General features: G+C 49.2%; 1 protein-coding gene across 1 annotated transcript; it reads left to right on the plus strand.

Moving 5' to 3' along the window:
* Nucleotides 1–1,724: 1,724 nt before the first annotated feature.
* Nucleotides 1,725–54,849, plus strand: SFRP1 (secreted frizzled related protein 1). The gene is made up of 3 exons (XM_073325158.2): nt 1,725–2,460; nt 14,959–15,036; nt 51,101–54,849. Exons 1-3 carry the CDS (start codon nt 1,917–1,919, stop codon nt 51,421–51,423), a joined length of 945 nt encoding a protein of 314 aa, XP_073181259.1. The 5' UTR covers nt 1,725–1,916; the 3' UTR covers nt 51,424–54,849.
* Nucleotides 54,850–71,111: the final 16,262 nt, after the last annotated feature.

A 71,111-nucleotide genomic window follows, 5' to 3' on the forward strand; every position in this document is an offset into this window, starting at 1 on the left:
TGTCTGCACAGAGAATGGCCAACACCCTGTCTCCTGGCAACTGGTGGCCTGGGCCCCTCCCCTGCAAGGTGCCAACTGAAGGTGTTGGAGAACAAAGAGATCAGGTGGCCTCCTGGTCCGGGAAAGAGACAAAGGCCAGAGGAGGGGCGGGAGAGTTTCAGTTTGGAGCTGGCTGGGGAAATGGAGGGAGGCCCAGATGGGGCTCTGGCCTCCCTGCCCCCCAAGATGGTTCTGACTGAGGGGTCCCGTTCTCTGCACCTACAAGCTCTGTTTTAGACCATGTTCCTGTTGTCTAATAAACCTTCTGTTTTACTGGCTGGCTGAAAGTCACGTCTGACTGTGGAATTGAGGTGCAGGGCCCTCTGGCTTCCCCAGGAGCCTGGCCTGTGCGGACGTGCTGCGGGAAGCGCACGGAGGGGCAGGGGAGGCTGAATGCTCTGAGGTCAGATCCAGGAAGGTCGACGCTGTGTGAGCTTGCCCTGGAGACAGTCTGCTCCCAGAGAAGAGGCTCCTCGAGAGTCCTGCCTGGCTTCCAAGGGAGCAGCTCCAGAGCATCGCCCGGTGACCCCATGACACTGGCCTTTCCGATTCTGACCCCGTATTTCTCTGGAGGTGGCTGGCAAATATAAAACTACTTCTGAATTAACCCCTCCTGCACAAAACCAAGGAAACAGCGCGTGGAGCCATTGTCGGGGGACAAAGGGAATTGCTGCAAAACAGAAAACTGCTTGGAATTGTTTATTCCACAAAGCCCAAGCCCAGGGGCTTGTGAACCCAGCTGGACCAGGTGTAGAGCCACCTCTCCTTTCCCCTCCATGACTGAAGCCTTTGGGAACCTTCTAGCAATCAGCTTCCTCCGAATGATTTCTCTCCTGAGGGGAGACTTATCAGCCCTCAGGAACGGGGGAATAAAGCTGCCCTGCGCTGCAAGGTGTTGGACCATTTACTGATCCGGGCTAGGTGCTCTGAAGTTGAACAGCCCCAGAGAATTGCTGACTTAGGTAACAAATTGGACTCAAATGTATGTTTGAGCGACAGGCTTGTCAGATTTATACAAGTAGCTCCGATGAGCTAATGTGTGTTTTTAATGTTTGCCTCTCTAACACCCTGCGTCCCATCCAGCAGTAATTATTTGGGGGAGGACAGCAGGGAAGCCAGTGCTGGTTTCAAACTGCAAGAACAAGTGGACTGTTCTCTGGGCTGCTGGACAATGCTAACTGCAGAACTGCCATATCTTCACCCTTTCAGGAAGCTCTGACAAGAGAACTCCTCCACTGGGCAGCACAGCAGACTCTGTAAGGAGCAAAAAGTTCCTGGGCTTGTGCTCTGCAGGTTTCACGGCACTCAGAAAGCCTCTCAGACATGTTGCTCGCTTGCCTGGAGCTGTAGGGAACTAAGACTTGGTTGATTTGTGAGTCAGCGTGTGCGACTCTGAAGGTAAAACATTAGCTGTCTCCATTAGCTGGCATCCGAGAAGTTTGCTGCTTCCTGCAGGGAAGATGCAGTTCACTCTGTTGTGCAGCTTTGGGTTTTGTTTTAAGGGGAGTTGACCTGTATCTAGCTTATACCCAAATGAGCCCGTGCTAGGGAGGTGATTGGCTAATTGAGTCTGTGACTGACACTTGTAAATGAGTGCACTAGGAGCAGCTCAGTGCTGATTGGCTGGTGTGTGAGGCTCAGAAACTCTCTCCAACAAGAGCTCTGGCCATTCTCAGTCTGGCTGCCTCCAGAGTAGGTGCTCCAGGCACAGCCACCAGGCGAGAGAGGCTGCTTCCTTTGCTCAGGCACTCAGAGGCAAGGGAAGGAGGGCAGACCTCTGCCTAGCACCGGGCGGGAGGATTTCTCTGCAGACCTCCAACCCAGGAGGGGAAAGGAAGCAGAAAGCTCCTGGAACTTGATTTCATTCAGCTTAAAGAATGGGCAGAGTCCACAGTTCAGGAGGCCCCAGCTGGAGCGGAGCCGGGGCTCTGCTGGCCTTGGCAGCCGGACTCTTTGCTTGCAGTGATGCAAATGAATATGACTATGTGAGTTTCCAGTCCGACATAGGCTCTTACCAAAGTGGGCGATTTTACACCAAACCCCCGCAGTGCGTGGCCATCCCAGCGGACCTGCGCCTCTGTCACAGCGTGGGCTATGACAAAATGGTCCTGCCCAACCTGCTGGACCACGAGACCATGGCCGAGGTGAAACAGCAGGCCAGCAGCTGGGTGCCCTTGCTCAACAAGAACTGCCATATTGGCACCCAGGTCTTCCTCTGCTCCCTGTTTGCCCCCGTGTGCCTGGACCGGCCCATCTACCCCTGCCGCTGGCTCTGCGAGGCCGTGCGTGACTCCTGCGAGCCCGTCATGCAGTTCTTTGGCTTCTACTGGCCAGAAATGCTCAAGTGCGACCAGTTCCCCCAGGACGACGTCTGCATTGCGATGACCACTCCCAACGCCACAGAGGCTTCCAAGCCCCAAGGTAAGACTCACTGGTGCTGACCCTGTCCCTACTAACCCCTGGGTTCCCCCCTTTCCTAGCAGAGCAGAGGCTGGCCTGAGGGAGATGCAGCTCCAGTCCGAAGAAGAGCTCCCTCCAGAAGTGGTAGCACGAATCACCTGAACTCTGCTCCAGGGTAGCCGCCCCTCCTCCAGCCACAGAGGGGGGAAGAGAAGGGAAGCAAGTTCTCCCTTTAGAACTTGCCCCAGCTACCACTTTGCGAGCAACTCTTCTCTCTGAGTGTCCCCTCTCTGCAGCAAGCGTTCTGCCGAAGTTCAGTGTCTTAGACACTAGCAGGATCAGCCTCTAAGCATGTAAATGTTCTCCTCCGGGCTGTGCTCCTTCCTGGTGGTTCTGATTCTCTTAGACCGGAGCCTAGTATTGATATCTGGGACCCGTCTACCACTATTGACAGTGACGTGAAAGGGACGGCTGCTGCCTCTGTTCTAATGGACCTTTCTTCGCATTCCTAAGTCTCATGGAACCATTTTAGAGTAATAGCCCAGGCCACACATCTAAACCTGGGCTAACCTGGGGAAGGAGTGAAAATAAACCTGTCAAGAACACCCTGTTTTCCTAGCAGCGCTGAAATTTGAGGCTGGATGGGCTTGCTTCACTCATGCCACAAAGCAGCCTCAGTGCAGCAGGTTACACGTATTTAGAAAAACAAATCCTGTTCATTTCAGGTAAGGGCTGTAAACCTGGACCTGGGGCTGGAGTTTTGTACGGGGCAACATTTCTGATCAAGAATTTTATTGTAAGTTAAACAGACTTCCAGGTTGTTTGGACAAAGCAGAGGCAAACTGATTGTTTGATTCTATTGGACAGCAGATCTATTTGATATTCCATGGACTTGTGTGGATTGAGTTACACTAATCTTTGGAGTACTTGTGGCACCTTAGAGACTAACCAATTTATTAGAGCATAAGCTTTCGTGAGCTACAGCTCACTTCATCGGATGCAAAGTTTAGTTAGTTGGGGGATTGAGCTGTCGCTCACGAAAGCTCATGCTCAAATAAATTGGTTAGTCTCTAAGGTGCCACAAGTCCTCCTGTTCTTTTTGCTAATACAGACTAACACGGCTGTTACTCTGAAACTAATCTTTGGTTTGTTGCTTAAAACTTTTAAAACAAATAGAGGACCAGGTGTTTAGCTCTCCAGTTCTGGATCCTAAAAGTATTTCAAAGGTCAGTAGGAAAGAAAATATTAAAAAATGAAGACAATGTATTTAAAAAGGGCTTGCAGCTCTCTTCTTCTGGTGCCTCTAGCTTCACTTGGAAGGGACAGGATCACTTGGTTTTCCTGAGCTGCTTTTGAAGGGAGTTCGTGGCAGCCAGGGGAATAATTCCAGTGATTTATTCCCTGTGTGTCCAGGGTTCATCTGAAGATAAATTTGCCATTCATTATAGCTGCTCAAGTGCAGTTACCTTTGGCAAACAAAGCACTTTATGTTCTGCTCAGTGCTGAGGGAGAGCCCTTGCCCAGCCAGCCTGGGTTTCTCCTCTCACTGCGGGTTATATAATATTATGTTACTTTCCACACCAGAAACTGTACTGCCCAGAATCCTCCAATTATCATTTAATTTCCACTCTCTAGGGCAGGAAATGAGCGCAGTCTGGAATCAAGGAGTAACATCCTCAGCGTGTCTGTAAAAATTAGAGCACGGAGCACTTGCAGAGAGAGAGGCACTGGCCCGTTAACTCTGATTGCTGAAAAGAGTGGGGAGCAGGGGGGTGGAATTGTGTCCATTTCTCCCTGTCCATTCGCAGCTAGGATCCCAGCCCCTGCCAACACGGGGGCTGCTCGGCTAGGGAAAAGAGTGAGCATTCTGGTGCTTTCGTTCAGCAGGGATGGGACTGACCCGTTTCGCCATCCCTGTCCCAATGCAGCAGGGGCTTCCACAGAGTTTCCGATCTCCTGAGCCTTCCTTGGCAGGAGGGAGGGTGGCTCCTTGGAGAACAGGGAGCTGGATCGTCCCTGCTGCTGTGAATTAGAGTATCTTAGCCCTCAGTTTAACACTAGGTGGAAAAGGGCAGAGTGATGCCATGTTTGGGTGACAAACCTGACCCGGTGACAATGTGTGACAAGGAGTGTGGGGGGGAGACACCATCTCTCAGGGGGGCCCTGGTGCAGCTGCACCAGCGCAATCTGTCTGGACATCAGCATGTGGGGCATGACACGCACTGCAAGGTCCAGCCATGGCTGGTAAATGTTTGGGGGGAAGGGGGAAGAGGCTCTTAGTCTGCTGTCACGTCCCCATAGGGAACCCACCACTCCACCCACAGTCGAGGCAAGCTGGGCAGCCCAAGTGAGTTCCCAGGTACACTGAGAGTCCCACCTGATGGGTGAGTGCAAGGGGCAGGACATGGGGGAACAGCAGGGATTTGTGGAGCACAGTCTCCAATTTTCTGGCTTTTTCGGGGTTTTGACCCAACTTTATCTCTTGGAAAAGTCCTTTACTTTGAAGGAAGGCTGTGAAATCACTGTCTTGAAAGGCTACGGTAACTCAGCAGAGCTGTGCTCTCGTCTTCTGAGAACGTAGGAGGACTTGTTCTGTGCCTCTTGGAATCCCCAGTGTAGTGCTGTCCCCATGTGCTTTCCGCGGTAACCCCCGTCATTACAGATTGCCACTGCTTTGGGTCAGCCCAGACTCAGCACTTCCCAACTTCTTCTTTTAAAATCAGTGCTGTTTTCAAGGGCTAGGAAAGAAGGTCTTTCCAAACAAACCGATTCTGCTCAGCTTTCCCATATAGGTTAGGCCATGTCTACGCGGGAGACCTTACAGCCTCTCGGCTGTACTGCTGCAGCTGCGCCATTCTAAGGTCTCCCGTGTACCTGCTCTATGCTGGCAGGAGAGAGCTCTCCGGTAGGCATAATTAAACCATCCCCAATGAGCGGCGGTAGCTACGTTGGCAGGAGAGCTTCTCTGGGCTGCTGCTTCTGTCGGTGTAACTTATGTCGGTCAGAAGGGTGTGCTTTTTTTCACCGACAAAAGTGCTAGGTGTAGACATAGCTTTAGAAATGTCCAAAAATAGTTTCAGATAAACACAGGATTTAAAACTCAGCACCCTCCCCTGGGCAGTGCTGATGAGAACTGTCCCTCTCTAACCATTTCTAACATGATCGCCGACACAATATAAATATCATTATGCTAATCACGGTAATCAGTAAAGTGACTTTGTTACAATAAATGATGTCAACTCCGGTTCCAAGCATTTGTGAATCCTTTTCTGTGGGTTGCAGAAAGGATCTAGGCTTGGCCCGCACTTAAAAGTTACCTCAACATAGCTACAGTGCTCAGGGGAGTGAAAAACATTCACACCCCTGAGTGCTCTGGTTAGGTCGACCTAGAAGTGGGTAGGTTGATGGAAGAATTCTTCTGTTGACCTAGCTACTGTCTCTTGAAGAGGTGGATTACCTACAGCGATGGAAAGACCCCTCCATCCGTATAGGAACCATAGCAGTGTTTCTGTAGTGCCCAAAGTGTAGACATGGCCCTGTCCTACCAGCACTTCAGAAACATGCCCATCACAAGAGCTTCTGGATCCATTGACTGTTCACTTAAAAGCACAAATTAGTAACTAGGGTTGGGCAAGTTGTGGAAAGAAAGTACTGAAGTCCTCAGCTACACCCACACCTCTGTTAAATGGCATTCACACTCTTGTTTGCCATGAATGTTCATACAATTGATTTTGTTTGTTTGCAAAAACATTCCCAGAAAGCAAGAGTCTTTGAACGCTCATGTAAAAGTGTGTTCACATGAAGGCATGTGCTGGGAAAGTTCCTGCAGCCATCTTGAAATCCCTTTCACTTTCCTGGCTCCTGCTGGTAAGGTTTTAGTTGTGTCCATTTGGAGAAAAACTACGATGTGACGTAGCTGACCAGTCATCCACCAGGGATAACAAATAGTGACTGCTTTGTGCCTGTCCCATCGGCAGGGTATTTCTGCATCAGGCACATAGTTTCAAATAGAGAACATTTTGCAACATTCAGAGGGCTTGATCCTCAGCTGGTATCGCTTAATATAGCTGCACTGACCTTAGTGGAGTGATTTACAGCAGTGGGGGCTGGCCCACAGTCTCTTTGTGGGTAACTGACAAACAGAGAAGTGGGCTCAGGTTCCCAGATGCATTATTTACTAAGAATTGTTTGCCCCCTTCTATTAGAAACAAAGAGCTAACAGGCAGAGTGAACTTGAAAGTTAATCCCAACCTACAGCAACTCTGGGACCCCTCCCCAGCCAATGTCTCGTACCCAACCTCCTAGCAAAGAGTTGGACCTTGGCCTGAAATCAATAAATGCAGGGGCCTGCTCCTGCAGGATGCTGAGCCTCTGCAAGTTCCCAGCACCTCACACTCCTGCAAAGAACCACGGCAGAGCGAGTTGCAGAGCACCCTCTGAAAGCCCCCAGCCTCCCAGCTATGGGCTGATAATGGACCGCTGGGGGGTGAGTCAGTTGCAGTACACCAGCTCAGCCTGGGCTTTTCTGCTGCTGAACCGCTGGGGCTGCTGGGCTCCTCTGCTCCTGGGGGTAGATTTTGTTCTTCGGATTTTTCTTTTTATTAAAAAAAAAAAAAAAAAAACTAAACTGGAGCCCCCTTAGATTTCAGGTGCTGGGACTTGTTTCCTGTTGACTTAAATAAGGTCAGAGCCCAGCACTGCTCCCCCCTCCCATATTAATAAAAACGTACGAACCCTTTCAGTATTTTTCCCCATTAACACCTTAGCACTGGAATTTGGTTCTGCCTCTCAAAGAGCTGACCTGCTGAATTCCTTTCTCCTTAAGTAGGAGGCGGTAAAGCCTGCAGGCCTACAGGATGCATCAGGGGAGTCACAGATTAATATAGCATTACACATTCCTCTTCCTGCCCCTGGAGTAAGGCTGCTTGAAAGCTGAGCGGTAGGAAACGGGCAGCAGGGGAAAACCAGGCTGGGAACAGACTGAGGTTGTGTTCAGAAATGCTGTCAAATGCAGAAAACAGCGTGTTGGCCCAGTCAAAATTCATACCAGCTAGGAGATGCCCAAGCCAGGCTTTGTCCAGGCCTCCGGTGATCTGAACTCACTGTGTAGCCCGGGACCCCAGGCCAGCATCAATTTCCTTGCAGCCCCAGAGTGTTATTTTAGGCCAGGTCTGCACTACAGGGTTAGGTTGACGTAAGCTGCCTTGCATCAACCTAGCTGTGGAAGTGTCTTCACTTAAATTTGGCTCCAGACGACGTAAGTGCCTCTCTAGCAAATTTGGTAACTCCACCTCCCCAAGCGGCGGAGAGTCACAGTCGATGCAGTTAGGTCGACACAGTGTCAGTGTAGACACCGCGTTGCATCCGGCGACTGTTACTGACTGTCAGGGGCAATCCCACAATGCCCCACGCTGACAGTACCGTCGCTACATGGGGAGTACCCGCACTGCCGACACCAGGAGCAAGTGTGCACACACGAGATTGAATAACTGCGGGGGCCGTATGCCGATGTAAGTTAGGCCGACTTAACTTCGGAGTGCAGACAGGGCCTTGGTGCTGCTGGATGTTGGTCCACGCCAGAGCCCATGTTGCCTTGCTCCCCAGTTTGCTCTGGGCCCTGTGCAGGGGCAGTGGAGCTGGGCTATGGGCTGCAGGAAAAGACTCGGTCCTGTTACTGAACACCTTCTGAGCAGCCGGGGGGCTAGTGACTGTTCAAAGTCAGACAGCTCTCACAAGTGCCCAGCGAGGAGTCTCGGAGTCTGAAGAGTCCCCTTTGTCCTTGAAGGGCATGCTCCCTCCCCCATGGCATCATGGGGTTAAGAGACACAACGCCTGGGAATCCTGTTTGGCCCAGATAACAAGTAACTTGTTTCACCCGAGTCCCTCAGGCATTGTGGGGTTGCCCTGCCCCACAGTGTCCATGCAACCCATTCCTGGGAGCCAGCCAAGTGCCAGCTTCTGAATATGTGTTACCAGTACACAGTGCTTAATTTGTAATGAAAGAGGGGCTGGGTCTCACGCAATTTTTTACATTCATAACTGACGTGGCAAGCCCAGATGTGCCAGGCTCTGAACTGCCGGGCTGTGAACCTCCAGGCCCAGAGGTGCCAGGGCTCCGCCCTGCCAAGCCCTGGCACCAATTAATCACTGCCAGTACAGGAATATCCATCACCTTTCTCTCTCCCTTCCAGCTGGAGATCTCCAAGTGCTGTTCAAACAGTCGCATTAAATCCTCACGCCATCCCTTCAGGCAGGTAAATGTTACTAACCCCGAGGGGAGTTGGTGGCACAGGGCGGGGTGGTGACCTATCCAGGCGCATGCCCGGGGGCCAGTGGGACTAGGACCTCTGGTCTCTGCTATTATATCTGTGATGAAGAGATGAGTACATAGCTGGCTCCCATGTGCATTTCTCTGTGGGTTGCAATACCATTTGATAACCACAGGACAGCACATCCCGTACCTTAGCCTGCACCTCTCGGGCCCCTGTCTCTGCCCTCCTCAGGGGCCTGACAAGCAAGCAGGGTGAACTCCAGCAGGGTCCTGGATACGGGATGTGATGGCCTTCTCCCCTCAATTGGAGCCGTCTGTGCACAGGACGGGGAGACGTGGCCGTTAAGGGTGGGCGAGAAAGAGAGGAGAAAACGGAGCTATCATTAGGAAACACCATGGAGGCGCTTGGTCTTAGTGCTGGTGGGGGTGGGGCTAAGCATGTGGCAGCCAAAGCCAGGCAGAGAGAGAGAGAGAGAGTGTGTGTGTGTGTGTGTGTGCAAGCTTGGTTTGTCTCCTCTCTGCCACACCTTCCAGCATGGGGATTGCACAGTCCCTGTTCTGCGTCCTGCCATGCGGGGAAGCTTACGCAGAGCTGGTAATTGCTTTTCAGGAGGGATGTTGAAAGGGATGTGGCCGAAAGATCTTAACTTCCATGAGGCACTCTGGGCGCTGCTCTGCCTTTAGATGGCAGCCTTTTCCCAGGAAGAACCAAAACATGGCTTGTGTGAAACTATGTGACAACCCCTGGGGGCAGATATTATCAACAATTAGCTCACAGATAGGCTTGGCAGAATTCACTGCTTTTTATACAGTATTGATGGATAACATCAATGTTTATTTTTAAGGATTTGTTTTTTCAATTTTTATCATTTAAATTTTCACAGTTGTGGGAAATTATGGGGGGGGTCAGACAATTATTTAATGACAGTAGATGTTGAGACTCAAAAAGCTAACGCTTTATAACTATTAAAACACAAAAAGAAAAACACAAAAAGAAAAGTCTTCTGGCACCTTAGAGACTAACCAATTTATTTGAGCATGAGCTTTCGTGAGCTACAGCTCACTTCATCGGATGCTGTAGCTCATGAAAGCTTATGCTCAAATAAATTGGTTAGTCTCTAAGGTGCCACAAGTCCTCCTTTTCTTTTTGCGAATACAGGCTAACAGGGCTGCTACGCTGAAACCTATTAAAACACAAATTGTCAACATCATGTGTAAATAGACCATGTAAACGCTAACAAGTTCTCGTGCAGCATTTTCTTCACTTTGCCTAGCTGTGAATTTCGATTATTATTGATGGAAATGTTTGTGGTCAGTTGTTTGTGTACGGTGAAATCAGTGTTTATTGACACTTACTGATAAAAATCTAATCCTTCTGAGCCTGATGGCTCCCCACAGCACCGGCCCTTCAAGCCACAGAGAGCAGCAGCTGCTCTTTGGGCTTTCCTATGTTCAGCTTTGGTGTCATGTTCCTCAACAGTTCCCCTCTTTTGTGGGCACGCTGTAGAAGTAACTCCTAGAGCTTCTGACCAAGTGGAAAGCACTCTGCATTCACTCTCGAACCAGCAGGAAGTTTAGTAATGGTCTGAGGACACTGATGCTATTGTCTATTCCTCACGGTTATCATCAGTAGGCTTCAAAGCACTTTACAAAGGAAGTCAGTATCATTAACCCCATTTTACAGATGGGGAAACTGAGGCATGTAGATTGGAAATTACTTGCGCAGGTCACTGGTAGAGGTAGGACTAGAACCCAGGTCTCCTAAGGCCTAGGCTAGTGTTCAAGCCACTACTGCTTTCTTTGGGTAAAGTCAGACTAGAAGCTATTCTGCAGGTGCTGGAAGTGAGAGGGGGCCTGTACGTTCCACCCCACAGATTGCACCTCCCACAAGATACAAAGCAGAGTGCACCTGCTGGTGTGAGGCTGGTTCTGAACTCACCCTGCACCTCAAACACCTACCTGCATGCATGTCCCAGGGCTGTGGGGGCTGGCCCGAAAATGGATTAAAGTGCAGTGAGACCAGACCCAGGAAAGCCGGTGGACAGAACAGGAGAGTAGAAGGTCCACTGGCAGCCCCAGTGTAGGTGAAACCTCTGTTCACAGGTCAGTTATTCTATGGGAACCGGGAAGGACTCTGGCACCAGATTCCCTCTCAGCCAGCGCTTTGCTGGCTGCAGCCTGTGTCCGGGTCTGCTGCTGGCTGGGACTTTCCATGAAGCCAGCTGGAGATGTTTTCTTATCTACCAAGCTCATTCTCGATTGAAACAAGTAGAAATTGGCTTGATTCGCCCCCACCCAACAATAGGTGTTGGCACCCTCCAGGTGGGCTCCAGCAAGGGAGGGCAGCTTTAAAGTACAGTGAGCTGCCTTGGTAGAGGCTGCACAGGGGACGTGCTGAGTCAGCAGACTGACCAAAGGGTCAGTTACTTTTAGGACTTTTCTGCTGGCTCTGGGCCCTTGGTGTAGGGGGCACCTTGCACAATTGCTGTGCACTTGGCCCCTGGGGTAATTCGTGCCACCAGGTAATTCTGCTGCCATAAACCCTGCAGCGAATCTAGCTCTGCTGCAAACATCTTTTACAACCAGCCTTTTGGGGGTGAGTCTGCGAACAGGAGGAATGCAGGGAAAAGTCACACGGAATGATTGAGTGACAGACGCTGAGCAAGAGGATCGGGGAGTCCAGGGCGCAGGGCACTGGGCTGAGATTCAGGAGCTCTGGGCTCTGGTCTCATCTCTACCCTGCCCTGCTCTGTGACTGTGACTGTGGTCGAGTCACTGCCCTGCTCTGCCTCCCTCCCTCCCCACTCTTCCAGTGGGTCTGTGCACCACCCAGCACAACGGGGAGTTTCCGGGGCTCCAGTGACACGGACGCTTGCCCTCACTAGGGAAGAGCTGGGTTAACACATGGGAAAATCCTCACGTGGACAAGGCAATTTGTGGTTTTCATATGGGCTAACTGGCTTAACTCTTCAGCTCCCCCCAGTGTTTGCCTCAGCCCATTAACAGGTGTGCGAATGACACACTGCCCTCGCCACACAGCTGTTTCCAGGTGTGAACTAATATGTGGGAGGTACGTGTGAATAGAGGTAATTCAGCTGTGCGACTAACCTCCCAGCTCTGAGCTGTTCTTGGAACATGTGGCTGAAGGCCTCCTGGCTCTCAGTCCAAGCACTTGGAGGAGAATGCCCTGGCGAGACCCTGTGGCTTCCTTTGTCCATTTCATACAGTTCATTAACGTTTGGAGGCTGGATGGAAATCTTCCTTGACTGCTTATTGGAAAATAACTTCCTGGGGAGTTAACAGGCCCTGGCTAAAGCTGCGAGGGCTGGATCCTGCTCCTATCAAAGTCACTTGTAAATTGAAAAGATAGAAGTAGTGATTGCATATTATTGTTTCACAAGGGGCCTGCACCATACATCCCTGCCCACTCCTCCTCCCACCCGTGGTGGAGAAAGAGAGACAGAATCCATGGACACCTGGATCATGAGATGAGCTAAATTCTAGATGTTATATGAACACTGTGGTTAATTATTTGTTCCCCAGTAGCATCTACAAACTTGACTGAGATCAGAGCCCCATTGGGCAGGGACCTGCACATGCAAATAGTAACAGACAGTTCTTGACTTAAAGCATTTAGAACCTACATAGAAAAGGGAAGGTTTATCATCCCCATTTAACAGAGGGGGACAGAAGTACTATGTGACTTGGACGAGGCTGTCCAGGGAGACAGTGGCAGAGAACTGACCATCTGCTTTCCTGAGTGGCAGGACAGTGCCTTAAGCACAAGACCATCCTTCTCCTCTGAGTTTACACCTCACTTCATTTGGGATCTGTCTGTTTCTTTGTCCAATAATCCTGAAGTTCGTCAAGGAGTGATGCCCATCCTTCTGCCCTCAAGAGCTCGGGGAAAAGCCATCCCCTCACAGAGTAACAGATTCCAGATCCAGAAGGGACCACTGTGATCATCTAGTCTGACCTCCTGGGTAGCACACGCCAGAGACCTGCTGCAAAATAACTCCCGCAGCAGATCTTTTAGAGCAACAGCCAGTCTTCATTTAAAAATGGTCAGTGAGGGAGAATCCACCCTGACCCTCAGTGACTTGTTCTACTGGTGAATTACTCTCGCTGTACGTTGTACCAGGCAGAGGTGTGTTCTTATATTCCCTGGGAATCGCTCTCCCGTGGAAAAGGGCCCTCGAGTTTGCTGGACCAAGAGCAGAAGTAGGGTCTCCCTTTTCGATAAATGTACCCGTCAGCGGCGTACACCTGTGCTCTGGGTGACCACAGCCCATCTGCCGAGAGCTGGCTGCAGGACCTGGAAACAGGGCTGTAGGTCAGGGCACAGTGTCACCACATCACAGGGCGGACCTCAGGAAATGACCCGGGATGGCATGTCCCACCCTCCTCTAAGAGCCCCGCTGCAATCCAGGACGAAGCCAGGGCTCAGAGTGAGGCATGTGGGTGGGAGGAGCGTAGCTGCCTTGCTGCCACCCAGGGTGGGCTTGTTCTGGGGATAAACTCCAGCCATTAGGGCTGTCAGACCCGCAGGCCCCCTCTGACATGTACCCCCGCTGCGGGAGTCCAGCCTCACTCTTCCTCTGCATTGTTAGTTCCGGATCTTACCTGGCGGAGCTGTGCTGCCCGTTTGGGGCTCCGGTGAGCTCCAGGATGTCACTTATGGGGATGCCCTTTCCCCCCATTCATTGGAAGCGTTGGAGGCAATATGGAGTGACACTGCTTAGGGTCTGGCCCCAGAACAGCTTCTCCCTGCCAGTTTGGCAGCAGCCTTCCCCGGCCGGCTCCTCACCTGGCCCAGCAGCTCAAAGCCAGGCCGCTGTTCTGTGCGTGTCTTGGCTGGGTGCACTGTATCGCTCTTAGGCCACCCCTGGGGAGGGCCTTGTGCCCCTGCTGCAGCAGAGAACCCCAAGTGCAGTCAGACCTTTAGGAGCAGGAGCAGAGACTAGTTTCTCAAGAGCACAGCCGTAGGGCTCGAGGGCGGGGAGGGGCAGAGAAGCACCAGTAAAGCCCAGAGCATGGCTCATAACAAGGAGGGACGGTGTGAGTGCCGTGCAAAAGGAGAAACAATGGGTCCCGTGCTTCCCTCCACTTCTCAAATAAACAAGCTCGCCTGTACTTGGTGGGAATTCCTGACACATGCTCAGAGGGGACATGCTCAGCAGGTGACTCGGTGCTAAAACCTTCCTGACTCACAGAGATATTGTGTGACACACAGACCCCCAACACACACTCACGCTAGCGGTGAAAGGGTTTTGTTTGCTCAGGGAGGGAGGGGAGTGAGCTGAGTCACCCTGACGAATTTCTCCTCAAAGCCTGTGGAAAGGAGCACCACTGCAATAGGACCAGTAACAGGTAAAAGCCACATCTCAGTCAAATAATTTCCTCCCCTCCATCCTTTAAATCTAAAACCAAACCTCTGACTGGGTAACAAGCTTTGTACAAGTTTGGGTAACCCTTTATGTCCCACGTTGGGCCACCAAAAAGGTGGTATTAATGTAGATGGAATAACTCCATACATTTCCGGTTCCATAGCTTCTGTTCTTACCAGGCAGGATTTCACCAGTCAGCCACAAGAGTGGCAGGTCTGGCCCATTCGCTGAGCAGTGACTCAATCCCAGCCGGCAGCCTTTAGCTTTCAGCTCCATTGTACAGGGAGGTGGGAACTGCAGAAGGAAGTTGGTGCAGAGAACTCCTGTCTGCAGGAGGCTGTAGCTGTAAGCCCCACTTCACCACAGAAAGTTCCCTGCCAGGGCTCTGGGAACCTGTTTCAGCAGAGTTCCTTAGGCCTGGTCTAGACTAGAAAATTAGCTACGTTGTTCAGGGGTGTGAAAAATCCACACCCTGGAAGAATGTAGATAAGCCAATTTAAGTCCCTGTGTAGCACTTGGAAGGAGCCAGAAGAATTCTTCTGGGGTGGGAGAACCCCTCCTGTCGGCATACGTAGTGTCTGCACTGTGGTGTTTTAAATGTAGACCAGCCTTTTACCTGCACACCAAGCCAGGCTCCTCATCCATCTGAAAGTGGCTCCTTTAGGCCTTCCCATGGGCTCCCCAGGCCTCAGATCCTCCCCAAGGCTGGGCCATTGGTTCAGCACGTCATGGGATGCATAGAGAATGCCTTGTGGGAGGGTAGCCCTGGTGGGAACTGGTCTAAGAATGTAACCAGTTTGGCACCAAATCTCTCCAGTTTGAGTGTGCTCTGTACTGATCCCGTCTCTCCTCCCTGGCTAGGAACGGCTGTGTGTCCCCCCTGTGACAACGAGATGAAGTCGGACGCCATCATTGAACACCTGTGTGCCAGTGAATTCGGTAAGGAAACATTCCGGCCTCCTCTTCTCCCTTTTCAGAGTTTCATTTACACGAGGGAGGAGAAACTCGATATCATGCCGAGCCCCCTCTCCTTGGGCTGCTCAGCTAATTACTGACAGTTTCCTGTCTTGGTTAGGAATTGCCATGGTGCAGTAAATTCGATGAAGAAGGAGCAGCTCCCTCCTAGCATGCTGGGAGCACTGCATGGCTGCTGCAGGGCCATCATGCTTTGCCTTTTCTTTCTGGTGCTTGCATCAAAAACTAATGTGGATCCACCCTGCTGAGCCAGCAGGAGCCCGGCTGGAAGTTCCCCTGGGGCGGCCATGGCTGTTCCGCTGAGTCTCATTATCAGACTGGAAGTGCACTGCCCACAAAGTGTCTTTGGTGCTGGAGCTGCATGGAGCCGAGTCTGGGACTGCTCCCTCTGAGCTGTGCAGAAGAGAGCTAATCGCACCCAGGAGCAGGGCCTGACCCTGTACGTGTCCTCTGCCCATGTCATCATCTACCCCAGTGCCCAGGGCTACTGGCCTGGAGCAGCGGAATGGCATCCCAAGTTGGCAGTGGGGAGCATGGCCACTCAAGTAGCAGGGCAGTGGGGGATTGGCCCCCTGGGGTGCCTCCCCGCCGGCCCAGGAAGCTGCAATGTCACCCCAGCCGGGCCTCCCTGAGGCACTTGGGTGGCAGGTTTCTCTCTAGTAAATGGACATGCCCCTAGATGTCACTGTTGTGCTGTGGGAGGCCGGGAGAGGGGAGCGGAGAGATCAGGAGGCTAACGGGAGGGCAGGCAGTGAGGGATAAAGAGCTCGGGTGCTTACAGCCGGGACACAGCTGGGCCCTGGAGTTTGAGTGACTCAGACTTAGCGACACAGGGAAGCTGGGGAGGTGGCGGCAGTGGGAAGTGGAAGGGGCGCATTCCCAGATCGTGGATCCTGCCTGGCTTTGCTAACCTGGGCCCACGTGCAGCTGAGTTTTGGGGCTGGGATTGTGGAGGGGGAAACTCCCCCACTCCTGTTCGGGGGGGAGAGAACTCGGTTTCCCCTGTGGTGTTTTGCCCTTCTCCGCCTTACACAGAGGGCCCTGTGGTTATTCATCCAAAACCAAGACTTTTTTTCTGCAGAGTCCTCCACTCTGCGCAGTTACATGCAGTCCCGGGGCCTGCTCGCCTGGAGCAGAGGCAAGAATAGCAGGGGGTCTCGCAATCTCTCTGACCTGGCTATTGTGATTTCACAGGACTTGATAAGGTCTCTGACAGCCAGAAGTCACTTATTGTTCCCTGTGCCACTCTGCAAACCCCAGCCATCACCCACCTCACCCAGATTACTTCTTCCCTTGTCTCTCCAGAGCTGCAATGGCCTGGCTCCGGTTCTACTCCTTCACCCAACAGCCTCCCCACCGCCCGTGCCTGAAGGCCCTACTCTTCGCCTCTCTCTTTCTCTGGGGGCTCTCCCTGGGAGGCTGCGCATCCCAACTAGACCCTGCTAGGGGCATTTCATGGCCTTGCCTCTAGCGCGGGCGGGTCCCCTGTGCAGAAATGGGGCAGCCCCTCCTGAATAACGCCTCCTCACCCTGTTAACTCTGCGCTGTAGGAGACATCGCCTAGTGTCTGTGTTGGTCACAGGGCGCGGAGGGGGTTCGGTGGTTGCTGTAAAGATTGTTCGGTGCTCCAGGGTTAACGTGGCTTCCCTGGAGCCTTAGCACATTTCTGTTTTGACAGTGTCTCTGGCTCTAAAGCCATCCGTGTGGGGAATTTGTGTCCCGGCCAGTCAGCCTGTGGTCTGCCTTGGGGAAGGCTTCAGCGGAGCTGAGCTGGCTCTCTGCCTGGAGCGTAAGTAAGATTAGTAACTGCGAGTGACATCCCAGGAGTCTTGCACCTGCAGCCTTGGCTGGAGGAGAGGGGAAGAGCGTATTCCCCACGCAGAGAGATGCAGCCTCCCAGCTGGGCTGAGCTGCTCTGCAAAGAAGGGGCCCAGCGCCCACGCTCTGCTGGAGCTCAGGCACTGCTCACTGTTCAAGCAGGAGCATTTTTGACCCATGTGGGAAGGAAACTCCCTCCAGATGCCTCCCAGTCACCAGTGATTCTTACAGAGTAAACTTATAGCAGGTTTCCCTGGCCATGCGTGAGACAGGGGAGGAGTCTGCAGGATTTCTAGCAGATTTCCCTGGCCATTGCAGAGAGGAGGCCAGCTTGGTCCGGCTGAAGTGGAGGGGACAGAGCCAGGCTGTCAGCAAAGTGGTTGGTTCGGGGCCATTGTCTGTGCTGGGCTGCACCCTCGCTGGCCAGTCTAGAGCTTCAGGGGCTCAGGTGTGCCCGTCAGGTGGCCGATGAGTCCAGGACTGGTTGAAATGAATGCTCTGAGCTCCCTGGCTGATGTGGGACAGGCTGGTGCTGCTGACAAATCGTAGAGCCAGCCAGTGTCCTCAGTTACTCCATTTTCATGTAAAATGCAGCATTTCCCCTCCAAACTGCCCTGGCCACCGTCCTCTGCCATTTGCAGGAGCCATCCAGACTTCAGCCCCCTCCTCCTGCAGCCCCATGGGGCAGCCTGTGTGTTTACAATAGCTGCTCTATTGCTCACAGAGCCCCCGTCTCTGCCTTGAGCCAGAGGTCAGGAAGGTTCAGCCAGTCAGTTATCTGATTGGCCGGCCATTCACCAGCGCCGGGGAGCAGGGGTGTCCAGGCACAATCCCGGTCAGCGCTGAGATGGACAGTTCTATGGAGCCAGCGCAGAGCAGAGGAACCACAGCCTTTCCAAAGATCCTCCCAGGCCACTGTCTTTGTGATAATTCCTCCTCATTCGGTAAAAAGAGGAAGCTGTCAATCAGCATTGCCCCTGCCTGAGAGAGACAGAGAGATCTCCCTATGGCTCCCCTCAGTGGGTCACTCTGCCTTTCTCCTCTGGTCCTCAAATGAATAACACCCCAGGAGACACACAAACGACCCCCTGCCCTACCCCGGCACCTGGTAACCCAGAATGCTGGGTACTTTAAACTATTGCTTTAAGACATCGTCCAAAAGTCCTAGGGCAGGTGTCCCCATTGTTGAATGGGGGTGTGTGTGTGAAGGTTTGGACTCAAATGTGGGTTTCTCGAATGTGGCTGTAACTCCAGCTGGCTGAGCTGTGATGTTGATAGGGCTTCAGTGGCTTTCCTGGGTGAGTCTGTGTGATGCAAGAGGTCAGACTAGATGATCATATTGGTCCTTTCTCACCTTAGAGTCTATGAAGAGTCTAGCGTCTGTTGCTAGCTGGTCCCACAATATGCAGCCTAAAGCCCACAAGGCAAGTGTGTGCCACATGGCTAGTGCAATGCAGACAAGTGTGAGCAGGGTCAGGGGAACTACGTTGCCTTGTCCCATGACTCCTTGCATTGCCTAGCACATCTGCCCAGGTGCTCCCATGGGGAGTGGGGCTGCAGGGTGACAGCCTGGCTTAGAACTTCAGAGTCATTCAGATGCACCCAAAAGTTTGGATGCTTCTCTGAGCTCCTTTGGCCTGCCAGACTGCTCTTCAGAACTTGCAAGGCCTCCTCGTGCTCAGATATCTAGGCAGAGGACACTAGCTGAGAAGGCTGTGCTGTGCTGCTCCCCCTTGCCCCTTTTGGGGCAGGAAGGAGGAATACCACACCAGACTTTCTGAGCCTCCTGAAGGCTTGTGGTAGGCTTGGGGTGGGAGATGAAGAGGGAGGCCTGTCCTGAGTGGCTGCTCGGGCGTGGCTGTGCAATGAATTTGGTTCACTCCATTATCTACTTCAAAGTGTCACATTCCAGCTTTGATTCTTGCTTTTGTGGACAAGACACAAACTTGCAGCAATGAGCGAGTGCAAATCCCCAGTGGTGGCCTGTTCTGCTGGCTTCCTTTTATCAACTCTGCGTTCGTCTGCCAAACCCATGTGCAACTTTTGCAGCTATGGAAAGCAAAAATAAGCCCCTACGTTGCTAGTGTTGAGCAATGAGGAAAAGAATGCAGACCTGGTGGTTTAGGATGTGAGGCAGACAATCATAGCTAAACAGAACTTAATGAAAAATAGTGTAGGGAAAAATATTAGTTTTCTCAGATCAAACCAGCATTACCTGGTTTTGACATCTTTGCTGGTAAACGTAACTTTCCTGGAAGGTTCTTAAAGGCCTTATGAACAAGGTGTGCATTCCGCAGGGATTAACATTTGTGCCAAAGGGTGCTATGCAATCCCAAACCTGCTCAGCATGCAGGCCTCATTATCCTTTCTGCTGGCAATGAATGCGTGACTCTCCGCAGGTTTGATTGGCCAAATGTCCCAAGTTCAAGGCAGATTTTTTCCAACAGGGAAAAACAGACAGGAAAACCTATGTAATCGTTTCCCAGGAATGCATATGCTTCAGACCAGATCAAGTAACAGATGGGGAAGCCAAAGTGGAGTTTGAATTCAATATGGCAGCCAGCCTGCAAGCCTGCTGTCTTTAGAAATGCTTGATCAGGGGAGAGAAGGCAGTCTGAGTTCTGCTCCATTGCACGGATCTCCTCTCAGTCTCCTGAATCATAGAATATCAGGGTTGGAAGGGACCTCAGGAGGTCATCTAGTCCAATCCCCTGCTCGAAGCAGGACCAATCCGCAACTAAATCATCCCAGCCAGGGCTTTGTCTGACTTTCATGTTGAGACTATTGATTACTGTAGAGAGAGATGAATAAGGGGGAACATGGTTAAAGTATTCAAAATAAATAATGGGACAGAGAAGGCTGCTGGGGATTGTCTCTTGTCCCTGTCTCAAAGCACTGGAACCAGGAAATGGAAAGGAGGCTAATTCCAAACTGATCAGAGGAAATATTTTTTCACACTCGCAGTTATCTGGTGGAACTCACTGCCACAAGATATTATTGTGGCCAAGAGTTTAACAGCATTCAAAAAGGGATTTATATTCATACAGGTGAAACTAATATCTAGAGCTGTTGCAGTAAATATTGAACAAATTTTGGGAAGGGATACAAACTCTCCTGCTGTAGGGCAGGCACCATTCTCTGGCTATTGGGGGTAGGGAGGAAACTTCCTGGGGGCAGGTTAGCCCATCACTCCCACACTGCAGGGTTCTTGCACCTTGCTTTGGAGCAGCTGGTACCAGCTACTGCCAGGGACAGGATACCAGGCTAGATGGGGCCCTGGTCTGATCTGGTCTGGAGATTTCTGTGGTCCTAGAAATCAGGCTACATGATCGTTAGCAGCTGAATACCAACGTCTATAATTTTCCTTATCCCAGGAGAGGAATATGGAAAGTGTCATTCCTGTTTCCCATAAGATCATGTCTCTGCACTGGACTGTCGACTCCGTCTATCTTCTCCCACTGTTCAGCAATTCCCTTTTGGCCTCTCTAGCATCACATGGTGATAGAGCTTTCCCAGAGGTGTGTCACATCCTTCTCCCATCGAGTCTCAGATGCAGCTTCTCCTCATTGCTGGGCTTGATCTCAGACAGCAGCACTTGCTGCCTGCTGGCTGGTTTGCTCTGTCCATAAACAGAGGCTTTTCTTTGCTGTCAGACGTCTCCCTTGTCTTTTAGCAATCCTATTTCCCACACTGATCATGCCCGCTCTTTATATTGCGGCTCAGGTGCACTTCTGGACTTTGCAACTCAGCCGCTGAGTTGACTGCAGCAATTGGAGCCAGCACTACATTGCACACCCAGTCTTTGCTCTTGCTTAGTCTGTGTTTGGAAAGGGGCAGACTCCACTTGGGACCCAAGCAAATGCCATGGTATTTTGTTAGAGCTAGCTATGGCTTTGCCAGAAGAGAGGAGGGGTCCATGCCTGCTGAGCCCCATGAGTAGTGAGTCAGCAAAGAAACTTCCAAGCAACTGCTAGCAAACCCAGAACGCCAACCTGTACTTCATGTTTGAGTGCAGGGAACAGCTACAAGCAATGCCTTGGCACCAGAGCAGGTGCACTTAAAGGGAAAGTGTAGCATCTAGAAACCCACTTCGCTCAGAGCAAAAATAAATAAACCTGGGAGGAAGAGCTGTTCCCCTGAAGTCGGGCTGGCAGGCTCAGAACAACTGTTTCTCATTGTTCCTGGAAGTCCCTGCAATGCACCTTACATCCACAGAGACTGGAATGTGAGGAATGAGCCATTATGGCATCTCCATAGTGGGCAAACAGTGGGAAGGGAAATAAACTTTTAACCACATGCTTGTCATCAGTGTCTTGTTCTGAATATTCTTCCCAAATGCTGGGATGGTTACACAACACACCAGGGTGGCCAAACCAGAAGTATTCAGGCCCTTAGTGGAGCAGCCCAGGACATTAACTAACCCATATAGCAGTCTGATTATTGAGAAACTCTGTTGCAACAGAGTCCATGGGGCGGAAATACTCCTTTGGAGACAATTTCCTGGGCCAGGCTGCCCATGTAGCTGCCTCCCCTCAGGTCTCGTAGTGTTTGTGGGGAGATGAAGCAGTTGGGTTAAACTTAGAACAGGCTCTAGGACCCTGCGAGGTGGGAGGGTCCAAAAGCTCAGACTGCAACCAGAGCCCAATCGTCTACACCGCAGTTAAACAGTCCTTTGGCCAGAGCCCCATGAGCCTGCCCAGCTGCGGGGGTCTAACTGCAGTGTAGGCAGACTCTTAGGTGCTGCCAGAGGGCTCATGCCCCAACCAGCAGCTCTCAGGAATATTCCTATTGGCTCTACTCAGATATTATTCTGGGGTATAAAATATATAAATCACTTGGGAGTGGAAGGTGGGGGGAGCACTGTAAGATCCTGCAGTTTTACTGTGATTTGACAGATCTTGAATTCCTGGTGTCCTCAGGATCCCAGATCATTTGGAGTTCAATAACCAGATCTGTAAACCCACCGCAGTGTGTGTGGCTGCAGGATAATATAGTCTCTGGGACTCATTTTATTTGGCCTGAACTTTTCATAGACTGGACTATTATGGAAATACATGTGCCATGTCTGGCCATTTTTAAAAAATAATGTTTTTTATTAATTTTTCAAGAAAAATGCAAAATCAAACCAATGCAATGAGCGAGATATTTAAATGAATAAAACAAGCATCATGACAACACCAAACTACTGCAGCATACTTTCAACTTCTTTGTTAGTCCCAGGTACAGGAAAGAGGCATAGGGTTAGTGTGTACTGGTCGCAAATGTAATCTGAAAGAAAGTTGTTTTAGCAATGACATCACACAGGAGCTCTGTTACATCATAACGTCGTGAATGCATCCATCTGGCACCAGATACTAGTGTATTTCCCCATGTTGTCATTGGTGGATTTTTCTCTCCCAAGCCTGGGTTGGACAATTCTTTCAGCCATTCCAAGTCACCTGGAAGTCAGTCTTTGTTTCCCAAACCAGCATGACTCTGAGGTGTATCTGTATTTTTTAAACAAGCGCTGAAGCTGTTGCAGGTCTGAAGTGCAACCCCCTCCTCTCTTTTCCCAATGCCTCTTTCCCCTGGCTGTCCCAGAAACTGTTTCTATTTGAAAACAAAATGCTCTCCCAAGTCTAGGAAAGGTTCCAATAAGCTGATCAGCACATGACTGGTGTCTGTTGTGGATGAAGAAAAGGAGTACTTGTGGCACCTTAGAGACTAACCAATTTATTTGAGCATGAGCTTTCGTGAGCTACAGCTCACTTCATTGGATGCATACTGTGGAAACTGCAGAAGACATTACATACACAGAGACCATGAAACAATACCTCCTCCCACCCCACTCTCCTGCTGGTAATAGCTTATCTAAAGTGATCACTCTCCTTACAATAAGAAAAGGAGGACTTGTGGCACCTTAGAGACTAACCAATTTATTAGAGCATAAGCTTTCGTGAGCTACAGCTCACTTCCTCAGATGCATATCGTGGAAACTGCAGCAGGCTTTATATATACACAGAGAATATGAAACAATACCTATTCCCACCCCACTGTCCTGCTGGTAATAGCTTATCTAATAATAAATTGGTTAGTTTTAGATAAGCTATTACCAGCAGGACAGTGGGGTGGGAATAGGTATTGTTTCATATTCTCTGTGTATATATAAAGCCTGCTGCAGTTTCCACGATATGCATCTGAGGAAGTGAGCTGTAGCTCACGAAAGCTTATGCTCTAATAAATTGGTTAGTCTCTAAGGTGCCACAAGTCCTCCTTTTCTTTTTGCGAATACAGACTAACACGGCTGTTACTCTGAAACCTCTCCTTACAATGTGTACGATAATCAAGTTGGGCCATTTCCAGCACAAATCCAGGTTTTCTCACCCTCCGCCCCCCCACAAACTCACTCTCCTGCTGGTAATAGCCCATCCAAAGTGACCACTCTCTTTACAATGTGTATGATAATCAAGTTGAGCCATTTCCAGCACAAATCCAGGTTTTCTCACCCCCCCTTTTTTCCAGAAACCACACACACAAACTCACTCTCCTGCTGGTAATAGCTTATCCAAAGTGACCACTCTCCTTACAATGTGTATGAAAATCAAGGTGGGCCATTTCCAGCACAAATCCAGGTGTTCTCAACCCCCCCCCCCCCCCCCAAACACACACACACACAAACTCACTCTCCTGCTGGTAATAGCTTATCTGTAATTACATGACATGAAGGTTGCTATCTTACAACAAAAAAACTTCAAATCCAGACTCCAGGGAGAAACTGCTGAATTGGAATTCATTTGCAAATTGGATACTATTAATTTAGGCTTAAATAGAGACTGGGAGTGGCTAAGTCATTATGCAAGGTAGCCTATTTCCCCTTGTTTTTTCCTACCCCCCTCCCCCCAGACGTTCTGGTTAAACTTGGATTTATGCTGGAAATGGCCCACCTTGATTATCATACACATTGTAAGGAGAGTGGTCAGTTTGGATGAGCCATTACCAGCAGGAGAGTGAGTTTGTGTGTGTGTGTGGGGGGGGGGGGGGGAGAGAAAACCTAGATTTGAGCTGGAAATGCCCCACCTTGATTATCATGCACATTGTAGGGAGAGTGGTCACTTTGGATGGGCTATTACCAGCAGGAGAGTGAGTTTGTGTGTGTATGGGGGTGGGGGGGGTGAGAAAACCTGGATTTGTGCTGGAAATGGCCCACCTTGATTTTCATACACATTGTAAGGAGAGTGGTCACTTTGGATAAGCTATTACCAGCAGGAGAGTGAGTTTGTGTGTGTGGTTTCTGGAAAAAAAGGGGGGGTGAGAAAACCTGGATTTGTGCTGGAAATGGCTCAACTTGATTATCATACACATTGTAAAGAGAGTGGTCACTTTGGATGGGCTATTACCAGCAGGAGAGTGAGTTTGTGTGGGTGGGGGCGGAGGGTGAGAAAACCTGGATTTGTGCTGGAAATGGCCCAACTTGATTATCATACACATTGTAAGGAGAGTGATCGCTTTAGATAAGCTATTACCAGCAGGAGAGTGGGGTGGGAGGAGGTATTGTTTCATGGTCTCTGTGTATATAAAGTCTGCTGCAGTTTCCATGGTATGCATCCGATGAAGTGAGCTGTAGCTCACGAAAGCTCATGCTCAAATAAATTGGTTAGTCTCTAAGGTGCCACAAGTACTCTTTTTCTTTTTGCGAATACAGACTAACACGGCTGCTACTCTGAAACCTGTTGTGGATGAGTTTCCTGGTCCTGCCTGGAAGCTGGTGAATCTCAGTGACAATGGGAAGGTGGCCGGGTTTTTATATCCGTTCGTGACCATGTCCGTTTTCACTGCTGTTCTTCCGGGGACAGATTCACGGTTCATGCAGCTGTAGTTCATGTTCCAACTCCTGCTGGTGTGTTTTCTTCTCTCCATTAGGTGGAAGTCCTGAGGAGGGTTAATAATGCTGCTTCCAAATCTGCCCAGTCAGGAGGGTGGGAATAAGAGACACTTAACAACTTAGTTAATTCAAGGTAGCTGCAAATGTGCTGGTGGGCAGCGTGTTCCATTCATACTGGGGAGGGGGAAGGGGGGCAGGATGGAATTCTGTGAACACCTGCCATGACTTCATGCCATAGCGGGAGGGGACGTGAACCTTTCGTGTCTTGTTCCCTTGTTCATGTGGCAGGGAGGTCTGGGCATTGGACCTCTGGCTCAACTCTGGCCACTCTTGCATGAAAGAGGGTCAGCAGCAGGTGAAGCTAATCCACCAGTCGTCTTTATCCATCCTGCCATTCACTTCATGGCTTGTCCTTGTTTTGACCAATGACTGTCTTTTGTCTATGTCATTTACTTGTAATGACAAGGGAGCTTGCAGTGGTTGGTCATGGGATAGCAGACTACCCAGCCAGGCTTTCTGCAAGGACCTGGGTTACCGTGTTATACTTTTATAAAAGTCTTTTTGGTGTGTGACAGGGTCAGGCCAGATGGCTACAGGAGAGTAATAGAAGGCAGATATATTAGCCCCAGGTTAAGTAGGTCCCTTTTCCCTGGGTAAGGTAACAGGGAAGGTTCCAGAACAATCAAGAACCTTCTGGAGACAATTAAGACAGACAGGCTGATTAGAACACCTGCAGCCAATTGAGAAGCTGCTAGAATCAATTAAGGCAAGCTAATCAGGGCTCCTGGGTTTTAAAAAGGAGCTCACTTCAGTTTGTGGTGTACGTGTGAGGAGCTGGGAACAAGAGGCAGTAGGAGCTGAGAGTGAGAACGCGGACTGTTGGAGGACTGAGGTGTACAAGCATTATCAGACACCAGGAGAAAGTTCCTATGGTGAGGATAAAGAAGGGGTTGGGAGGAGGCCATGGGGAAGTAGCCCAGGAAGTTGTAGCTGTCGCACAGCTGTTCCAGGAGGCACTTTAGACAACTGCATTGCACAGGACCCTGGGATGGAACCCGGAGTAGAAGGCAGGCCCGGGTTCCCCCCAAACCTCCCAACTCCTGGTCAGACGCAGGAGGAGTTGACCTGGACTGTGGGTTCAGAAAAACGGCCAAGCTGAGGGCTGCCGTGAAGCTGCAAGGCAAGCAAATCCGCTGATAAGTGCAAGACCCAGCAAGGTAGAGGAGGAACTTTGTCACAGGTGTCACTAAAGACTTGCCAGGCATGTTAAGGTAACACAGAGGCAGGATTCTGATTTGCACGGAGGCAATTGGCTTCAATACTTCCCATGGCACCAGGAGGAGATGTCCTAGCATCTTGCTGCTCCTGCCTTAGGTGCACAGTTTCAAACAGCACATGAGCCTGTTACCAATTTCCTCTCCAGAAGAAAAGCTGGGAACTTTCAAAAGTGCCTAGAGCCCCAATCGCACCGTCACATCTATCTGCAATGTCTTTCTTCATCTATCCAGCCCTTTCTTTTTAGCCCAACCATAGGTAAGGCATCTGCTTAGCTGTTCAGAGAGGTCTCTCCCGTTCACCTACAAGAAAGACTTTGGAGGGCAAGTCATTTTTTCAGTGAATGGCTCTAATGTTCTTGATTCTCGTCCTCTCCATCCCTGGAACTGTGTAAGTTCATTTCCTCTCTCCCCACAGATGTTCCTGGTATTTAGCTAACACCTTCAGCGCCCTTGGCAAGCAGCACCATTTAGAAACAGTAAATCTTACCTGTGGCTTTAACAGAGAGGAAAGTGACAGGAGGAGTGTCAGCACATTTCAGATCCTGCCCTGGGCATCTGCTCCAACCTGTTAAGAGCAACCAATTAAGGATGCATTAGCTTTTGGAAAGTTCCTCAAAGAGCTCTGGATTGTGCTTGAGATCTTTGTTTAGTCTTTGAGAGGTACTGTCACATGGGTGATTTATCAAGCAGAACTGTTTATCTGGCACTAAAATAAACTCTAAACTGTTCAGATTGAGATTTCTCGTGAATTTCCACCAAGGTAAACACTGGTAACTGGCAGGTTACAGATTCTCTGTCAAAGCCAGACGCATACAATAAATGTTTAAACTAAAGCTTGCTATAAAGGGCAGCTGTCACTGGGTCCACCACACCTCTCTGCTCTCTGCAGCCTTTTCCCATTCATTCTTGTAATTCTAGTTTACACTTCTAAAGCTTTGCCTGCATCCCCATGGCATTTACAGACTAGGCTTAAGCATTGTCTCACCCACTGCTGAAATGCAGTCATGTCTGGGGTGGGAGGCAGCAGCAGTTTAACAGCACACAGCAACACTATGCAGCTAATTAGGACATGGAGTGAAGAACGCTGTATCCATTTGAAACCACAGGAGGAATGATAGGGAGTCAGGACATTGGGGTTCACACGCTGAGGCCTGGAAAAAGTGCTAGGGGGATCTTTTATGAGCACAAGTGGTGAGGAGCCCAGTGTTGCATTTCATGTGGAAGACGGCACCTCCAGCAGCCCCCTAACACCAGCACTGACTCATTGGGAAGCACCACTTCCTGGAGAGCCGACGGTTCCCTGGAGGCTTCTCCTCTGAGTTCTGGTGCAGCCAGACCTTGCTACACTTCTGATGTCTGATGGGGTCACAGCCCCCTGTACTTTCCCAGGGGCTGCCCAGAGAGCTTTCTGTTGGCACTTTGGGGTCTATTTTCACACAGCCTTGAGCGATGAACCCCTGATGAACCCAATGAACTGAATAGCTTCACTGCAAAATATGATTTTTTTTCCTTGTTATGAATAGGAAGCATTTCCCTGTGTAACCAGAAGGCTGATGGCGGGTGAGGTTTCCACAGCAGCTGGGTGGTGTGAAAGTGGTGCTCACACATTTCCAGCTATGATGGCAAACGCTCTGCCAGAACAGCTCTCCCCTCCTCACCTTCTTATGATGGTGAAATAACCGGCAAAATACTTCACAACTCTCCGAAGAGGAGAGTCGTTGGGTCTAGGAGTCAAGCCTGGAAGGAGTTCTGAAAGGTAGGGCCTGGCATGGTTCATAGGAGTGGGAAGATAAAGGAGAACATTCGCAACTCAGCCTGTCTGTGACACCTGGCTGCAAAGCCTGGCACCTGTTGGGAATCCCAAGGTCAAAGGCAGGGCCATGCACAGCTAAGCTGAGGCTAGAGGAGCTGCTTTTCCTAATGTCCTTTCTCGTAACATCAGTGCTGCTGGGAAGAAATGGGGCTTTGAATGGTTCTTCCAGCCCTTGTAATGCACGTGGGACTTCATTCCTTAACACCTGTGATTATTATTGTTGTTATTACGGTAGCATCTAAAGACCCATCTCAGGGATCAAGGCCCCATTGTGACAAACCCTGAACTACGGAGTACCTGGCCCTGCCCCAGGCAGCTCGCAGTTTCTCTGTGCAAGGGTAACATCTCAGTTATGCAGCTGCACCCAGCTTTAACAACCACCGTCAAGGTTGAGATTGTTGAAAGTGGCCCATGGGATCAGCCTTGCCTCAGCAGCAGGTGCTTTCCCCCTGACCACCTACTAAGGGCGTGTGGTCCTAACTGCAGCAATCGTGTGAAGGACAAAGGGACGGTTGTAACCTCCACAAGGTGGCAGTTTAGTGGGATCATGGCATGGGACTGGGGTGTTCTGTGTGTGGGAACGGCGGCTAATGTTACAGTCTGTGCCTGCAAAGGAACGCCAGCTCTGGAAACAGGTGTCATGTGAACATTGATGTGTTAACAGATGCTTGTGGCTGGGATTGTGCTGTCCTCACTCTTCCATTGCGAGAAGTGGAGTGGGACCCTGTCATGGAGTGACACTTCTCCCCCGTATCCAAGGGGAGAAGCACAACCCGCCAAGGAGCAGAGCTAGAGAGCCACGCCCTGGCTAGCCACTTCTCAGGGACCGAGCTGATGTTCACTCCAGAGCTGTCTGAGGGGAGTGAGGTTGGAAGAGGGGGAATAGTTCACTCTTGGCAGGGGTGAATCTCTGATCCAGGCTGCTCTTCCCTGACTCCCAGTCGCTTCTGACAAGCTCCTGGGTCCCGGGCTGCAATAGACGCTTCTTTGTGATTCATTCCCCTCTCCCTGAGCAGTGGGGGGAGCAAGCCAGGCAGCCCCAGTGTAACTGGGGTGTGTTGGGATGATACGGCCCTAGGTCCAGCAGGCTCCTCCCTGTGCACTTCCACACACAGGCCTCCTGTGGGTGCAGCTGCGGTTAGATGTTCATGGCTCGAGCGCTGCGCTTGGTCCAAGGCCTGTGTTTTTGGAAGGCAGTTGGCAGAACTGGGGCTGGTACTGCTGTATCTGCCGTGGGGTGAACCCTCTGTGTGGGATCTCTGAGATCCCCGTGTAACATGAGCACAGGTTCACTAGCCCACGCGGGGGTGACGTTTGGATTGGAGGATTGCTTACTGGCTGGTAACAAGGCTGGAGAATGTACTTGTCAGTGTTAAAGACGTTTCTTTGTGCAGCTTTAGAGAAAGCCTCAGTCTGATGTGGGATAACTCACATGACTGGAGTACTGTCATGGATGGATATAAGCTGTTCAGGAAGGACAGGCAGGGCAGAAAAGGTGGGGGAGTTGCACTGTATGTAAGGGAGTATGACTGCTCAGAGCTCCGGTACGATACTGCAGAAAAACCTGATTGCCTCTGGATTAAGTTTAGAAGCATGAGCAACAAGGGTGATGTCGTGGTGGGAGTCTGCTATAGACCACCGGACCAGGGGGATGAGGTGGATGAGGCTTTCTTCCGGCAACTAATGGATGTTACTAGATCGCAGGCCCTGGTTCTCATGGGAGATTTCAATCACCCTGATATCTGCCGGGAGAGCAATACAGCGGTGCACAGACAATCCAGGAAGTTTTTGGAAAGTGTAGGGGACAATTTCCTGGTGCAAGTGCTGGAGGAACCAACTAGGGGCGGAGCTCTTCTTGACCTGCTGCTCACAAATGGGGAAGAGTTAGTAGGGGAAGCAAAAGGGGATGGGAACCTGGGGGACCATGAGATGGTCGAGTTCAGGATCCTGACACAAGGAAGAAAGGAGAGCAGCAGAATACGGACCCTGGACTTCAGAAAAGCAGACTTTGACTCCCTCCGGGAACTGATGGGCAGGATCCCCTGGGACAATAACATGAGGGGGAAAGGAGTCCAGGAGAGCTGGCTGTATTTTCAAGAATCCTTACTGAGGTTACAGGGACAAACCATCCCGATGTGTAGAAAGAATAGTAAATATGGCAGGCGACCAACTTGACTTAACAGTGAAATCCTTGCTGATCTTAAACACAAAAAAGAGGTGTACAAGAAGTGGAAGATTGGACAAATGACCAGGGATGAGTATAAAAATATTGCTCGGGCACGCAGGAGTGAAATCAGGAAGGCCAAATCACACCTGGAGTTGCAGCTAGCAAGAGATGTTAAGAGTAACAAGAAGGGTTTCTTCAGGTATGTTAGCAACAAGAAGAAAGTCAAGGAAAGTGTGGGCCCCTTACTGAATGAGGGAGGCAACCTAGTGACAGAGGATGTGGAAAAAGCTGATGTACTCAATGCTTTTTTTGCCTCTGTCTTCACGAACAAACAAAATTCAAACTGGAACAGGTACAGAGAAGGGCTACTAGGATGATCCGAGGAATGGAAAACTTGTCTTATGAAAGGAGACTCAGGGAGCTTGGCTTGTTTAGCCTAACTAAAAGAAGGTTGAGGGGAGATATGATTGCTCTCTATAAATATATCAGAGGGATAAATACCAGAGAGGGAGAGGAATTATTTAAACTCAGTACCAATGTGGACACAAGAACAAATGGATATAAACTGGCCACTAGGAAATTTAGATTAGAAATTAGACGAAGGTTTCTAACCATCAGAGGAGTGAAGTTTTGGAATAGCCTTCCAAGGGAAGTAGTGGGGGCAAAAGATCTATCTTGCTTTAAGATTAAACTCGATAAGTTTATGGAGGAGATGGTATGATGGGATAACATGGTTTTGGTAATTAAATATTCATGGTAAATAGGCCCAATGGACTGTGATGGGTTTTTAGATGGGGTAAGATCCAAGTTACCCGGGAAAGAATTTTCTGTAGTATCTGGCTGATGAATCTTGCCCATATGCTCAGGGTTTAGCTGATCGCCATATTTGGGGTCGGGAAGGAATTTTCCTCCAGGGCAGATTGGAAGGCCCTGGAGGTTTTTCGCCTTCCTCTGTAGCATGGGGCACGGGTCACTTGCTGGAGGATTCTCTGCTCCTTGAGGTCTTCAAACTACAATTTGAGGACTTCAATAGCACAGATATAGGTGTGAGGTCTTTTTTAGGAGTGGTGGGTGAAATTCTGTGGCCTGCATTGTGCAGGAGGTCAGACTAGATGATCATAATGGTCCCTTCTGACCTAAATATCTATGAATCTATGAATCTATGAACAAGGTCAACTCCCAGACTGCTGCACTGGGCAGCACAGCATGGGGAGGAGGTAACCAACCCTCTGTGGAGAAAGAAGTGGTTCGGGATTTAGAAAAGCTGGATGAACACAAGTCCATGGGGCTGGATGCACTGCATCCGAGAGTGCCAAAGGAGTTGGCGGATGTGATTGCAGAGCCATTGGCCATTATCTTTGAAAACTGATGGCGATCGGGGGAGGTCCCGGACGACTGGAAAAAGGCTAATGTAGTGCCCATCTTTAAAAAAGGGAAGGAGGAGGATCCTGGGAACTACAGGCCAGTCAGCCTCACCTCAGTCCCTGGAAAAAATCATGGAGCATGTCCTCAAGGAATCAGTTCTGAAGAACTTAGAGGAGAGGAAAGTGATCAGGAACAGTCAGCATGGATTCACCAAGAGCAAGTCATGTCTGACTAATCTAATTGCCTTCTATGACGAGATAACTGGCTCTGTGGATGAGGGGAAAGCAGTGGACATGTTGTTCCTTGACTTTAGCAAAGCTTTTGACACGGTCTCCCACAGTATTCTTGCCAGGAAGTTAAAGAAGTATGGGCTGGATGAATGGACTATAAGGGGAATAGAAAGCTGGCTAGATTGTCGTGCTCAACGGGTAGTGATCAATGGCTCCATGTCTAGTTGGCAGCTGGTATCGAGCGGAGTGCCCCAAGGGTCGGTCCTGGGGCCGGTTTTGTTCAGTATCTTCCTTAATGATCTGGAGGATCGTGTGGATTGCACCCTCAGCAAGTTTGCAGATGACATTAAACTGGGAGGAGAGGTAGATACACTGGAGGGTAGGGATAGGATACAGAGGGCCCTAGACAAATTAGAGGATTGGGCCAAAAGAAATCTGATGAGGTTCAACAAGGACAAGTGCAGAGTCCTGCACTTAGGACAGAAGAATTCAATGCACCGCTACAGACTAGGGACCGAATGGCTCGGCCGCAGTTCTGCAGAGAAGGACCTAGGGTTTACAGTGGACGAGAAGCTGGATATGAGTCAACAGTGTGCTCTTGTTGCCAAGAAGGCCAATGGCATTTTGGGATGTATAAGTAGGGGCATTGCCAGCAGATCGAGGGACGTGATCGTTCCCCTCTGTTCGACATTGGTGAGGCCTCATCTGGAGTACTGTGTCCAGTTTTGGGCCCTACACTACAAGAAGGATGTGGAAAAATTGGAAAGTGTCCAGTGGAGGGCAACAAAAATGATTCGGGGACTGGAACACATGACTTATGAGGAGAGGCTAAGGGAACTGGGATTGTTTAGTCTGCAGAAGAGAAGAATGAGGGGGTATTTGATAGCTGCTTTCAACTACCTGAAAGGGGGTTCCAAAGAGGATGGATCTAGACTGTTCTCAGTGGTAGCAGATGACAGAACAAGGAGTAATGGTCTCAAGTTGCAGTGGGGGAGGTTTAGGTTGAATATTAGGAAACACTATTTCACTGGGAGGGTGGTGAAGCACTGGAATGGGTTACCTAGGGAGGTGGCGGAATCTCCTTCCTTAGAGGTTTTTAAGGTCAGGCTTGACAGAGTCCTGTCTGGGATGATTTAGTTGGGGTTTGGTCCTGCTTTGAGCAGGGGGTTGGACAAGATGACCTCCTGAGGTCCCTTCCAACCCTGATATTCTAGGATTCTATGATTCTGTGATATGGGCCTCTCAGACCCGCTGTTTTGGCTTTCACTGTGTGCCAGTAGCAAGGGGCATTTTGGCTCTGTGTTTTTAAATCAGGTCTGAGAGATCTGCAGGGAGCAGAGGGGTATGCAGAGGGGCCTGGAGGGGCTGGGGCAGTGAGGAGAGACCTTCCGAGAAAGGGAGGTGGGACTTTTAAAGTCATAGCAGTAGTTTTGCCCCAGACTGTCAATTGGCAAAGCCAGGCAAGGCGCAGTTCCCATCAAAGCAGAGGCTTTCTGAGTCCCAAGGCCACATGGTGCCTTCAGGTTGCCCCTGTGCCAACCCCACTGACTTCCAGGCAGCAGAGCAGCATTTGTCTCAATCTCCATTATGAATCAATGGTGACCGCTTTGTGTGAGATGGTGACATGGAGTGTTTCCATGCCTTCAGTGCCCTTTGCAATCATCCTCACAGCTCCATTCTGCAGGGGGGAAACTGAGTCAGAGCAGGTCACCAGCAGAGCATCTGTGCCACAGCTGGGCCTAGGACCCACCAGGAACTCTTGGGTCCTGTCCTGAGCAAGCAGCCCTCTCTGAAGCAGAGGAAATGCTGTAGTGCACGTGGACGTTCTCCCTGGCGGAGACACAGCTCTGCAGGAGGGGGCAGAGCGTGTGTTGCAGTACCTGAACTCCCAAGTACTTGGCACGGCACGGCTCAAGCCCTGATGCTCTGCGAGCGCCTGGAAAATTCGCTACTGGGCGGTTCAGACTGTCGGAGGATCAGTGGGGAAATGTCCCCTGCCACGAGCCCAGGAGTAACAGCAGTCCTGGTTTCAGTCCTGGTGTGTGGCTCCAGAGCAACAACGGTTCTTGAGGTACCATGTGGCCTTGGCCAGCCTTGGCCAGCGGACCTGTCCTCGCTGGGACCAGGACTGCGGCTCTCTGCCGCCACGGTCGGCGTCCCCCTCATCCACAGAAGGAGCGGGGCTCTGACCCTTGGCAATGGAGGCCTCGATTCATTGGAGCGACTTAATGAGACCTTGAGGTTTGCATTGCCACAGGAGCCATGGGGGATCATCCCTTCAAGGCAGCTGGATGCCTGGAGATTAGCACTGGTTTTTATTTGTGTTATATCAGCAACATCCAGAAACTGCCTTTCGTCTCCTTCACAAAGCCCTTCCCGGAGAGGGAATCTGCGGAGAACCCCGAAATGTGCTTCCAGGGTGATCAAATGTGCGCCTAATGTAGTGCCAATCTTTAAAAAAGGGAAGAAGGAGGATCCTGGGAACTACAGGCCAGTCAGCCTCACCTCAGTCCCCGGAAAAATCATGGAGCAGGTCCTCAAGGAATCAATCCTGAAGCACTTATATGAGAGGAAAGTGATCAGGAACAGTCAGCATGGATTCACCAAGAGAAGGTCATGCCTGACTAATCTAATTGCCTTCTATGACGAGATAACTGGTTCTGTGGATGAAGGGAAAGCAGTGGATGTATTGTTTCTTGACTTTAGCAAAGCTTTTGACACGGTCTCCCACAGTATTCTTGTCAGCAAGTTAAGGAAGTATGGGCTGGATGAATGCACTATAAGGTGGGTAGAAAGTTGGCTAGATTGTCGGGCTTAACGGGTAGTGATCAATGGCTCCATGTCTAGTTGGCAGCCGGTGTCAAGTGGAGTGTCCCAAGGGTCGGTCCTGGGGCCGGTTTTGTTCAATAGCTTCATAAATGATCTGGAGGATGGTGTGGATTGCACTCTCAGCAAATTTGCGGATGATACTAAACTGGGAGGAGTGGTAGATACGCTGGAGGGCAGGGATAGGATACAGAGGGACCTAGACAAATTGGAGGATTGGGCCAAAAGAAATCTGATGAAGTTCAATAAGGATAAGTGCAGGGTCCTGCACTTAGGACGGAAGAACCCAATGCACAGCTACAGACTAGGGACCGAATGTCTCGGCAGCAGTTTTGCGGAAAAGGACCTAGGGGTGACAGTGGACGAGAAGCTGGATATGAGTCAGCAGTGTGCCCTTGTTGCCAAGAAGGCCAATGGCATTTTGGGATGTATAAGTAGGGGCATAGTGAGCAGATCGAGGGACGTGATCGTCCCCCTCTATTCGACATTGGTGAGGCCTCATCTGGAGTACTGTGTCCAGTTTTGGGCCCCACACTACAAGAAGGATGTGGATAAATTGGAGAGAGTCCAGCGAAGGGCAACAAAAATGATTAGGGGTCTGGAACACATGACTTATGAGGAGAGGCTGAGGGAACTGGGATTGTTTAGTTTGCAGAAGAGAAGAATGAGGGGGGATTTGATAGCTGCTTTCAACTACCTGAGAGGTGGTTCCAGAGAGGATGGTTCTAGACTATTCTCAGTGGTAGAAGAGGACAGAATGAGGAGTAATGGTCTCAAGTTGCAGTGGGGGAGGTTTAGGTTGGATATGAGGAAAAAGCTTTTTCACTAGGAGGGTGGTGAAACACTGGAATGCGCTACCTAGGGAGGTGGTAGAATCTCCTTCCTTAGAAGTTTTTAAGGTCAGGCTTGACAAAGCCCTGTCTGGGATGGTTTAGTTGGGGTTTGGTCCTGCTTTGAGCAGGGGGTTGGACAAGATGACCTCCTGAGGTCCCTTCCAACCCTGATATTCTATGATCCTTCAGAGTTTTTGGAAGGAGACAAGATGGGAGCATTGGGAAGCTTCTTCAACCAAACTTGGTAATCGAAGGGTCTCCCTTAAAATCCATTCTCCCTCCCCTGTTGCAACTGTCATTTCTCAGCTCCTGCCGACAGCTGGGACTTCTTTCCTGGAGCTCTAGTCTCTGATAGTTCTGAGCTCTGCTTTTATTAGGCTGTCAGCTCTCCAGGAGAGGGACTGTGTTTGCAGCGTGCTCAGCACAAGGTCAGCAGAGTGGGGCTGTTCCTGGACGGGGTGGGCAGGCAGCAGTGGGTTCTGAGGAGGGGGACGTTGCATGGTAGGCAGGATCTGAGAGCACTGTGGGTACAGGTGGTAGCAGTAGGGGAGTCAGAGACGGAGCAGCGATTTGCACTGCACTGGGTGCTGAGTGCCTTTCCCAGCAGAATGGGTCCCAGGTTCAAAGTGGGGGAAAAGGACAACTCATAAAATGAGATGCGTGTCTCCTGTCAACACCACTGACCAAACAGTGCACTCTGGTGTTGAAGGCAGAAACCGAGAGCATCTCAGCCCTTATTGCCACCGCCTGGCCAGGGTCTTGGCACCGTTACTCCTGCCCATGCACCCAGCCATCCCTGCTCTTCCTACCCCATCAGGACCCTGCATCTCTCCTCATTTCAGGGGATGGCGAGACCAGCTGGGAGCTCAATCATTTTATACACTGGAATGTCACAAACTCCTGAGAGCTACCAGTTGACGGGATATCAACCTGAGGAGGTGCCTGGTTAACGGGGCTGGTCCCAGCCTGAAAGGGCTCAGCACTGCAGGTCATTGCCCCAGCTGGGAGATAAAATCTAACAATAAAGTCATCTTCCCCCTTCAGTGCTTCCCACCCCCAGTGGGTAAAATGCTGAGCTTTGGGTGCGAGAGCCCATCCAGGGCCCTTCACAGGAGCAGATGTGTTAGCCTCTGGAGTCATGGCTACAGATCCTGCCGCGCCAGCAGCCTCCCTTCAGCTCCTGCTGTGAGTCTGGGAGAGAGGGCTCTTTCACTTCCCTTGCTAACCTCATGGGTTAGTCTTAGTCTCTAAGGTGCCACAAGTACTCCTTTTCTTTTTGCGAATACAGACTAACACGGCTGTTACTCTGAAACCTCTCATGGGTTGTGTTAGCCTGCTGCCATGTCCCACCCTGGGCTTGGCTGCCTGTCAGTGGTGGGCCAAACAACTGCTGTGGGTTGGACCTGGTCAGCGCAGGGTTATTGTGCCTATAAAGGGCTTGGGGATGCCGTGAGCTGGAAGGCAGCAAAGACTCGCATGAGATTATTTACTGTTTGCTTGTGCTACAGACCAGCTGCAGGACTGGTCGTGTCAGAGACTTTCGGGGGAAGTGCTGCTTACGTTTCAGTCTGCCTCCATCATGCGGAGGGCACTGACAAATGAAGGCTGGAATGCAGGGATGCCCTCCTGGGCCTCCCACAACTCCTCCCAGGAATCTCGCTCCCCTGCATGTGACCAGACTTCGCTTCTCACTCCTCACTCGGGTCGGGCCAATCCTGGAGCCTCCTGGGATTCATTCCTGGGTCTGGGGTGGGAGGAGGTATTGTTTCATATTCTCTGTGTATATATAAAGTCTGCTGCAGTTTCCACGGTATGCATCCGATGAAGTGAGCTGTAGCTCACAAAAGCTTATGCTCAAATAAATTGGTTAGTCTCTAAGGTGCCACAAGTACTCCTTTTCTTTTTGCGAATACAGACTAACACGGCTGTTACTCTGATTCCTGGGTCTGTTTCTCTGGGTGATTTTATTTATTGTTCTTGCCCTTTCTCTGGAGTGGGAGGGGATCCTGCTGAACCCGTGGCTCTGATTGCAGTGGCAACTGGAGTAAAATCAATACACTCTATTTATTTTCCTCCTTGACTGACAGCTCCTTGCCTGCAGCCTTCTTCTCTTACAGTCCTAATGTGTCTCCTGGCAGGTTTCCTTGCTTTGAGTGGTTTTTAAAGGAAGGAGCAGTTAGGCTGAAGGAAAAGCCGAGTTTTTCCGTTCTCTCTTTCCCCCACCCCCAGTGGTGCTGGAGTGGGGCCCTGCCAGCACGCACTGGGAAACTGCAGCAGATGGAGGAGGATTTTCCCTAGTGCCTGACTCCACATTCTGGACAACGGCAGGGACTGCAGATGCATGTAATGCCACAGGGCTAATAGTTTAGCTGCAGGGTCACAGTAAGCCATGGTACACTTGACTCTTCTGTAGATTGGTGGCTTGTGGCTGGGAGCTGACACTAAGTCTTTTGTGACATAGCTAGTGTAGACTTGGCTTTAGCAGAACGTACTGGTGGTTAGCAAATCTCTCTTTTCACCTGGGCACTTGCCATGCTGTCAGCATTAGACCTAGGGTAGTTACCTGCCTTCCCTAGCTGCTAAGCCCTGTGTTTTCTAGTACCCAGAGCTTCCCAGGAATCCCAGTTGCTTGTTATTACAGCAACCCAATGAACCTAACCCAGGAACCTATCCTTGCAACAAAGCCCGTTGCCAACTGTGCCCACATATCTATTCAGGGGACACCATCACAGGGCCTAATCACATCAGCCACACTATCAGAGGCTCGTTCACCTGCACATCCACCAATGTGATATATGCCATCATGTGCCAGCAATGCCCCTCTGCCATTTACATTGGTCAAACTGGACAGTCTCTACGTAAAAGAATAAATGGACACAAATCAGATGTCAAGAATTATAACATTCATAAACCAGTCGGAGAACACTTCAATCTCTCTGGTCACGCAATTACAGACATGAAGGTTGCTATCTTAAAACAAAAAAACTTCAAATTCAGACTCCAGGGAGAAACTGCTGAATTGGAATTCATTTGCAAATTGGATACTATTAATTTAGGCTTAAATAGAGACTGGGAGTGGCTAAGTCATTATGCAAGGTAGCCTATTTCCCCTTGTTCTTTCCTACCCCCGCCCCCCGCCCCAGACGTTCTGGTTAAACTTGGATTTATGCTGGAAATGGCCCACCTTGATTATCATACACATTGTAAGGAGAGTGGTCAGTTTGGATGAGCTATTACCAGCAGGAGAGTGAGTTTGTGTGTGTGGGGGGGGGGGGAAGTGAGAAAACCTGGATTTGTGCTGGAAATGGCCCAGCTTGATTATCATGCACATTGTAGGGAGAGTGGTCACTTTGGATGAACTATTACCAGCAGGAGAGTGAGTTTGTGTGTGTATGGGGGTGGGGGGTGAGAAAACCTGGATTTGTGCTGGAAATGGCCCAGCTTGATTTTCATACACACTGTAAGGAGAGTGGTCACTTTGGATAAGCTATTACCAGCAGGAGAGTGAGTTTGTGTGTGTGGTTTTTGGAAAAAAAGGGGGGGGGGTGAGAAAACCTGGATTTGTGCTGGAAATGGCCCACCTTGATTATCATACACATTGTAAAGAGAGTGGTCACTTTGGATGGGCTATTACCAGCAGGAGAGTGAGTTTGTGTGTGGGAGGGCGGAGGGTGAGAAAACCTGGATTTGTGCTGGAAATGGCCCAACTTGATTATCATACACATTGTAAGGAGAGTGATCACTTTAGATAAGCTATTACCAGCAGGAGAGTGGGGTGGGAGGAGGTATTGTTTCATGGTCTCTGTGTATATAATGTCTTCTGCAGTTTCCACAGTATGCATCCAATGAAGTGAGCTGTAGCTCACGAAAGCTTATGCTCAAATAAATTGGTTAGTCTCTAAGGTGCCACAAGTACTCCTTTTCTTTTTGCGAATACAGACTAACACGGCTGTTACTCTGAAATTTGTCTTTGAGTTTCCTTTCAGCCTTCTCTGTGTTATATTCAGAGGCGTGTGTTGGGGAGGGATCGCAAGGTCTCTTGCCTGTGCCCACGCTGCTGGTTTTGTCACAGGTCACATGAGTTAGCCTTGCTGGAGCAGACAGAGTTTGAATGTTCATGACCAGTGGAGCCAGCCCTGGGATGGTAAGGGCCCTCTGTCACATTGCATCAGCAGGCTCAGCCAGAGCACCCAGAGAATTAAAGCTGGGATCAAAAATAAAAAAGGAAAACGTGATTCTCCTGGTTTGGTTTTGTACTTGGAATTTTCGTCAGCTCTAGAAGGGTGGAAAAACTGGGAAAATGTCATCAATGATTTTCCAGTATTTGTTTTAAAATTTTTAAATTTTAATTGAAAAATTTTGACCAGTTTCACCAAGAATTATTTGTGGAACCCAAGTGTCAGGGCCAGGACAGGTTCTGGAGCGTAAGAACCGTATAGGAGAGCCTGGGAACTACAAGAACGTGGGGCTGTTTTGCCAGACTTCAGTGAATCAGCAGGAGCAGCATAGCTAGACACAGCAGCCTGGGCTTTCTGTGCTGGAGGTTACTTTCCACAGCCATCACCTTCACCTTGACTCCTACTGCTTGGCCCACCAGGAGTTCAATTGGCTGCAGCCTCTCTGAAGTGAGTAAATAGAGAATCTGATTCTAACTAGAGATGGAAGAGCCAGTCACAGCTGAGCTCCCCGTATGGCACAACACCTACCTCAGAGGGACCTGACTGAGATTTTTAGGGCTGGAGTGTTTTTTGTGTTAATCCTTACAAAGAAATCTGGCATGCATCCCGCAAAGGGGAGGGAGGGGATCTCTCCCTGGGGTGGGGTGGGGTGGGGTGACTCCCTGCATGTGTAGGCTTACCCAGGGTAGCTCTGTGCAGGCTAGCGCAGGAGCGAAAGCAGTGTCGCTGGGTGGCACTGGCAGCAGCTGGGGCTGTGGACCCAGGGGTCCCCGTGGGGCTGTCCTGAGGCCTTGAGCCCAACGCCCCGGGTACTCCAGCCACAATGCTGTTTCTTAGCACTAGCCCCAGCGGAGCTAGTGCAAGGACATCGATATGAGCTGGGACTCGCCCCTCCCAGCTTGCAGGTGGGTGTCGCTGCCTCCCCCGATCCTGCCGTCAGAGCTGAGCCGGCCCAGGCCCCTCACTCCTGCTCCTGGCATAGAGATTCTCTGTCAGAGGGGCGTCCCATTTAGGAGGCAACACTAGGTTACAGGTGAGCTCTACTGACTCCGGCAGACCAGGATTAGCTTCCTCTGCAGGCAGGGGGTGGGGATTGGGCAGGGCAGGTGGCCAGCGCAGGTATTCAGCGTTAAACCAGGGGCGCTATAAAACCCGCTCCCCGCCAGTGGACTGGAGGCTGTGGTTCCAAAGGTGCCTGGGTCTTGCACCAGACCTGGCTCATCGCAGCTGGAGCCTTGGAGGTTGGGGGACTCTTGTTTCACTGCGGTCTCCTGCGCTCTTGGAACAGGCTGCCCATTCTGTCAGTTCACCCTCACTGTGGTGAGTGTCTGATGGAGGCATCTGGTTTGTGGCCTTCCCTACCATGCCCAGTGTGGGGCGTTTGCCTGGCCACTCACCAGCCTACCTCCTGACTCGAGAGAGGAGCGCAGGTTAGCCTGTAACCTGTCATAGCTATGGTAGTGGATTGGCTTAGGGAGATGAATAAATAGACTCCAGTGCTCTGACGTCCCACCCTCCTCCCGAGGTAGAAGGAGCATGAGATCCATAGTGTCAGCGTTGGGGTAGCCAGGTGGAGGAAGAGCTTTGAAAGGTGTCTCTTGGTAAGACACAAGGCAGCTGGATCCCACCGAAGCTTCTGGTGCTGCACAGAATTGAAACAGGATAAGGTCACCAGACTATCAGGGGTTGCTAGTGGGGCTTGGACAGACCAGTTGCTTTGGCAAGAGGTAAAGAATTGGGGACAAAGCAGAAGACAAAGTGTAGCTCGGGGAGGAGAAAAATGTTCCTTAAATCCTGCCCGTCCCAGTCGACCTCCCCTTCCCTCTGCCGTCAGCGCTCATCCGGAGAAGGGAATGGAGCAGCAGCAGATCCCGGTTCACCTAGGAACCTTTTCCTCACAAATCACAGGCCTCTCTACCAAGGACTGGCAGCTCCTCTGAGCAGGAACGGTGCCTTCTGGGTGTGTCCTGTGGCGCACTGAGGGTACTGCTGAGTGCTGTGAAACAAAGAGCAAACTAGATAATCCCAGCTCAAGGGGCGTTGTGGGACAGCACGGCCTTCCCTGCTCACAGGGGTGTGATGAGGTGCTCTGGCAGTCACACGGCCATGGGGGCCACGTAAGTGCCACCGACAGATAGCCGGAGAGGTGTGTCTGGGGAGGGGTCGCCAACCTGCCCGCCAGCACAGGCTGAGTCTGACATAAGCAGACCAGACATCCCACCACACAGAGGGCACCTGGGCACAGCCACGCTTCTTACAACATGGTGCTTGCAAGTGCTGAAGATGTCACTACAGCTTTCCAGAGAATTTCCTGGGAAAGGGAATTTGGCAGGTCTGGGGCTGTGGGAATGTGAGGCCAGGTTTATCTCGGCTCTCAGGAAGCACCAAGGCAAAGCATCTCGTTTGCTGGAGAGACTGAGTTTCCTCCTTCCCCATTTGGGAGATGGGTTTGACAGCCTGAGCCTTGAAGACTATTGATAAAGAATTGCAGGAGCGATGAAAAATGTCTTGCACTCTCGCAGCCTGGAGCCCTACCAACTTCTGGGGGCCTTTGCTCTTTCTGGAGCTGTCGCTGCCAAGACTAATTTCATTCTGAGTGAACAAACATTTTCATAGATCCTGTTTCATGTGAGCGGAAATCAGAAGGGACACTTTTATATCTTCAGTGCTTACTGCTCTATCTGCATTAGTGATAGCAGAACTATGCTACAATCTGATACAGGCCCTTTGTAGTCAAGGCCAAATTCCTGGCTTCAGTCTAACCGGGCTGCATGTTGTCTTAGCAGAGGAATACTGCTCCTGGAGACCCAGATTCATGGTGGTGTCAGGGCTGAGCTCCTAGAGCCACTGGCTTGTCCCTCTCAAACGTGCTCTTTGTGCTCCAGGAAGTGAGACAAAAAACAAAAGGACAAAGTAGAAAGCAAAGCTGGATGCACAGCAGGGCGAGGGGCCCAGATGGGGATGCCGGGGCACGGCAAGGGGCCCATGGGGGATGCTGGGGCAGGACAAAGGGCCTGCCTGGCTGGGAAATGTGACCCAGTGCAAACCACTAATGTGGACATGCTACACTGGGAAAAACAGGGTCTGCCTGGAGGCAGCTCAGTCCCCTAGAAGTCTGGCGCTGGCCTGCTGCAGCCCGTCTGCACTGGGGCTGTGCCAGTCTAACCAAGTGGAGGTCATTGCTGGTGCGAAGATTCTTATTCAGGCAGAAAATTGGACTGAACTTTGATTTCACCCACCCATAGGGTGTTGGGGGGCTCCCAATTGCCAGCTGCCCTCTGGAAGGGGGGCTCTGAGCATCGTGACTGGAGCCATCTCAGACAGCAGCCCCCCGGGAGGGGTCTGCGGGAGTCTGCTCTCCTGCCCTGCTGCAGTGTCTTGAGGTAGGGATGCTGGGGGAGAATCAGCTCCATGCACACACGCAGGCTGTGAACCCACCCCACTCCCTCGGCATCAGAGTCCGAGCTCCCGCCTGAGCCCTAACTTCAAAGTGCTGTCTCGGCAGCTATTTTTAGAGCCCTCGTGGGAGTCCTGCTAGCCGGAGTCTGTCAGCTGGGGCAGCGGCTTGCTCCCAGTCACCCCAAAATGGAGGGTAGACGTACCCTGTGTGGGCCTGGGTGTCACACTGCCACCTCTGCTGGTTATGCTGTAGTGGCTTGGGTCCTTTTAGTAGCTGCTGTCCAGACCCTAGGTCTGGGGAAGGGCAGGTGAGTCTCTCAGCTGTTCAGGATTGTATCGGGGTGAGCCCTGGTGCAGCCTGTGAGTTGATACCCTGGGTTAGAATTTGTTGTTGTAAAAACAATATGGTTGAAATATGTTGAGGTCTGAGATTAAAAATAATTCCTATAATCTGGCCTCGTTCCCCCCCCAGATGATTCTCAGCCTGAATAAAGATTGAACTTTCGGGCATTCTGGGAAGAGGCTTTGAAGTGGGTGGTTGGAAACTTGTGCTCACAGTAGTAAACTTTCATAACTCGCCAGTAAGTGGCCTCAACCGCAGTACTCACAGGGACGGCATGTTTCATAACGGCATCTGGTATGAAATGAAATCCTAACCCAAACAGGAACACCACCACTCCTTGTGCCCAATACTCCACTTCAGCACGGGACTGGGCGACAGGGCATGGATCACTCGGTGATTGTCTGTCCTGTTCATTCCCTCTGGCGCACCTGGTGTGGGCCACTGTCAACAGGCAGGAGACTGGGCTAGAGGGACCCTTGGTCCGGCCATGTATGGCCGTTCTGATAGCCCCAATTTTGCCGTGGGAGGAGTTCCAGGGCCTTCCGTGCATAAGTATCTTGCTGTGTTGTGGCCAAAGCACGGAGTAGGTTTTATAGCTGGAATGCCGCACGGAACAGGTGGCTTGTAGGAAATTACCCAGCAAACTAGAGAGGACGACTGGTCTTGGGGTTGGGGCTCTGGATTGGGCCTCCAGTGACCTGGCTTCAATTCTGGGCCTGCCACTGAGTTCCTGTGGGACGTCTCGGTCCTGGGAGAATGCTTACTAGCTGCTGCCTTGTTCACATAGTCTGTCAATTCTTTGGGGCAGTGACTGCTTCTTGCCTAGCACCGTGGCGTGCCAGCCTGGGTTGCGGGGCCACTTTTAATATGACCAATGAATAATAACAATGACATCCAGCTGGGTCCCTCTGCGACTCTCACTGGCCCCATCAGGTCTTGCGTTCCTATTCTGGGAAAGTGATCATGGCTCTGGCATTCCAAACAGGACATGCTACAGGGGAGATTCCATTCTGGGACTGCATCTCCTCATCAAGCCCCATGCGCCTCTCCCTGGGGCAGTCACACATTGATTGACAAGTCCTCTCAGCAGACACTACTTTTAAAAATTGTATTTGGATTTTCAGATCCACATAAGTAACATCTGGAAACAATGACACACAGGGTGTGTGCGTTCTGGGAGAGAGGCTGAGGTGAGGAGCCATGTGCTCACTAATGCTGGTGCAGGGGGACACACTGATCTCAGCCGGATTGGTCATGGAGACCTAGAGCAGGCCTGGACCAGTTCTGTCGTGAGAAAGCGTCCTATGCAGCGTCCTTGCTTGGGAACAGTTGTGGTCAGGTTGAGGTTGAGTTTCTAGTGTCGACAAGCCTGGAGAGAAAGGAACACACTAAATTTGACTCTGTTCTGTACAGGTTCTTATGTTGGACTCATCACCATAATATCTGAGTGCCTTCCAGGTGTTCATTAAGCGATGTGACTAACATCTGTCACGTGTTTGTGTGCAGGGGAGTGTCTTGCTTTGGAATTTATTTTAGAGAGATGATAGATACACTCTCTCTCTCACTCACACACACACACACACATTTGTGTTGCTCTGTGTTTCTGTTGGAGAAGACAGGTCAGAGAAATGCACCTTGCACTGGGATTGGAAGCTGGTGAGGTTTGGGATGGCCCTTAGTTACGGGGGCGTTCATTCCACAGTCTTGGGCCAGCCCCCAAGAAAGCTCTGTCTGTGTCTCCTAAACAGGACTGGGGATGCTGCACACCCAGCAGTGACCCCCATGTCATATCTCTGAGTTGTCTGTCTATGTGAGACAATGTGGGTGAGGTAATGTCTTTTATTGGACCGGCTTCTGTTGGTGGCAGAGACAAGCTTTTGAGCTTACACAGAGCTCTTCTTCAGGTCAGTATAGGTGTGTGTGAGCTCGAAAGCTTGTCTCTCGCCAATAGAGGTTGGTCCAGTAAAAGATATTGGCTCCCACACCTTGTGTCTCTAACATCCTGGGACCAACATGGCTACAACAACACTGCACAGATCTATATATACGTATCCTTGTTGGCGGACAGGGTACCAGACTAGATGGATCATTGCTCTGACCCAGTGTGGCTGGTCTTATGTTCTCATATTGCAGCTCACGCAGCGTCTCAGCAGCGGTGTGATGTTGTGTACAAGAGCTGGTGTAATGGCCTGATCTTAAGTAGCCTTCACTGGCTTATGTGTAGCCCTGAAAGTGGCTGGCTTCTACTACTGCAGCAGCACAAGCGAAGGGCCTTTTCTTGTAACCGTCTCTCCTGGGGCGGGGCAGAAGCTTTGCTGTGTACTGGGCACTAATTCCGACGGCTCCCCGTAGCTCTGAGTTTGTTGCTGGGAATGGTGGCGGATGTCGTTTGCTCAGCTGTCAGACAGCGCTGATGGTGACTTACATTAATAATACTGGTGTGACCACACCTACCCATACCCCTCTTAATCTCGCTTACCCAGCAGATCAAGGGACGTGATCATTCCCCTCTATTCGGCATTGGTGGGGCCTCAGCTGGAGTACTGTGTCCAGTTTTGGGCCCCACACTTCAAGAAGGATGTGGAAAAATTGGACACAGTCCAGCGGAGGGCAACAAAAATGATTAGGGGGCAGGGGCACATGATTTATGAGGAGAGTCTGAGGGAACTGGGATTATTTAGTCTGCAGAAGAGAAGAATGAGGGGGGATTTGATAGCAGCCTTCAACTACCTGAAAGGGGGTTCCAAAGAGGATGGCTCTAGACTGTTCTCAATGGTGGCAGATGACAGAACGAGGAGTAATGGTCTCAAGTTGCAGTGGGGGAGGTTTAGGTTGGATATTAGGGAAAGAAAATTTCACTAGGAGGGTGGTGATTGGTCCTGCTTTGAGCAGGGGGTTGGACTGGATGACCTCCTGAGGTCCCTTCCAACCCTGGTATTCCATGATTCTCTACCCAATGGCACTATGGCTATCTGAAGTGTACCAGATCTGCTGGTGTGCTATCATGTGGGTTTGGTCAGCTCCGGTGTGTCCCACTTCAGAGAGCCCCCATGAAGGAAGGGACTGCGAAATACAATCCTTCACCTCTTCCACTACAGGCACTGTAGAAATACCTTAGATAGGGGAGCTGGAAAACAGCCGGTTCAGGCCCCAGCTCTGCTATTGATCTGGGCATGCCACTTGGCCTCTCTGCGCCTCAGTTCCCCATCTGTAAAATGGGGATACTCCCTTTGTCTGGCTTGTCTAGTGAGACGGCAGGGACAGTCTCTTAGCAAGGCCATGTCCACATTGCCCCACAGGTCAGACTACAGGGACATGAATAGCAGAAAGCACCAAAGTGCTGCTCTGTAACTGCCTCATGGGGATGCTACGGGCCTGAACTAACAGGTTCCTAGTTCGCACTAGTGCAGACTACACTAGAAGCCTTTTGGTCAGGCCCACAGTGTCCACACGGGGGACCTTCCAATGCAGCACTTTGGTGCGCATTGCTGTTCAGGCCTCCACAGTCCGAGCTGTGGGGCAGAGTAGACAAGCCCTGCATGTCGATGCAGTACCCAGCACCGCAGAGCCTGGATCTTAGCTGGGGCTATCGGCACTGCTGCAGTGCAGATAACACATGAGAACAGAAACAATAAGGTGTCCGTTCTGTACAGCCATGCCACTCTTAAAGTGCTGAGTGCTCCCACGAGTCAGCTGGATGTGGGGGTGCTCTGTGCACCTCTGGAAACCAGGCCCATCATGACTGGCAAAGGGGGGTTCAGAAACGTAGCTGTTAATGGGTCAGCGCTGGCCTGAACATGATGGGGGTTCTGCTGCAGCAACTGGGGGGTTGTAACATGCAGCTAGCCCTGCAGGGCCCGCTATACAGAGAGGGGCTTGTGCGCATTTCCATGTGAATTCAAGCCACTCCACTGCATGGCACTGCCTGCCCATTTTGGGTTTGATTCCTAAGTGAGAGCTGGCACCAGGCTGCCCTGGAAATCGTCGGTGGGCAACTCGCCCCCTTCTCCTGAAGAAATGCTGGGCAGGGCCATTGTCCCTCACTGGAGAAAGCTGCCTCCATTTAGCTTGCTGTGATGTTACAGGGAGATGGGAGCATTTCTCACTGGGTCCTGAGCCTTCTGCTGGTCTCTGCTCTCTTCCTGCCAAGTGACCTGCCATGACCCCGCCATGGAAGTTTTCTGTCCCACTGCACTAATTAATACAGGGGCACAGCCCTTCCCAGACTTGACTGGTAAAACTCAAGTACTTGTGCTGAGTCACTGGTGGGAGGGGAGCGGGGCAGGAGCTCTCCCCAGACACTTTGCAAATGTAGATCGTGCTTGGTCAGTGGTGGGGCAGTACTGCCAACTCAAAAATCGTGAATCGGGCTCACCAAAAATAATGAGGTTATGTAAAAATAATAGATTTGGAGTTCTGTGTCATTGCCTTCTGCTTTTAGAGCCCTTAGGGTGCACTGGGGACACATTCTGAAGCTTTCTTCAGAGCCACGAGGGCTAAAAACTAAGTTTTTCTTTAAGAATGAAGGCTGAAATAATCACAGACCCACTTGACTCCAGGAGCTGGGGCTTTAAGGAAAACAATAATTGTTACAAGACTCGTGACAAAATCATGCAAGTTGGCAGCAGTTTGCCCAGATGCAGGGCTCGGGCTGAAGCAGCCCCCTCCAGCCAGTCCCCACTCATGCTCTCTTTGCAGGCGAGGGCAGGCAGCCCAGCTCCTGGGTTGGGAATGGCTGCAGATGCTGTAGTGCTATAAATAGCTCTTTGTGCTGAGCTCTCACAGGGGTCGGTACCTGCCTGCATGAGATGGCTGAAAACCGAGGCAGTGTGAGCAAGAGCTTCCTGGGGACTGGAGTCAATTTCAGCTCCTCCAGCCCCAATCTCCCTGACTCCCATCTGGCATTAGGTTGTCAAGACCATCTCAAGCTGAGTTTGGTTTAATGCTGGGGGAGCTGGAGGGCTGGGGCTCCGAGGGAAGGAAGCTGTTTGTGTTGGCAGTGCAGTTAGACCCTGGAGCCAAGATTCAATCCGTCCTGATGACTGACTTTATTTAAACCCGTCTCCTCCTCTCCTTGCCTGTTGCTGGGAGTGAAGGTGTTTATTGGGATGGGATCAGTATGTGCCAGGACAGGGCTCCCCAATGACGATTCGCACAATGGTCTCCACTGCCACAGCATTTCTTCTTAATAAAACCACAATACAAGGGGCCCTGCCTTAAATAGCCAGTGTTAACCCTGCAGCATCAGTCAGCAGCATCAGACAGCTTGGGATGAATCAAGCCATTTGGCTAAGGATCCCTAATTGCCTTCACAATGCTCATGCAAAAAGCAGTGGAGTTGGCCAGGCCCTGCTGTTTGCAGAAAGTGTCCTTAGTGCCCAGGTGGCTGACAACCAGCAAATATATCCGACATTAAATGATCTACCTTGAGACGTCCCAGAGAATTGCGAGAATACAGGTCACCAGCAGAGGGGAGAGAGGAAATGGTGCTTTTACGCCATTTTTTTCACATATATCCATTGAGTCTATAACCTAGGAGCATCTGATTTGTTAGACTGGATGGTGTTTTAACGTGACATAACTACAAGTTCTGTGTGTTGCTATCAGAATGAATGACCAGAATGTCTTTGCCGTGAACAGCAGAGTCTGCTAAACTGAAATTCTTGTCCCTGGTCAGGCACCTTTTTGTTCCTCTCATCTCCCTGTTTTCTGATCCCAGTTCTGTACATTGGAGAGACCGCTGTACATGGGTGAGGGATTTTACAGTGACTTAGCCAAGTCCTGGATTTATGGTTTGTCTGAGCAGGTTACATGTCACCCCCTAGCATGGATCATTGTCCCATAAACACTGGTTAAATTGAACAAGGAAGAGGTCAGAGCTGTTGGGAACAGGACGGTTCCCAGGCATGGGGGTTCCATTACATGTGATGCCTGGAGCAGAACAAACCCCCACTAACTGTGGGGCAGCGTTCTTTCCAAGGGCTTTAGTAACAAGGATGTAAACTAGCAATGATATAACTAAGTCAGTTTGCAAACAGGACATTTCCAAAGAGTCCCTGCATATTCATTATCTCTAGGATTATACAAGTTTCCTGGACCCTTCATCCTGCATAGACCTCTGCAGTGCTTAGTATGGAGTTAAAATTCTGAACCGCTAAAGAAACTGGGATTCATAATGAAGGAGATCGCAGCCCAATTCGTGTCTTAGAGCATAGAGTGTACGAAAAACGGTTCCTGTATTTTCCAGACCCGTTGAAAATTGATCTGGGTCAATTTCTTTAGCTCCTTAAACATCCTGAATCCAGAAAACAAATGGAATGAAAATGTAACTGAGGTTTCCAGCTCCATTACACTCTTGTATGGTAATAGTATCACACAGCAGGGCTCTTGGCAAGTGGGCTGGATTTTTCTGGCACACAAGTGGATAAATACCATTATTCCCGCTGCCAATGCAGTGGCTAGGAGCATGGGGGTAATAGACAGATTCCGCTGCCTTTTCAGTATTGTCATCACCATCTCCTTCCTCCCTTTGTGTCTGGAATGGCCCACAGAGCTGCTTTCCAGAACTCAGCATGTACCCGTGCAGGGCCCTGCTAGAGCCAAAGGCTGCCACCGTGCCTGTAAATTGATTATCTGCTTCTGCAGATACATTTAAGATGCAAAAGGAAAGGGGCACAAGACAATTGATCGACTATTCAAGCTCTGCCTCTCTGCAGCCCTAAAGTAAACCCCAAACGATGGAAGCATGTTAGTAATTTTTGGCCACATGTGCTTTTCCCCCAAAAACAGAAGAGGCAGAGCCAAATGGCACTGAAGGGATACTTTAATGTACAACACATTTTCATCATTTTCTCCCATGTAAACTAAATTCCTCTGCATGGTCGCGGAGAAGGAACATTAATTTTTTATTCAGGTTGCCATTAGCTCAGGAAAGCACGGAGCACAATGAGAGAAATCTTTTCCATTGAAGTCATATTGGATTAGCTCGCCTTCTCTTACAGGAAGGTGTCAGCACCTTTGTTAGAGCAATGTGGTTCGCCCTCCGAAACCGCAGGTCCCCATTAGACATACCTGTTTCCAAGGAGGCTTCATTGCTCAACTTCACTGCAGAAATTCACTGTGTTTGGAAACTTGTTTCACAGACACCCCAGGGCCAGGAGCAACTAAAAAAATGTATTTGAAAAGCTGAGTCGACCTTTTAATTGGCCCTTTCAGGAATCTCTCTTTGTGCTTGTAAAGTAAGGAAATAGCTTTGTTTATTCAACTAACATTTTGCCAGCAAATTGTGTGCAGTGCCAGCTAAACACATCTGTCTTTCAAATAAAAAGCATGCAGCATGGTTTTAAGAAGTAGCCTGCCTTGCTCTCTGGCTTGAAACAAGGACATGAAAATCCCAACTTCACCCAGACCTTCCCCTCTTGGTGGCTGGGTAGGATGCAAGGATAGCAGTGGCAACTGATGGAACAGACATAGGGTCTAAAGGAGCAGAATGGATATCTGCAGTGCTGGTTCATTTGGCTTTCTGTTGTCTGTACATAGCTATTGACACAGCAGGGAGGTAACTGCTGCTGTGCCTCTATGGGTACAGGTTAAGCAAGGGGCTAGTTGTTCTTCCTTATTTGTATTGCATGGCACTGAGGAGCTGCAATTATGGACCAGGACCTCTGTTCCTGCCCCAGAGAGCTTACAGTCTAAGGAGAAGACAGGAGACAATAGGCAGATACGGACAGTTAGGTGGGGGAGCACAAGGAAACGATGAGACGTTATTGCTCAGCAGCGCACTCAGCACACCTGGCCCAGATGTGCCGTGTGCTGGCATTGTCTCGGTTCACTTTGGAAGGCCCAGGAGCATTGCAGTGCTTCTGTTTCATGTACGCAAATGGTACTCAGGAGTTGTTTTCTCTCTCTTGTTTTTCAGCTTTCAAGATGAAAATAAAGGAAGTGAAAAAGGAGAACGGGGACAAAAAGATTGTTCCAAAGAAGAAGAAGCCCCTGAAATTGGGCACAATCAAGAGAAAAGACCTCAAGAAGCTAGTACTGTATCTAAAGAACGGAGCAGACTGCCCTTGCCACCAGCTGGACAACCTCAGCAACCACTTCCTGATCATGGGCCGCAAAGTGAAGACCCAGTACCTGCTGATGGCCATTCACAAGTGGGATAAGAAAAACAAAGAGTTCAAAAAGTTCATGAAGAAAATGAAAACTCTGGAGTGTCCAACGTTTCAGTCTCTCTTCAAATGATCAGGTGGCTAGAGGGACTCCTGCTGGCCCAGAACTTGCACAGCCCTAGGACTCGGGGGTTCAAATGTTGCTCCTTCTGTAGTAGTGGATGTTGTACCTGAGTCAATTTTGTTTCTTTGTAATTTTTTTGGCTTCCTTTAAAGCTCCACCCCCAGTCTCAGTATTTCCCTGTAAGTGAATGTTTGAAAATGCAACACATTCATACAGAACAGTCACTGAGGTCACAAACTATTTACACCTGCAATGTCTGAAGTAACCTGTTGCTATAATGATATACAAATCTATTTAAATAAGGAACTTGTCAGATAAAGAGAGCAAAGGGGGGGTGATACTAGATTATCCTATTGAATTGGTCTAAAGTGAAATAATTCTGGGTAAATTGATTTTTCTTTAGCTCAGGGGTGTTTATTCCCTATATGGGATGTTTTCTGCAGTTCTCACTGAAGGCCAATTCCACAAAGTGTGGTGAAAGGCCTTTTAAAGCTAATGGGGTGGTGGAATTAGCACATGAATGCTGCAGAAAATCCCACTTTGTAATCTTAGACCAGTATTTGCAGTGTTGTCTTTGATGCAAAACTAATTCTAGATAAAGAACTTTATCATTAGTTGCTTTTTAAATTCTGCAGACTTGAATGCCATAGATTGGTTAGGACATGGGGGAAGCGACAAACCTGGAGCCATGAGGAGGTGGAACAGTAAGGAAAACACAGGCTCAGTCGGGAGTATAAGCCATAAAGCAGGTGATGAGGTTATTTTAAAACAACATACACTTAAGATGTCTGCAAAGCACTATGGGACATGGGGGAAAGGCTGCCAAGTCTACACAAGGATTGTTTCCATTGGCAGAGCAACAGGGACAGAAAAGAGATTAGTTTTGCATCAGAGAAGGGAGATGCTAAAGGGTTTTAAGGATATGGGAATTTTCATGCTGGTCCCTCTGGTTTTATTGGCCTTCTCTCATCACTGCCTCAGCCATAGGAATGTACCTTATGCCTCTTGATGGGCAAAAGCTGATTGTTTTAAACAAAATTCAGATATTTCAGCAGGAACCATCAGCTCAAATAGAAACTCAATTCATGTAGATTTAAACTCACACTCACCCCCTGGCACTTCTCAGAATTTGGCTGATTTCTATAAAATGGATATTGAGCCAAAAAGTCCAAGTTCAGAGACAATTGGGGCCACAGAACTGAGCAGTACATCACCTTTTTCAGTGTTCTAGTGTATTGCATGAAACAAAATATCTGATCCTTTTACATTTTTAGCAGTGTCAATTAGTTTCCTACACAAATCCTGTAAGGAAGCAAGTTTAGAAGGATAATGTGTTCTTTGCATTTCTTTCTCCCTCTGTAACTATTCTGTACAGGATGTTAATTACCTGGTAAAAGTCAGGTCGGTTACACAGTAAGGACCAGCTCTAGCAGACATTTGTGTCATTTTGCAGGACCAGGGCCTAAAGAAGTATCTGATTCCAGAACATAGTTGGTTGGTTGGCACGAGGTAGGGGTTCTGCAGTCAGTCAGACTGTGTGCCTTGGTTACTGGGACGGTATTGCTCTGCTTGGGATAGGAGGACCGAGAAAAGCTATCATCTATCAAAGTTACATTGTGGAAAAGCAATTTGTTACTGTAGTTACCTATTTAAAGCATAGCATAATTGTATGCCTCTAGGTACTGTATCAGTTAGTTTACCAGCTCTCTGATCTTGTATTCTAGTCCTTTGAAAAGAGGATAAGCTAGATCCTTTTATCAGATTTGTGTGTAATATTTCAATCAGGGTGTTTTGGACATTTTTATGGAGCTGAATAGTAATTTTACTTTCCCTTTTGCCAGATTGCTTGGTGAACTGTCAGCGATTCTGAGACTGCATGGATCTAGCTTTTAGGTTTGATTGGTCGTCAGTCGGACTTTTTAGTTCTGTTTTATGCATGTGCAGTTTTTGATAAAATTAACAGCACCCAAAAAAATGAGTCCGATGTAACATCACGTTATTTGTGGGCAGTGAAAGTATCTTTACATTTTGTCTTAATGTAATTGTTTAGAGCGTTAATTTAGGGAAGTGTGGCAGATTGGGAGGGGGGGAAACTTGTTTTTTGTTTGTAAATAGAGATTTTGAGAGAGGAAGTGAAATGTAAAAGGTTAGAAAGAATTGGAACTGAAAAGAGCTCCCTTCTAAGGGCTGTGAAAATGAACACAAGGCTTTCGTGTTGTTCCTGAAAGTGGCCTGATTTTTCTACTTTTACGAGCATTATTACACCTTTCAAAAAACAAAAAGGATACTGCAGCCACTCATGTGCAGGCTAACGCAGCCCCACATTCTGGAAATAGGACCTGAAAAAGCACATCCAAACCATTTCAGTAGTGTTGGAACAATAACAGGCTTTTACCTAGTCCTGTCAGACTAAGCCACAGATGGTGAGAGAGTTTTTGTGTTACAGGAATTTAGCTACAATCGTTGCTATAATGCCAGTTTGCTAGATAACATTATGGTGTTTCCATGTAATCATAAAAATAAACCTACCAGGGAAATGAAGGGTTCACTGAGAGACATGATCTGAAAATGTTAGAATTGGCACCAAAGGAAAATCCTCAGTAATGCATTGATGATTTCATGAGAAAATAGTGTCTGGTTTTTGTAATGTACTTCATTGCATAGTTCTAATAGGTACTTCTTGAATTCCTTCTCAGAGCAGCAGACATATGGTATGTTCTTGATTTTTAAATGATTCCTATACTGACCGGGCAAATGCATTTGAATTTTCAGATGAAGATGCCTTCCTAGAAAAGGTCCAGTAAGTTTCATGCTCTCGAAAGTCAGAACCCAGTTCTTGTCTCTTTTTCAGGAATCACCATCTAATAGCTGTTGATATATTTAGTTCCACATGCATTTTAGCTGTATACATTAAGCAATTGATGTATCCTAATGGACTGGCAGTACCTATCTTTCAAGCAGTAAGGGTGAAACAGCCCAGTGCAGGGAATATGCACAAGGCGGTATGCACCACTTAAACATCATGTTAGCCCACGTCACAGATGCTCCAGGCCTGACTCAAAGTCCATTGAAGTCTCCCAGCGTCTCCTCCGATGTCACTGGGTTTTGGCTCAGGCCCTCTCTCAGGAGCTTGACTCTTCCCTAGAACTAGTATCGGCTTCTACTTTCTCCTAAGATGTGTATAAAAGCTTAGGATACTGTGAAAATGTTTGACATTCCTCTTTTTTTTTTAACTTCAGCGTTTTATTCATGTTACATTATTTTACCAGCTGTTTTGATGTTATGACTTATGTTTAATAGCAAGTCCAGTATCTGTTCCTTATTCTTGCATATGCTTTCCCTGTTTTTCCATCCATGTATCAATATTCACTTAACTAAAATTGCTGAATTAATCAATTACAATGTGATTTCCCCTCCCCCCCCCCATTTTTTATAAAGAGATGTTGTTTTCTAACCCTGGTCTGGTGCCTTTCAAATGGTCTCTGTAGAAGGATGGATTAAATCAGGCACTTGGGAATAATCTGCAGCAGAACCCATTGTGTATTTACACAAACTGCAAAACTTCCAGAAATGCTTAGAATGTTCTTGTGGGGGGTGTGTGTGTGTCTGTGTGTGTGTGTGTGAGTGACACATAAGTCCTGATGCTGCATTCCTCACACACCCAAAACACCCACTGAAACTGGTATTTTGAAGTCTTATGGTGAAAAAGTAATGTACAGTCAAGCCGAGGGGAAGATCCTTGTTAATTCCTGATGATGCTCACTCCCTCTGAAGCACCTGGCATTGGCCACTGTTGGAAGACAGGATCGTGGGCGAGATGGACCGTTGGTCTGACCCAGTTTGGACGTTCTGACATTCTTAAAGGAAACTGTCACAAAGGCTTCTCCCATGTGCACACTCCTGGATGAGCTTCTTTCACATTCACTCCCCAGTTGGCGCCGCAGCATGCTGGGCAGATCTATAAGCTTCCCCCACCGTGCTGCCCAGCCTCTGGCTTCCTTCTCCTTTCAGGTGCGTTTTCTACCACAGTGTGTGAGTTTAAACCCAGCCGCCATCGCATGGCCAAGTGTGCCCTGGGCACTCCCTGCTGAAAGATGAAAGAGCCAGAGTGCCGTGGGGACAAGGGATGGGGAGAAATCAGGCTTGTCAAGGGAGTCCTGCTGGGTCCCTGATTGCTTAGCGGGTGAATCCAGCCCCAGCTGGTTAATAGGGCGGCCTCTGAGGAGCGTTCCAACTAATTGAATGGAATAACTGAGCCTGAGGTTTCACATGGGAAACACCTCATGAAGCTCTGTCCAGAATGAAGCTGGCCCAAACTTTGTGGATGAAAAGATATTTCACTGGAAAAATGGCCTTTCCGAAAATGTGTGTTTGAGAGGCAGAGAGAAATTATTGACATTGGCAACATTTTTTTTTTGCCAAAAATTTCATGGCTTTTAAAAATAAAATCCCCTAATCATGCAATTGATACAATTATGTTTTTGTGAAAGTTTTGAAAAAGAAAATGGAAAAAACCACACAACAAACATAGCAGCACTGAAAATGGGTATGTTTGAATCTTTCAACATGAAAACAACTTTGCAATTTTGAAATTTTTCAAACATAGATTCCCTTTTTCCAACCATCTCTAGTTCAGACCGATACCAGCCCCTCTCTAAGCACCTGTGGATAAAGCACTGGACTGGGATTCCGAAGACCTGGGCTCTAGTTTCAGATTGGCCACTGGCCTGCGGGGTGACCTTGGGAACAGCACTTCCCTTCTCTGTGCCTCAGTTTCTCCATATGTGACCTGGGGATAATGATACTGTCCTCCTTTGGAAGCACTTGGAGATCTGCTGATGAAACACGCAATGTAAGAGCTGGGTATTATTGCCATTAAAGCTCTGGCACATCAGACACATCACATAGAATCATAGAATATCAGGGTTGGAAGGGACCTCAGGAGGTCATCTAGTCCAACCCCCTGCTCAAAGCAGGACCAATCCCCAATTAAATCATCCCAGCCAGGGCTTTGTCAAGCCTGATCTTAAAAACCTCTAAGGAAGGAGATTCCACCACCTCCCTAGGTAACGCATTCCAGTGTTTCACCACCCTCCTAGTGAAAAAGTTTTTCCTAATATCCAACCTAAATCTCCCCCACTGCAACTTGAGACCATTACTCCTTGTCCTGTCATCTGCTATCACTGAGAATAGTCTAGATCCATCCTCTTTGGATCCACCTTTCAGGTAGTTGAAAGCAGCTATCAAATCCCCCCTCATTCTTCTCTTCTGCAGACTAAACAATTCCAGTTCTCTCAGCCTCTCCTCATAAGTCATGTGTTCCAGACCCCTAATCATTTTTGTTGCCCTTCGCTGGACTCTCTCCAATTTCTCCACATCCTTCTCGCAGTGTGGAGCCCAAAACTGGACACAGTACTCCAGATGAGGCCTCATCAATGTTGAATAGAGGGGAACGATCACGTCCCTCGATCTGCTGGCAATGCCCCTACTTATACACCCCAAAATGCCATTGGACTTCTTGGCAACAAGGGCACACTGTTGACTCATATCCAGCTTCTCATCCACTGTCACCCCTAGGTCCTTCTCTGCAGAACTGCTGCCTAGCCATTCGGTCCCTAGTCTGTAGCGGTGCATTGGATTCTTCTGTCCTAAGTGCAGGACTCTGCACTTATCCTTGTTGAACCTCATCAGATTTCTTTTGGCCCAATCCTCTAATTTGTCTAGGTCCCTCTGTATCCTATCCCTACCCTCCAGCGTATCTACCACTCCTCCCAGTTTAGTGTCACCCGCAAACTTGCTGAGGGTGCAATCCACACCATTCTCCAGATCATTAATGAAGATATTGAACAAAACCGGCCCCAGGACCGACCCTTGGGGCACTCCGCTCGATACCACTGCCAACTAGACATGGAGCCATTGATCACTACCCGTTGAGCCCGACAATCTAGCCAACTTTCTACCCACCTTATAGTTCATTCATCCAGCCCATACTTCTTTAACTTGCTGACAAGAATACTGTGGGAGACCGTGCCAAAAGCTTTGCTAAAGTCAAGGAACAACACGTCCACTGCTTTTCCTTCATCCACAGAACCAGTTATCTCATCATAGAAGGCAATTAGGTTAGTCAGGCATGACTTTCCCTTGGGGAATCCATGCTGACTGTTCCTGATCACTTTCCTCTCCTCTAAGTGCTTCAGGATTGATTCCTTGAGGACCTGCTCCATGATTTTTCCAGGGACTGAGGTGAGGCTGACTGGCCTGTAGTTCCCAGGATCCCTCCTCCTTCCCTTTTTTAAAGATGGGCACTACATTAGCCTTTTTCCAGTCATCCGGTTCCTCCCCCGATCGCCATGAGTTTTCAAAGATAATGGCCAATGGCTCTGCAATCACATCCGCCAACTCCTTTAGCACTCTCGGACGCAGCGCATTCGGCCCCATGAACTTGTGCTCGTCCAGCTTTTCTAAATAGTCCCGAACCGCTTCTTTCTCCACAGAGGGCTGGTCACCTCCTCCCCATGCTGTGCTGCCCAGTGCAGCAGTCTGGGAGCTGACCTTGTTCGTGAAGACGGAGGCAAAAAAAGTATTGAGTACATTAGTTTTTTCAAAATCCTCTGTCACTAGGTTGCATCCCTCATTCAGTAAGAGACCCACACTTTCCTTGGCTTTCTTCTTGTTGCTAACATACCTGAAGAAACCCTTCTTGTTACTCTTAACATCTCTTGCTAGCTGCAACTCCAGGTGTGATTTAGCCTTCCTGATTTCATTCCTACATGCCCAAGCAATATTTATATACTCATCCCTGGTCATTTGTCCTATCTTCCACTTCTTGTAAGCCTCTTTTTTGTGTTTAAGATCAGCAAGGATTTCACTGTTAAGCCAAGCTGGTCACCTGCCATATTTACTATTCTTTCTACACATCGGGATGGTTTGTCCCTGTAACCACAATAAGGATTCTTGAAAATACAGCCAGCTCTCCTGGACTCCTTTCCCCCTCATGTTATTGTCCCAGGGGATTCTGCCCATCAGTTCCCGGAGGGAGTCAAAGTCTGCTTTTCTGAAGTCCAGGGTCCGTATTCTGCTGCTCTCCTTTCTTCCTTGTGTCAGGATCCTGAACTCGACCATCTCATGGTCACTGCCTCCCAGGTTCCCATCCACTTTTGCTTCCCCTACTAACTCTTCCCCATTTGTGAGCAGCAGGTCAAGAAGAGCTCTGCCCCTAGTTGGTTCCTCCAGCACTTGCACTAGGAAATTGTCCCCTACACTTTCCAAAAACTTCCTGGATTGTCTGTGCACCGCTGTATTGCTCTCCCACATATTGCACATATTTCCACTCGCGTGGTAGGGCGTCTCAGAGGTGCCCCAATAAAGCAAATTTTAAAGCCTATTAAATGAATGCCAGGAAGCAGATGTCCAAGCATGCAGCCCAGCAAGCAGAGTTCTTCCCCGTGCTTTGCTGCTGCTGCGGGAGCCGGGGTCCCTGTTCCCTGGGAGCCTGCAAAGTTAGAGGTAGCACTGACAGCAACGCAGCTCTGCAGCTATTCCCAGGCTCGCTCTGCCAGCGCTCCCGGCTGCGCTAGCCAGGTGTGTAGACTGCTCAGTGGAATACATCTAGATGTATTGTCCCAGGCAGTGAGCTGGACTGGAGCACCATGGAGTAAAATACCCGTTCCTCGGAGCTGTAGCGAGGTGCCTGGGAGCCATTGCAGGGTTACTCCTCACCAGGGTTGCATGGCACTCAGGTTTTCCTAGTCGTATCCCGTATTTCAGTTGAAATCCCGTTTCTGGCTGCGCTGTCTCCTTTATGTTTAACAAGCTCTCGGTGAACATTCGGGAGGCATAGAACCTGCTGGTTTGCAGGAACGATGTGCTCTGGCTCAGCCCCACAACGTGGCATCAGGCCTGAAAAGAACAGAGTGGAGGGAGTGCTAGAGTGCACATCCCTCACTGCGCCATTTGGCTGCCTTCACTGAGTCCTGCCGGACCGTTTCTCCCTGTAGGCTCAGCACTGTCCTTGCACTCACTTCACTTGTGTGCTCAGTGCGATGGAATTGTTGCCAAGAAGGCCAATGGCATTTTGGGATGTATAAGTAGGGGCATAGCGAGCAGATCGAGGGACGTGATCGTTCCCCTCTATTCGACATTGGTGAGGCCTCATCTGGAGTACCGTGTCCAGTTTTGGGCCCCACACTACAAGAAGGATGTGGATAAATTGGAGAGAGTCCAGCGAAGGGCAACAAAAATGATTAGGGGTCTAGAACACATGACTTATGAGGAGAGACTGAGGGAGCTGGGATTGTTTAGCCTGCAGAAGAGAAGAATGAGGGGGGATTTGATAGCTGCTTTCAACTACCTGAAAGGGGGTTCCAAAGAGGATGGCTCTAGACTGTTCTCAATGGTAGCAGATGACAGAACGAGGAGTAATGGTCTCAAGTTGCAGTGGGGGAGGTTTAGATTGGATATTAGGAAAAACTTTTTCACTAAGAGGGTGGTGAAACACTGGAATGCGTTACCTAGGGAGGTGGTGGAATCTCCTTCCTTAGAGGTTTTTAAGGTCAGGCTTGACAAAGCCCTGGCTGGGATGATTTAACTGGGAATTGGTCCTGCTTCGAGCAGGGGGTTGGACTAGATGACCTTCAGGGGTCCCTTCCAACCCTGATATTCTATGATTCTATGATCCCTCCGCTTGAATGTCACCTCTGCATTCCACCCCCCAGAGATGCAATCAAAACAGAGTTTATCCACACAGGAAAATGACAGAGCAGAAAGGGGGTTTATGGGAAATTTCTGGCTTGCATTCTGTACCAAGGTAAGTTCCATGCTGACTGGCAGGCTGGCTGCACCAATTCTACAATGAATATTCACACCCAGCTTGCCCAGTGGCACGGCTCAGCTTGTGTGGCTGCTGAGGGCATGGAAGCTGGGCTGAACTGGGAAAGCTTGAGGTGGTTTTCTTCAGAGTTTCACCTGGAGCAGGAATGTGGACTAGGAAGCCTGGTGACAGGACTGTGCTTTCATGGTTCCTTTGCTAGCAACTGGGTTGGTTCCCTGCAGAAGGAAAAGAATTAAGACAGAAAAATACTTTGATCCACTGGCAGGAGAACAACTGGGGACAGGTGGCTGCTGGCCCTCTAGAGGAGTCTGTAATGATTAATTATGCCCAATACGAACAGGCTTGGGCTGCAGCGTGAAGGCCAACGGGAGATGGGTTCCAGCTCCAGGATAAGTCCAAACCCCACTCAGTCATCAGAGAGTGGGGGCCCTTCTGAGCAGTGGCTGTTAACTCCTTTCCAAATCAGATAACTACCTCCAGCATCACACCCTAAAGCCCTGGACAGTCGCAGCTGGCTCTGTTGGGCCCTTTGCTCTCAAGTGGTGGAGTGCTCTGTGAAACAGCTGCTGTCTTCCCTCTCAGAGTCAGTTGTGCTTTAGCGGTGTACAGAGTTGCTGCCTTTGTAAAATGCTTTGCGGTTCTTCACTCTATCCTTGTAAGGTTATTTAGGCCTTGATTTTTGAAGGGATTTAGGCATTGCTGCAGTTAGCATTGCAATGCCTAACTGAGTTAGAAGCTGATTTAGGACAGTCAATGAGATTTTAGCTCCTAAGTGCCTAATTCACTTTTGAAATTAAACCAGGTGTTGCAAAGTGGCCTGAAGTAGCACCTAAATACCTTTACAAATCTGGGCCTCCTGAAAGATAAACAGAGTTGTTGACAGGACAAATTATTTTCTCACCTACATGTTAAAAGAGAGGGCGACAAGCACGAGTGGGGAGGGAACACAGTCAGTACGGCACTGTGCAAACGGCCACATTTGCAAGCTTCCATGGATCCTCATTGGATTGCTTTAGCAACGAGAACAGCTCAGCGTGTCTAGTGTATAACGTTGGTTTGGAGGAAAAATAATGGACGCCAGCTCACAATCTCTGCTCCTTGCAAATGCACAGACAAAACTGAGGCAAAGCCAGGGAGACCAGACCCAGCACTCCCCCAGCCTGAGTGACGAGTTACCACCTCACCCTGCTTCACCGGGGGTGATCCCCGGAGAAATGTAATTTTCTGACTCTGTAAGCTGACCCATTCTCACTTTCATCTGCATGAAGAATACAGTATAATAAGCCAAGTATATTTGGAGTCTTTTCACTGGGACAGGGCAGGCACAACAAGGTGGTACTGGGTGTTGATCTGTGAGGAATAAAGGAAAGAATATTGACTGAAGTCCTTTATAATCCCTCCCCCCCCCCCCCGCTCCGCCCCCAGCTAGCTATACTGCAAACCTCTCCCAAAAGCAGAATGGAGCAAAGTATGTCTGGAGAGGCAGCTTTTCCCAGGAACTGAGAGGGGGCCATTCTTCTCTCATCACCTGAATAAACTACCGCCTTTGTTATCTTCTGTGTGCTCCTGCCTGGGGGAGTGAAGAATGGCATGTGCTGCCTTGAACCTAAACTTGTCTGGATACCACAGAGCAGAATAATTTGTGGCCAGTTGTAAAATCGCCCAGGGTTAGAATGTCCAGAAGGATCTCAGGCTTTGTGCAATTGTTCTATGCCATGGGCCCAGGCAATTCTGTACTGACACTGAGCTTAAAACAGGTCCTAGAGGAGAGAGATGCTCTTGTCAGCTTGGTACCTGGTAGAGATTTCCTTTGGTTAAGGACTGCCTGTCCCTCCATTGATCTCTGAGTTTTAAGATGAGTAAATCTTAGATTAGCCCAAACTACATGGAGTCCGTTGTCTGAGCAATGCACCCCAAAGACATACTTCATGGGAAAGAGACACAAAAACATATAGGCCCTCGTTCTCCTTAGCACTACGGCTCTGTTCTGCCTGGCTGTGTAAAGAGCCCTTATGTGGAAGTAAACCACCAGACCAATGTCAGGGACCTGGGGTATAAATAAGATACATAGTGTGACAAAGCTCTGTTCTTGCCTCCGTGGGTCCTGCGTTTCCTGGTGGATTTCGCTAGCCTCAGAGGCTCATTGTGACCCTCCACGTAACCCTTCTTTCTCTAGGGACAAGGGTCACAGTCTAGTGAGCCATTTTCATCATAAGCCAGCAAGGGAGGTGAGGAGAAGTTATCCTTCCTTGCACAGTCTCTGTTGTCTCCCAGTCTCCGTGATTAATCAGGAGGCAAAGGTGGCGGGGCGGGAGCCCGGGCCCACCCTCTACTCCGGGCTCCAGCCCAGGGACCCTAATAGTATCAGCTATGGTAGCTGACCTTTTAGAAACATGACATGTACAATTTCCTGGCCTACTTCCCCAACAGCAGCCCTCACTTCCTCAAGCTCCACTTCACCCTTACCTCAGGGCCTCCTTCCTTATGCCTGATATGGTGTGTACTACTCAGCCTCTCCAACAGCACAACTTCCTCCCACGGCTCCTGACATGCACCCCCACCTGACTGACTGGGAGGCTTTTAACTAGTTACAGCCAGACCCTGATTGGCTTCAGGTGTCCCAATCAACCTAGCCTTCTCCCTGCCTTCTGGAAAGTTCTTAATTGGCCCCAGGTGTCTTAATTGACATGGAGCAGCTGCCACTTCACTTATCCTGGTACCAGGGATTTGTTTAGTCTAGAGCTAATATATCTCTCTCTCACTACTTTTCTATAGCCATCTGGCCTTGCCCTGTCACAATAGATACAATGCCTGTGGCAGAGTACTGCTCAGTTCTCTAATGGTACATTTTGATGAGACAATCTGGACCTCTTTGTTTTTTGTTGTTGTTATTTTTAGCCAGTATATAAACTTCTGAGCTTTGCTTTTCTCTCTTCTGCAATGGTACAAAACACCCTCCATAAAACAAATGTAAAAGAAACCAAATCAATCTTTATTATAACTTTTTCCACGTAGACGGTATTTCCCATGCCTTCAGATGTTAGCTTCATGTGGAATAATCATATTGTCCGTTTTCTTTTGAGATGTAGCATGTCTACCCTGCTGTTCAGTGATGGATGAAATGAAAGTTCAGAATGTAGTTCAGATAAAAGTTTAGATCACAAAATCACAGACATTGGGGATGGAAAAGACTATTGAGAGGATTGATATTAAATAATTATTTATTCTCAGTGTCCGAGGCGGGCAAGCTGCCTTTAGATGATCCATTTGTGTGGATGCTCATTTGAAACGTAGCTCACCTGTCCAAATCTCAGTCTGCAAACTTCGTTGGGAGACTACAGAACGTGCTTCCATGGGACATTGCTGCTGCTTGTGCATGGGAACCCCTTTCTGAGGGGAAGGATTTCAGAGTTTCTGGTTCTACCCTCCATCCAGAAAATAAATAAATATGGAGAAAAAATCCCCAAACAGAACAAACTGTCCAATCAATTCGGAGCCTCAGGCATAGGCAGGGCTTTGGGCATTGTGTGTATACCAGGGGATGGACTGCACTTGTTTTTTCATGGTGTTTCACCCATTTGTGAATGGAGCGAGAAAGCTAAAGCCAATTAGCTGCCAGCTGGCAGAGGCGTCTCCTGGTGAGCTGTTAATTGCAAACAGTGCCTGTTAACCTCACCAAACTCCCAAGTGTTACCCCTAAGAAGCTCATAGATTTGGTGCTCGGGGTGTTTGTAATGTACATGCAGCGTGGATAACATGGGAGGAATCAGACTCATCAGAGAGCAAAGCCCCACACGTCCTGCTACTGAGGCCAGAACCTATTATCCCTGAGCTCTGGTGGGGCAGATAAAACAGGGCCCCCTCACGGGAATCAAATCTTCCCCAGTTTGGGTTTGCAAAGCCCAGGCCTGTTGGACTAGCTCCAATTCTGCACTCCCAATTCATCTCCTTCCCTGGCAGCCTGGGGCTGCCCCAATCCTTTCTATAGTGTTGTTGGCCAAGGGCAGGCCAGAGATCATGTTCTCAGGCACAGCCTGCCAGAGGGAGGGCATCAGGACAGGGGACTCACACGGTTTGTGCAGCCCCTAGTAAGGAGCCTGGTCCTATGAGGGAATGAGTCACCTTGGGAGCTGAGGGTGTTCAGCATCGTACAGGACCGCATTGCTTTCATGTGTGGGGACTGGAGTAATACCAGAGCACCCACAACCGGGTGCGGCACCATGACCCAGTGGAGAGGGCACTAGCTGGAAGTCAGGAGATGTGGGTTCTCTTCCCAGTCCTGCTATTGGCCTCTCTGTGCATTACCCACTCTGACAGTATACTCCACCCCTAAGCTTCAGCCCGGCATTTTCTCCCTCGGAACCGGTCTTCTCCACCAGTCGGAAATGTGGCTGCCGTTAAGAAAAGGAGCCAGCCTGCATTTGAATTTTGTGATTTGCTTCATGCAGAGAAACGGCAGAATATGAATTTACACAAATTAAATCAACATGTTTAACGGCCCCCAGGCACAGTCGCTCGGTTGATCCAGATAAGGCCCAAGCCGCGTCAGTAGGCTGCACATTCTTTACAAGAGGTAAAATGATCAATGTCTTAATTTGCTGCTATTGCTTCCTAATCACTGATGTGTTCATATAATTATGACTCACTAGTGGCACATTTGTCTCGGTGCAATTGCTTACACACTTTTCCATATCGGTGTCTCTTACTGTGTTGGTTCTTGTGCAATCCTTTCTGTTACATGGAGATTCCTGCACTTCCATCAGGAGACAGTATTAGAAGATTATCTTCGGTGATATTTATGTGGTTAGTATTTGTTTTTCCATAGGAATTCAGCATTCAGTTTAGGAAATGTTATCTGGTAAGTATAAGTATTAGAGAATCAGAAGCATCATCTAGGCTTGGCCAACAGCCACTAGCTAAACAAGAAGGCATTACACAACTAGAGACAAGGTTGTGTGGGGATAAGAGTACAGAACAGAACAATGAAGTGATGGTCTGCAGTAGCCTGCAATAAAGAAACTCTGCTTAATGCTACTGGATATCTTGTACCCACTCACGTTCTGGGGAGAGGTGCCCCCAGAATAGCAGTGGGTCATTGCTTCCAGAGCATGTTTAGTGCACAGGTGCTTGGCACACTTGGACAAGGTGGGTTAAACACATAATTTTATGCGTATTGCAAACACAAAAGGTGCCTTTTATAGCTTTACTTTTTAAACATGGACAATGAAGAAAAAAAGGCATGTTCAGAGCATTTGAATATGAATGTTTTTGTTTATACCATTAGACAGCTTGTATTTCTTGCTTTAAGAAGTTAAAACTTCTTTAATTTTTTTTTAACTGAAAAGTACTGTATGTGAGCATTGGGAGGGGATGTACAAACCCTGCAGTGGGTGAGCTGCTGGGGGCTCAGGAAGCTCTGCCCTGCCACACCTGCAAGGCATGACGATCTTGGAGGAGGAGCCTTGAAAGGGAGAAGCCCAGTTCCAAAGGGCCCAGCCCTGGGAGGTGGACAGACTTCTTCCCACTAACCGCTAGGCAGAAGACACCAGTAAGAAGAGATGGGCTTGCTGACCCCTCTCAACCTGGGACGCTCTGCCTGGTGAGTTACTTTGCCACAACTGTGTTAAATCTCATTTGTGTTGTGGGTGCCAGGGGATTAACACACTGCAGAGCTGGATACTTGGAGCTGTTAACACGAGCCACAAGCTTCCTATAAAAATTTCTTCAGTTTTTTTTGCAGAGAGGACCCCTCTGTGGTTTTATTTAGAGTACCTTGAAATACATCCTCATTTCAGCATTGGTCACTCATGCCACCATAGTCTTCCTAGTCTTACTGAATTCTCTGGTTTTTGAATATTCTGATGTGAAGGCCAGAAAGCAACTAGCCCTTTTGGTAGCAAACAGTGTCATCTGGAAAACTTCTTCTATGCCAGTGAATTTCCTAGAGACAGTGAGTGTCCTGTTTTGTTAGCAGTAATGAAAGCAGGCAACTTTCAAAAAAAAATGCCCCCATATCCTCCCCCCAACTCAATCTAGGCTTCTACTCTCAGGCCATTTTGATTAAACTAATTATTTCCCCATCACTAAAGAGAAACGGTCAATTGATCTGAACGTGCTGCAGATGGTGATGGTTCACAGGTGGTGCGCATCAGATGTACAATGCTTTTGATATCCCAGTGAAATCAGAGAGAGCTGCTTATAGAGTATTTCTGGCAAGAAAGACTGGAACTGACACTATATCAAAATTATGGCAAGTTAAAGCTAAGGGTCAGAATTCCTGGCCTATTGCTTTGAAGGGCTTTGAAGTTTTATCTTATCTCTGCTCATAGGACAATTAAGAGTTGGCATCTGGGATTGCTTAAATTTGGGGATTTTAATAGTTTATCACATGCTCTGCAACTAAGTTTTTCAGGGTTAGATTTTCTTAAGCTGCTACTTAAAGAGAGAATTACCAAATCGGGGTGGCATGTCAGTGAACGTCACAGGTATGTTTGCAGAGTAGTTTAAGACAAGGGAACGTTTTCTCAGATAATGTGCCCCTTTTTCACTGAAAGTTCTGAAACTCAAAATGTGTTGACCAGCTCTTTTCATCTGAGGGCTTTGGTGGCATCTGGTCAGAAGTGTGGGGTACCAAATTAGAGTGCGCTTCTGGGTTATTGGATTAAAATAGCCAAACAGAGAGCCCATGCTGTGCCATATTGGTAGACATGGGAGATATTTCTCTTAGATTCTCTTGAAAGAAAAAGTTACTGAAACGTGAAACCCCCAATGAATGTAAACGATGGGGGAAATATGCTGTGAGAAAAAGTTACATGGAGATATCAGGTCATGTAGGGATCAAACAAATAGACATGCTGACATTTGAAAGCATGAGAAACTGTTAAATCAGAAAATCTGTAGGGCTCTGCTAAACTGGAACAGGCTGGTGGCTGAAATGCCAGATCATATGCAACTGTCTTGCATATTTTTACATTTTAATTGTAATCTCAGGTTTAAATCCTAAATTGAAATAAAATAGATTTAAAAGGCTGTGTCTGCACATATGCTCAGTTTAAACTAATGCCTTATTGTGCTGGGAGACAGCTTCCCTCTTATTGTTCACATGTGGACAATGGAGTCATTTGAGGGACAGGAATATACTGTTTTTGTGATGTAGTCTCCTTGTTCTTTCATCATTTATATACTCTGATGAGTCTTGAGAGATCTGGTGTAAAATCATCATGGAGAGTTTTTTGACCTTCTCTCAATTCAATCACATAGTGCAAATGCAAAGTGACCATGCCCGTTGCATTGGTGCAATTTGCTTAGTCTGGGCAATCTCTGCCCACGTCCACGATTCCAGGGCGTTCTGCCAATTGTCTTTGAAGTTCTGGTTCTCTGCAAAGCACTTAAGCACATGCTTGCATCCCACTGAGATCAATGAGACTCAAATACAGGCTTAATGTTAAGCATGCGCTTAAGTTCTTTGCTAAACGGGAGTCTAAATTGGTCCTCCCCTGCTTAGCCGGCTACGTGCACAGCAGGAGCCCAAAACACTCCATGTTTAGAAAGAAATTATATTAACTGGAAATTGATTGATCTTCCCGAGGGATTTTGTCTAGAAAACATTAACTGTGTGAAGGCTGAAAATAAGCCTCCAGTGGGACTTGTGCCGGCCCCTCTGCGCTGGGGTGGATTGCACCCACGGGGAGCACAAACACATCTGCATCGGGAGCTGCTTGATACACTGCAGGTGATTTGGGTTCAAAACAAGTCATTTCTCTGGGCTGCAAATCCCACGGTACTGGACTCCCTCTCTCTGGATGCAGCTTCTTGGCTGGCCATGTGGGTATGGCAGGATCTTCAGCCGCAAAGTTTTCAACACAGACTGGTACAGAGAGAGGGAAACTGGATGACTTTCAGATGCTGCAGCAGGTTGGGAGCTGGTTTCTGGAGATCAGCTTGCGTGGTGGTGGTGAGAGTGTATCACTTATTTGCAAAGCCTTGCTGTGGGATGACTGACTGGCTAACTGTAACCCAGAGGAGTCGAGACTGGGCATTTTAAAGAGAAACGCCATCAAGTACTTAATTTCTATTGAGCATGAAGCAATCAAGAGACTTGGTGGCGTATAGCCAGGCTTGGCAAGCCAGGTCCTGTATGCCTTCTGACAGTGCAATCTCAGGCGTTGGGCAAGTCCCTGGGGGCAACGGTGAAAACGACTTTATTTTGTCTTTCAGCCCTTGGCAAACCGAGTCCCAGCAGAATGCTGCAAGTGAGACCAGAAGGAAGAAAGACTGGTGGAGCAATGGATCCTGTGCCCCACAGCACTCATCACCACAGGCCAGAGCTGGTTCCCATTTTAAAGGTCAAGACCACCACATTTTTAATTGGAAACTCCACTTCAGGCTTTCTATCCCCCTCACATTCCTCAGCAGCTGTACGGAGCTGGAGCAGAGACATTGCACTGTCCTGACTGGGAAGCCAGTGCTGATTTATGTGTGGGTCGCAGCAGCTAAACGATGGGAAGAGAGGCCTTTCAAGCTTGGGAGCTGCCCGCCATGTGGATCTTCTAGGTATGAATTATTGCACATAATAAAGAGCCATCACTTTGTGACTCAGTTGATCCTCCCCAATAATGTTTAATTTTTTGTTTCCTCCAGCATTCCTTCTGCTGCGTCTCATCTCTTAATTGAGTTTCTGGCCTTCAGTCTGTAGCAGAGTTATAAACAAACAACATTTCCTTTCACGCTAGACAAAAGTCCTCTTCCAGCCCTCAGTTAATTTTCCACATCGCTGGCAATTTGCATTCTGCCTTGACCCTTGCTGGGAAAAGTGGGGACTCGGAAGAGCGGACGAATCAAGGGGAAGGTTTCTCCTCCTGGGGAGTGCAGAACACCAGTCTGCCAGCCAGCCACTGGGTCTTTTTGGGACCCTGCCAGGACAGACAGCTGCTGAGGAAGTCAGCAAATAGTTCGCAGGACAAGGAGCTGTAGCAGAGCTGTCGTCCTTGCTTCTACTCTCAGGGGGCCTGTAACCAGCGGAACTCACAGCATGGCCAGAAAGAGAAAGTCAGGCCTGCAGAGGAGTGTGGGAGAGTGCAGGGGGGACGGTGGCTCTTCCTTGGGTGGGATGGGAAGGAGGGGGCAGGGACCTGCCTCTTTCTTTTCTAGATATCACCAACCTAAGATCTGAGTACTGGGAACATGAAATTGTTCCTTAGTATCCAGAGAAACCTCAGCCCTTGCCTGCTCTGGAATGATGTGTCTAAGCCCTGCCCCAGAACTGGTGCCCCAGAACTGATGCTCCAGTCCCAGCTCCCTCTCAGCAGCGTTATTACAGGGGGCGGAAGGATAGATTACTCAGTCTTCAGACCTGCTCTGGATGGGGGGGCTGTGAGCAGAAGGACCCTTGCCCTGGGGGATGACTGAGATGGCTTCTCTGCAGTGGTTCATATTATTTCACACTGAAACCATTTGCCATTTTGTAGCACCTGGCACATCCCTGGGAATCCACAGTGCAGGCTGCAATGCCTTTACGCCGCTAGCCTGGTGCTGTAAAATGCTTTAATTGCATGTCCTATCTGCAACCGCTCAAGGGGCAGCAGAGCTGCTGGCCCTTCTCCTGAGCCCCAAAAGCCCAGCTTGCTTCACCTCATCCCCCTGGGATTAAACGTGAGGGCTCATCCGCACTGACAGCTTCCACCCTGGCCTCTAAGGCTCTGTCCGAGTGCTGAGATAAGGGCTGAGAAGTGCCCATCTGCACCTGGTTAGAGAAGTGGCATCTACATTAGAGTCCTCATCACTCATGGGCTCAGTGATTCAAACGCTACCCCTGTGATCGCTCATGAATCTTCCTGCGCTCTGTCAGGTGTGAACAGCAGGGGCCCTCATCATTCTCAGCAGGGGAATGGAGAGTGTTTGATTCAAATGCCGAGGGAGCAGGGCAGAGAGAGTGTCTCAAATCATCAGGCATGATAAAAGACTGTCTAGTTAAAAAACAGTGAAGAAAAGCTGTCCATGTAACCCTGGAGGGAAGGAAAGAGCCAGCGGAGACAGAATCACACCAGTCAGGAGATTCTGAATAACACATAAGCACATGCTGGTCTGGTACCCCAGACATCTGAATTGAGCACTGCAGTCAGATGGTGAATTTCCACAGGGCAGCACTGCACAACGTCCATGGATTCTGATGCATTTAGTGCCATTGGAAGTCTGTAGATGTGCAGCGATTAAATTCACTGGTGATTTGATGACCTTGGAAAAACTGCCATAATGCAGCTGACCTAGGGACCTGAAAGAGAAATCACGGTGCTTGGAGCACTGTTCAGAGTGTTCTAAACTCACTCCATTGCTTAATCCTTCATGAAGCAGCAAATCAGTAACTTCACATTGCTGTCATTTTCTGAATGACTGAAATTCGTCCTTTGCATTGTGCTGACGTCAAGTGGAGTGATAATGGTGCAGTATTAAGCCACCCAAGCTGCTAAGGGCAGCCCGTTAGCAATGATCCGTGGCTTCTTCTCCAGTGAAAGTGCACCACATGTCCCAGTGGAGAGGGACACACTCACTGTTGGGGTACATTACGAGGGGAGCTGGCAAGGGAAGGAGATGCCAAGGTATTTATGAGTTGATCTCCCCAAAGCAGGAGCATTGTTGTTCCCTGGAATTCCTTGTGATTTCACCCACTTGTCAATGCTGCAGTCATTTGGTGAACATTTTGCCAAATGTTTCTATTCCCTTTTGAACGCTCCCAAAATGACAACGTAGTGCAGCACTTTGGCCTGGCTGAGAAACCTGCAGCCTCTTCATAAACCTCCTTAAAGAAAAGGTGACCCCCAACCTACCAAAAGGAGGAAACAGCTCTCCGTGGGATTTCACGCCACTCTGC

This window comes from Lepidochelys kempii, chromosome 26 (assembly GCF_965140285.1).
Source record: "Lepidochelys kempii isolate rLepKem1 chromosome 26, rLepKem1.hap1, whole genome shotgun sequence".
Classification (NCBI taxonomy): Eukaryota; Metazoa; Chordata; order Testudines; family Cheloniidae; genus Lepidochelys; species Lepidochelys kempii.

Bases quoted from the DNA above. Each gene is read 5' to 3' on its own strand.
- SFRP1 (XM_073325158.2), top strand. From the start codon at position 1,917: ATGGGCAGAGTCCACAGTTCAGGAGGCCCCAGCTGGAGCGGAGCCGGG. The intron at 2,461-14,958 runs GTAAGACTCACT...CTCCCTGGCTAG, and splicing joins AGAGGCTTCCAAGCCCCAAG to GAACGGCTGTGTGTCCCCCC. The intron at 15,037-51,100 runs GTAAGGAAACAT...CTTGTTTTTCAG, and splicing joins CCTGTGTGCCAGTGAATTCG to CTTTCAAGATGAAAATAAAG.